The sequence below is a fragment of the Cervus canadensis genome, chromosome 14 (assembly GCF_019320065.1).
Source record: "Cervus canadensis isolate Bull #8, Minnesota chromosome 14, ASM1932006v1, whole genome shotgun sequence".
Taxonomy (NCBI): Eukaryota; Metazoa; Chordata; class Mammalia; order Artiodactyla; family Cervidae; genus Cervus; species Cervus canadensis.
The window spans coordinates 57346237-57418325 of NC_057399.1; the positions used below are offsets into that span (position 1 = coordinate 57346237).

Consider the following 72089-nt stretch of genomic DNA (forward strand, 5'->3'; position numbering starts at 1 on the left):
CTTAGAATTAAATCCACCTAAAGAAACAAAAGATCTATATATAGAAAACTATAAAACACTGATGAAAGAAATCAAAGATGACATAAATAGATGGAAAAATATGCCATGTTCTTGGATTGCAAGAATCAATATAGTGAAAATGAGTACACTATGCAAAGCAATCTATAGATTCAATGAAATCCCTATCAAGCTACCAACGGTATTCGTCACAGAACAAGAACAAATGATTTCACAATTTGTATGGAAATACAAAAAACCTCGAATAGCCAAAGCAATCTTGAGAAAGAAGAATGGAACTGGAGGAATCAACCTGCCTGAATTCAGGCTCTACTACAAAGCCACAGTCATCAAGACAGCATGGTACTGGCACAAATATGGAAATATAGATTAATGGAACAAAATAGAAAGCCCAGAGATAAATCCGCACACTTATGGACACCTTATCTCTGACAAAGGAGGCAAGAATATACAATGGAGAAAAGACAATCTCTTTAACAAGTGGTGCTGGGAAAACCAGTCAACCACTTGTAAAAGAATGAAACTAGAACACTTTCTAACACCATACACAAAAATAAATTCAAAGTGGATTAAAAATCTAAATGTAAGACCAGAAAATATAAAACTCCTAGAGGAAAACATAGGCAAAACACTCTCCGACATAAACCACAGCAAGATCCTCTATGGCCCACCTTCTAGAATATTGGAAATAAAAGCAAAAATAAACAAATGGGACCTAATTAAACATAAAAGCTTTTGCACAACGAAGGAAACTATAAGTAAGGTGAAAAGACAGCCTTCAGAATGGGAGAAAATAATAGCAAATGAAGCAACTGACAAAGAATTAATCTCAATAATATACAAGCAGTTCATGCAGCTCAATTCCAGAAAAATAAATGACCCAATCAAAAAATGGGCCAAAGAACTAAACAGACATTTCTCCAAAGAAGACATACAGATGGCTAGCAAACATGAAAAGATGCTCAACATCACTCATTATCAGAGAAATGCAAATCAAAACCACAACGAGGTACCATTACACACCAGTCAGGATGGCTGCTATCCAAAAGTTTACAAGCAATAAATGCTGGAGAGGGGGTGGAGAAAAGGGAACCCTCTTACACTGCTGGTGGGAATGCAAACTAGTACAGCCACAATGGAGAACAGTGTGGAGATTTCTTAAAAAACTGGAAATAGAACTGCCATATGACCCAGCAATCCCACTCTTGGGCATACACACCAAGGAAACCAGAATTGAAAGAGACACATGTACCCCAATGTTCATCGCAGCCCTGTTTATAATAGCCAGGACATGGAAGCAACCTAGATGTCCACTGACAGACAAATGGATAAGAAAGAAATGGTACAAATACACAATGGAATATTAGTCAGCCATTAAAAATAATTTGAATCAATTCTAATGAGATGGAAAAAACTGGAGCCTAATATACAGAGTGAATTAAGTCAGAAAGGAAACCACCAATACAGTATATTAACTCATATATATGGAATTTAGAAAGATGGTAACGATGACCCTATATGCAAGACAGCAGAAGAGACGCAGATGTAAAGAACAGATTTTGGACTCTGTGGGAGAAGGCAAAGTGGAATGATTTGAGAGACTAGCATTGAAACATGTATATTACCATATGTGAAATAGATTGCCAGTCCAGGTTCAAGGCATGAGTCAGGGTGCTCAGGGCCAGTGCACTTGGAAAACCCTGAGGGATCTGATGGGGTGGGAGGTGGGACGGGTGTTCAGGATGGGGCACCCATGTACACCCATGGCTGATTCACGTCAATGTATGGCAAAACCCACTACAGTATTGTAAAGTAATTAGCCTCCAATTAAGGTAAAGAAAGAAAGAAAAAAAGAAAAATGAGTCAACAAAGATGATACATACACACAAATATACTCACAAGTGGAATACTATTTAGCCATACAAAAGAAGAAAATTATGTAATCTGCATCAGCACCATGGAGGAACTTGGAGGGCATTATGCTAAATGAAATATGCCAGATTAAGACAAATACTATATGATATCTCTTATATTCAGAATCTTAAACATAGAACAAGTGAATATAGCAGCAAAGAAGCTGTGTGGGCTTCCCAGGTGGTGGTAGTGGTAAAGAAGCCACTTGCCAATGCAGGAGACATAAGAGACGAGAGTTCGATCTCTGGGTTGGGAAGATCCCCTGGAGGAGGGCCTGGAAACCAGTGCCAGTATTCTTGCCCAGAGAATCCCATGGGCAGAGGAGCCTGGCAGTCTACAATCCCAGGGTCACAAAGAATCAGAAACAATTGAAGCAACTTAGCAAAATAGGGAGAAGGAAGATCCAATACAGGGGAAGGGTAGTATGAAATACAAACTCTTTGTATATAGTAAGCTACAACTTGGGAATATAGAAAATATTTTCTAATAATAAATGTAATATAACATTTAAAATTGTGAATCACTACATTGTATGCCTTTAACTTACACATCAACTAGATTTCAATAAACAGAAAAACATCACCATAGTGAAAACAGATACCATGGGGTAATGTAGCCTACAAATTAAGGAACCAATCAGGAATGCAAATACCAGTGTATAGGGAGAACTGTATTTAAGGACGATCTGGTCCAGCCATGTGCCCACAATGCCATGCTGTCACTCAAAAACCAATTTGGAGTTTAGAGATCTCCTTAAGTCAAAAAAAGGTTAATAAGAATTCTAAACAGATTGAGTTTATTGACTAAGAAAATTTTAAGTTGACTAAGAAAATCTTGATGTTATTGAATTTATCATTATATAGCAAGGTAAAATGTTTTATTTTTGCACAAAACACAGGCTTAAAACTATTAAAAATATAAAATCTCTATTTCTATATAATTGAATTTATGACATGAGAAATCTATTAGCAATATACAGTGATAACAACACATTAAATTATGTAATATTTATAGAATGTGCCAACACATTAAATTATGTAATATTTATAGAATGTGTCAACTTCTGAAGTATTCATTTATATCCTTCAAAACAAACCATAAGACAATGATAATGATTATATCCATTTTACAGATGAGAAAACATTCTCAGAGAGATGAAGTATGTAATTATCCCAGGCTACTAAGTAGACAGAAAAACAAGGTTTTGAGCTCAGGTGGTCTGACTTGAGACTCTGGATTCCCAGTGTTGGACTATATAGAAGAAGTGATATATTATGAACTAAAAATTCAGATAAAAAAACAAGTGTAATTGGTAACACAGAGGTAAACTATATGGTGTTACTGTGTTATATATAGGCATTTATAATAAATCAAAATATTTTGAAAACTTGTTCATGTTTGTTTATATTTTAATTTACCTAGAGCCTTAGAAATAGATGATAAGGTATTTTCCCCTGAATACTCAGGTTTATTGTTAGGTTTTTGTTTTTTTTTTTTTCTTTATAGTTTCATGGGATCAAGATCTTTAAATCACCTGGCTGTGGATAAGTGGGATAAAAAAGTCATGCATGAATACTACTTTGTTTGTTCATTGTTTTATTCAGATTAAAAAAATATGTTGAATAATAATTGCATTTATTGAGGAAAAACACTTGTTAAAAAGTGCTAGCTTTGGGTAGAAGATGCAGCTTCCTGAATTTCAGAAATTTAGCATCTGAGGTAGCATTGACTTATATAAGTAAAATTATCTAGTTACAAATTAACACAAAGTTTTAAGTTCAGGAGAGAAAATCGTATTGCTGAGAATGGATGAAGCTATTCAAAGAAAAATACAGAGTAAAGCTATGTAAAGCTGAGAGGGTAAGGCCAAAGCCCTCAGGAATAGGAACACTTGAGGAGTGGGCACATGAGGATAAACTGTTAAAAGAGACAGAAGTGGAACAAACACAGGAGGGAAGCTAGGAGAGAATGAAGACAGAATTCAAGAGAGGAGAGAGTTTCAAGGACAGAGTGTGCTGTTTGTGCACAAATCCTGAGAATTTGATTACAATAAGTAATGTGTCTATCTATCTATATGTGTGTGTGTGTGTGTGTGTGTGTGTGTGTGTGTGTTCAGCCACTCAGTTGTGTCCAATTCTTTGTGACCCTATGGACCATAGCCCACCAGGCTCCTCTGTCCAGAAGATTCTCTAGGTAAGAATACTGGAGTGGGTTGCCATGTCCTCTTCCAGGGAATCTTCCCAACCCAGGATTGAAGTATAGTGTGCTGCAATTATTGACACACATATCAAAGTGTTACAATTATTGACATATAAGTCAATGATGATTTTGTAAGACTACAGTTGATCTATGAGTACAAAAGAGAGGACTGAATACATGGTTTATTGAGTAGAAGAAGTGAGTGAGAGAAGTCACTCAGTCATGTCTGACTCTTTGGGACCCCATGGACTGTAGCCCACCAGGCTCCTCCATCCATGGAACTTTCTAGGCAAGAGTACTGGAGTGGGTTGCCATTTCCTTCTCCAGGGGATCTTCCCCACGCAGGGATCGAACCTGGGTCTCCTGCATCGTGGGCAGATGCTTTACCGTCTGAGCCACCAGGGAAGTAGAAGAAAAATAAATATATAAATTCATATTAACTCTATTATATTTAAAAATACCTCATGAATTATTTAGTGTATGATCTTGATTTTGAAATTTTGAACTCTGACCATCAGATCACAAATTAATTTACCAATGCTCTCTATGATCTCTGTTTTTCCCACTATTTGAATAGAGAATGAGTGTACTGTATTCATAAAACTGTGTTCCAGATTCCTTCAGGCTTAGTTAGGAAAATGACAAACGTGGGATCTGATATGGGATTGATTGTTTTGTGAGTCTTGGAAGTAATCTTTGGCTAGAGGTGATGAAGGTAGTAAATTAATATCATTAATGAAGAAAAAATATGTCTGACTTTAAAAATTAAAACTGTCTTTTCTTTAAAAAGTTTCCAAGTCTGGATGGCACACTACACTTTGGTTAGTATGTGGGAGTGATATTAAAGAGATTTTTAACAATTATATTTCATCTTCTAAGCTTTATGTCTTTGATCATGAGTATCTTGAATTGCCTATGAAGACTTCTTGAAGTTCTTAAAATTTAGGAGGGAGATTAAAACACAAATAAATTCTGGCATTTGATGACATCTACCATAGGGAAAAAATATAATGTGAAATAAAATCAACATCTTCTCTAATCTTAATTTCTATTTTCTTAGTTTTACAATTGATTGAGAAACCAATCACATTTCATTTCTGCATATCTTTCCTCCATTATTATTCTTCAAAATCTGCTAGATGTATTAGATGCCCATATTTGGGAAATTTTATCTATGAAATTAAAAAAATACAGCTTCTTTAGTGTGAATTTGCTTATAAATATTTAATCTTAACTCATTTGATCTCTCTTTAAGCAACATCACCTCTAAAATGGCAATGGATTCAGCTAAGAATAGATGATAACACATTTTATAAGGTAGTTCTGTTTTCTGTGTGATAGTTTTAGGGTTTTGTTTTGGACATTTTAGGACTCTGTGAACTTGAAACACCTTTTTCTTTTCTCCCCTACAGAGTCTGAGAACAGATGTTGAGGAAGACATTTCTTTGGGTGTTTGCAGACTTCAGGGCCTCCCTGGTGGCTCAATGGTAAGGAATCCACCAGCAAAACAGGACGTCTGGGTTTGACCACTGGGTCTGAAAGATTCCCCAAGAAGGGAACGGCTCTCCACTCCAGTATTCTTGCCTGGAGATTTCCATGGACAGAAGAACCTGGTGGGTTACAGTCCATTGGGTTGCAAAGAGTTGGACATGACTGGGCGATTAACACTTGCACTATTCATAGACTTAACAGCATACTACAGTTAGGCTTTACAATTTCACCTTGTTGAATTCTTTCAAGATTCAGTTTCACAAGTTGTCATTTCTTTGTTCTAAGACAATCCATACTGTAAGAGTGTCTTGGCCAATGAAAGGCCTATAGTGAACTTTTTTTTTTTTTCTTCCCCGCTGTCTGCTCTACATTCTCCCCCCTATACTATTTCTTACTCTTTGTTTTTTCTTGAGGAATATGTCTTTCCCTTTTCCAGTTGATTCTGCCTTTTGTATGAAGCATCGGTCCCCTTTCCTCTGACTGACTCCACCAGAGTCTTAACTCTAGCCTTGCTGTTTATAACACCTCATATGTCTGGTATAATGACTAGTCCTGGGGAAGGTAAATGACCCAGGGAGGAGCAAACACAAACTCCTGATTTTTCACTAGGATTTATATATGTTTCTTGGAAGAAAAATTTTTTTTATTTCCACTCCCTGCAACTGCCAATACTAGCTGGAATTGTATAGGGTCAGAACATTTGGTACATTGTCCCTTGAATTTTGAGGGGGAAAAAAATTGCTGAAGTAGGAACAAGTGAGAATAAAATAGAATAAAATAAAAACATCAAATAAGAGAGAAAGAGCTTTCAGTAAAATCATTTGAGTTCCTTATGACTGAGTCATTAATCATCAAAATCAGTTTGGTATACAAAAATTGATTTTTACTCATTCAACAGATTCGAGATGTATTTAACTTGCAAACAGGAGATTTTTCACTAAATTAGAACATCAGAATCCCATATTTCTAAGATGAACCTTTCTACTTTGTGCTTCTCACAATTAGAATAATATCTGTGTACTATATTTTACACACAACCCCGCTTTTCACTTTTTGTTTTGAGGTTATATTCAGGCATTTATATCTTTGTATACAGATCAGTGATAGACATATCTTTTTAAATCAGAAAAAAATGTCTGAGTGTTTTTGGGTCTCATTATTTTGACCATAAATTATCTCAAGGATCATTAATTTTCATTGTTAGAACTTTAATTTTTCTAATGAAAGGCTTTTAGAGTGGACATGTATTTTCCTTGCTTCTGTGCTTCAATTTACATTTTAAGTACATTTAAAAAAAATTATACATATTGAAAATCTGATCACATTCCCAGGTCCAAATCTCTCTTGATACAAAAATTCTTTATTTTTCATAGATTTAATTACAAACTATATATGAGAAGTTTTTTGTCAACACATTGTATTTTAACATGCCAGAGCTTAATTATCAAGGCAAAGAATCACCTCATAACGATCATTATATCAGGCTTTCAATCTAATCACAATCATTTTAAGTGATCATTTCTGTAGAAAACTAATAAAATACAAAGAAAATATTTCAATCTAATTTATCTCTATAACTCAGAAGGTAAATTATATTGTATACCAACAATGTATAAAAATAAAATAAAAGTCATTTCCTTAACTTAACTTTGAAAATTAATGGACACATATTTGGAAAAGTACTTATTTTTATAAGATCCTCTACAAAATTCAGACTTGAGCTAAAAAAAAGAAAAAGGAACTTATACTGCATCTAGTTATATTAAATATCCATGTATTAGGGGGAAAACAGAATGTAAAGTTTTAATAAATCTTTACCAGTTAAAATATTTCATTGCTTTAAGTAAGTAAAAACAACCTGATCTATAATATATGACCTCAAATGAAAGAATATCTGTGTGCCAATATCAGGTTTGCCATGACTCAAGTTCCAAATGATTTAATAAAACACCCTGCGTTTTTTTGTTGCTGTTTGTTTGTTTCTATTTCTGTTCTCTTAGGTTCAGTTTTTTGGTGGTGAAATATCAACAGCTTGCGTGCTCCTCCACTTCTTCTTCTTGGTTGTCTAACCATGAAGAAGTCACCACAACATGGAGATATCAGATTACTTAGGTTTGATTCAAGCGCTCTAATCTTACAAACTGCAGTAAAATCTAACAGAAAAGGATTTTCTGAGAAGAGGACTTTAGATGGTTTTCCAAAAAGGTATCAGATGCTAATGACCCGTAGGAAATTGAGCATACAGGACAGGCATTATCTAGGGATATCCTCTACAATAGAGAACAGAAAGCTTTTGGTTAAATGCAGGTATCTCTGCTCTCTTTACTTCAGTTAATGGATTGCTTACACAGAAAAAGCAATCTGTCTTAAGCCTGCCCTTAAGGAAGTCTAGGAAAACCACATATATGTTTTACTGACATACAGTTCATAGTAAAAAATACTACTTTATTAACTCGCCATCAATGCCTAGAGTAGGGTATACTGATGCAACCATTCCCAACTTTACTGGACAGTTACTAAGACCGCTTACATATATGGCATCATGGCATCATTGCATGACAATGTGCCTTTCCCTGAAAATTTCTTAACAGTGAAATCACAGCACTAAATCTAAATCAAATAGGGAGGTTTGTGCATTTTAAAAAGTACATACTTTTTGGCTTTATCTTAAAAGTTGCTTCAAATATCTTAGATATTTCTTTATGTAATATGTTCTTTATGAATGAATTTATGCATCGTGCCCTCAAAATACTCATTTTTTATCTATTTCAGGGTGTTGATATAATTGACTAGACTATTTAAACTAGACCTCTGTAATAAAAGACATTCATATGTTTCGATTTTAGAGGCAAAAGCAAAGTATAGCCTGTAAGTCATTCTCCCAAATAGAAACAGGCACAATATTTAGTCAGCCATAATGAAATCACTCCCGTTTGCTGGTGGCTCAGATGGTAAAGAATTAATCTGCAATGCAGGAGACCTGCGGAAAAGGCCATGGCAGGGCAGTACTCTTGCCTGGAAAATCCCATGGACGAAGGAGCCTGGTGGGCTGCAGTCCACGGGGTTGCTAAGAGTCAGACACGACTGAGCGACTTCACTTTCACGCATTGGAGAAGGAAATGGCAACCCACTCCAGTGTTCTTGCCTGGAGAATCCCAGGGACAGGGGAGCCTGGTGGGCTGCCATCTATGGGGTCACACAGAATAAGACAGGACTGACGCGACTTGGCAGCAGCAACAGCAGGAGACCTGAGTTTGGTCTCTGAGGTGGGACAGAGGAGACTGGTGGGCTACAGTCCTTGGTGTCACAAAGAGTCAGACACGACTGAACAACTAACACTTTAAGATCAGCACAAAGGCATCACCCCACAATAAAATCTAATGGCCAAAAGTATGTTCCTTAATTAATACCTATTAAGCATGCATTTCTTATGGAAGATGACATACCTATTTAGCTCAGAAACTTTAGACCAAGATATAACACATAATGCTTTACACATTTATAATTAGACATCAAACACATTTATTGTTACTTTTCAACCTGTAAACCTGGACTTATTACAGTTCTTCCTTCTTCTAAATCCAGTTTCTTATCTGAAATAAAATAACCTAATCAGATGAGATGTCTTAGTATCCTTTTCATGAAACTGTCTCGAGTATTTAACACTTTTAATCGACCAATATCCAAATTTTCTATAGTAACCATTTTAAATTGTGCCCTCTGAAAACAAATCCCATATGTCTTACAAGAAAAAAATGCTAATTCCTGCACAATCACTGGGGCTAGCCATGAGTTGATCAAAGATTTTACTAATGGATGTGTTTATTTTTTTCTCTTCTTTTTCTCAGAGTGTTAGTGTAAGAATTGAAAATCAAGTAAATCTGGCAATATCACAACTGCAACACCTCTCCTTCTTGTGAGCCATGTAGCTAATCTAGAGTATAAGCCCTAAGCTAATAAACATAAAACACAGACAAGTAAATATTGTGAAGTAGTATTTGCAAAAAAAAAAAAAAAAAAAAATTCATGATTCAAGCTAAAAAGAATAATATTTTGATCTACATATTATGTATACTCATGTATATTATATAAATGAAGCATGAATATTCAGGGATTATATTAATAGTATGTCTAGTTACACAGAAATAAAGGGATCAAAATATATTTATATATGACCTAAGTGATATGAAAATCATACCCAGACTTTATCTGGATAACATGGTTATATGAGTGCTATGTAATTGTTGAAAAAAAATGAAAATCTAATTTTCTATATTCACATTAATAGTATATTGAAAATATTCTATATATATATATATATATGGAAATTGATAATGACTTAGAAAAGAAGGTAGAAATTATTCTTAGTATTTCATTATAAAGAAATTGAATACAAATGGTAAGTTGTATGTGATTGAAGGAATTAAAAGAAAACCCAGATAATACAACAGAGATAAATGCCTATCATTATAGCTGTGGAAACAGAAGTTGCTAGAACATGAAAGCAAGGCTGTAGGATGAGGGCTGAGGACATGGCATGAGTGCTGTGATCACAGTCTTATTTGCCTCAGTGAGTGGAGACAAGTAACAGAGGACCTTGATTCTTTTCTCTCCTCTTGCCCTCTATATTCATAAATGCCTTCCATTGGCTTATCCTGCAAGCAGGGTGCACCAGAGTCTGGGAGGGGATGCTATGCGTGATAGAAAGCAGAGCAGGAGAAGCTTAGGTGTATAGCACAGAAGCCTACTGTATACTTTAGGGGAAAAAAATTAAGAATGATGAGTCATTTTCAGATATCAAGAAAAGCCCAGGAGTTGGCCAAAATCATGACTAAAGTCCACTCTGAAGTATTTTAAGGCCCAGAAAATTCATACTCCTTTCCGTAGTAATTTACTACACAGCTGACTGTTGGGAGCACCAAACTGTATCACAAATCATGATTGGGTGCTTGGTTATCAAAATAGTCCTATTGTGAAGATAGAATTCATTTATGATCAGATTCCTTTCAATTAAAACAATCATTTTTCTACTTTCTTTTTTTTTTTTTTCTTAAAGAAGAGTGAAAAATGTCCCCTGTACATTCCTTTTCCAATGTAACAGGCACATTATTCTGTTGCAGTTAAAGGGGAGGTTGAGAAGGTAAGACAGCATCTACTTCATCAATATATATTGATAAATTTTAGGAAATAAATCAATCTATGACAACATAATTAATGTAAGTAGAAAGTCTGCAGGACAAATACTCCATAAATAGTTCAGTGTAAATGAGTTGATAAATTTCAAGCTCTAGAATAATTAAATCAAACTAAAGAGAACAAGAATCCTTAACTTGGAGAGCAGGTGTTGCTGGAATAGAACTTTTTTTTTTTCCTTTTTCTCTCTCTCCTTTTCACTTCTTAGGTATAAAAAGGTGATATTGAAAATCCTCAAGGTAATTTATTTAAATTGAATCTTGGTAAGCTAAAAATGATTTTTTCACATACTATCAGGATGAAGCAACATAGGAAGAGAAATATTAGAACTTAAATGCAATACTGTTCTCCAGCTCAGCACAAAAGATTCTCCAGAAGCTAAAATAAGGAATAGTTGTGACACATTTATCAACTCAAAGAGGGATACATTAAAATGTATATATTTAACATTATTTTTATAAATTAAATATGTAGATCAACTGACCAATTGTATTTTTGTAATGTAGTATTTTATTTCCTTGACTGTATTATCAATTCATAAAACACTTTTCAAACTTTCTTTGTCAGATTGTTTTTTATTATACCCTGAAGCTCTTTAATGAAGTTCATTGTCCAGAATGATACTCATACATAATGGGAGAACTTACCAATCATGTCCTTTGAATAACTAAACCCACACACAAAGGCAGTTTCTTCTGTAGATGATAGAACAGGGCATAGTATTTAAGCTAATGAGGATTATCATCATTTTAACATGAAATACTGCTAGCAATTTCCTTTTTCAGATACAGCTGATGAATTTTCACAGATTCAGTCAATATCTGTGAAGGTAGTGGAGTCTTATCAAAAACTTTGTCACTTGGTAGGGGAGAATGAAATAAAGATTGTTATAAATGGGCAAATATATATATATTTGCAAAATATATATATATATATATATATATATATATATACACACACCCTCAAATTTATGGTTCAACACTATTTTAAACTAAGGAGCCAATTACAGATCAATAAAACTCAGGTATAAATTAATTCTTTAGGGTTTTCCTTTTTCTATTTCATAGAAATAGCCTATATGTCTGTGTTGACCAATATAGTAGCCAACAGTTATATGTGGCTATGGAGGAGTTGAAGGATAGGGAAGCCTGGCATGCTGCAGCCTATGGGGTCACAAAGAGTCAGGTAGGACTTAACAACTGAATAACAACAATGGGGGCATTGAAATGTGGCTGGTGAAACTCAGCAACTAAATGTTTAATTTTATTTAATATTAAATCATTTAAATATAAATCTAAGCAGCCCTTGTGGCTAGTGGCTACAATATTGAAAAGGCTAGCTCTAAGAAACAGCATGGTATCAGGAGACATGTGAGTTATCCAAAGCATATCCCCAGGTGTGTGTTTGCGCTGTTACTTCAGTAGTGTCTGACTCTTTGTGACCCCATGAACCATAGTACCCCAGGCTCCTCTGTCCATGGGATTCTCCAGGCAAGAATACTGGAGTGGGTTGCTATTTCCTTCTTCAGGGAGTCTTCTCAATCCAGGGATCGAACTTGGTGTCTCTTGTGTCTCCTGCATTGGCAGACAGGTTCTTTACCACTAGCACCACCTGGGAAGCACCAACAGAGGCAAGAAATACATACACCCCAAAATGTCAACTGATTTTTCGTATAGATGAAAAGACAATGCAACTGAAGAAATAACTGTTTTTTCAACAGTCCGTACTGGAACAATTGGATTTCCACATGCCAAAATATTGACCCATGATCCATACTTCACATTTTAAACAAAAATGAACAAAAAATGACTAAGACTTAAACATAAAATGCAAAATTATTAAAACATCTTGAAGAACACATGAAAGAAAATATATGTGGTCTTAGGGTTTGTGACAATAAATTGAACATTACTAAAATTTTTAAATGGTGTTTGGCAAAATTCCCTGTGAGTAGAATAAAAGCAGAAACCAGTAAAAATGTTCATGAATCACATATCTGATAATGGACTTTTACCTATAATATTTAAATCACTCTAAAATGAAACAAATATAAACTAACAAAAGTTGGACAAAAGATCTGAAGAGACAGTCCACCAAAGAGTGCATGAAGATGCAGATAAATACATTAAAAGTTGCAGTTGCCCAACAACTTTTGCCTTTGGAGAAAACCAAATAAAACAACAATGTGTCATTGTTGAACATAGAAGAGAATATGTAATATTGATATAACTATCAATGCCGTGTTTTAGCGAGAAGGCAGAGTGGTTGAACTGTTAATTATCACTGTCATAACTAATGGGGTATAAATTAAAAAAATAATATAGCTATCTTGGGAAAAAGTTTGGCAGTTTTTAATCAAGTTAAACATACCCTTGCTTTAAGAATTAGAATGCAGTGACCAGATATTTACTCAAGAGAACCAAAAATATATAAATATACATCCACACAAATCTGTATAAGGATATTTGTAGAGGTTAATTTATGGTTGTCCAAATTAAACAATCCAAACTTTGCAATAAATGGAGAATGGATAACCATGCCATGGTATATCCATAAAGTAGAATATCACATATTACTACATACAGGAATGTACTACTGACACATTCAGGATGAATCCCAGAAACACTATGCTATGTGGATATATCTTTGCTCAAAAGACTATACACTATAGAATTTAATCTGCCTGACTTTCTGGAGGCAGTAAACAATAGGGATAGAAAGTAGATTAGTCACAAATTGATGGGAGAGGGAGATGGGATTAACTTCCAGGGACCTGAAGGAAAATTTTGATGTGATGGATATAATTTTTATCTTGATTGTGGTAGCAACTTCATGACTATACATGTTTGTCAAAACTCAGGGATGGTTACTGCTGGTATTATACTTCCATAAACCTGACTAAAAAATGAAGTGAAAATAAATAAAATGAAATTACCATTTGCTGCCAAGATGTTGAACTGAATCACTAATCTACTGCTAGTGGGAAAGTAAATTAGTACATCTGCTTGGTACTGTGATTTCACAGCATCTATGAATGTTGAACACAAACACATCTATCAACCAGTAATTCTATGAGTATGTATAGAATCAACAGAAATGTATACATATGTGCACAATAATATGCATATGTGAACCCACAATAGTACTATTACCAAAAGTCTTAAACTGGAAACTTCCTAAATATTTATCAGAAATAAAAAGTTTTGGGATGATGGAAATATGAAATTGCTTCAAAAATTGCAGAAGTTAGTAGAATCAAATGATGAATACATTGTTCAATAAAGTTCTAAATAAAAATGGTACAGAGTAACTTGTCATGATGAAAAGTATACATCACAAATCTGCTCTTGAATTAGCATGTATTTAAAAAGTGATTAGTCTTAATATTGACCATATGCCCACAACTGACAAAAATTAAGTCAATTTTCTCTCCTGCCCACAGGTCCCTAAACTTTAGGTCACCCCCAACCTGAGTAAGCACTAAAATAAGGAAAGTGCCTTCGCATGAAATTATCCCCAGAATCGACACAGTGAGACACATTTCCTGTCAAACCATGCTGACTATGCATTTGACTTATGCTCTCTCCTTTGTTCAATTTCCCTTTCCTTATTTCTTATCATGAAGGAATAAAAAAGCACTTTTCAGTTTGATTTTGAGACACTTGCAATTCCTAAAATGGGAGCATTCGTCCTATTCCCTAGTCTTTCTGTATAAAGGCTCAGCTTATCTGGATTTGTTTTTATTTGACAAAGTAGCTGTACCAATGACAAACATAAATACCTCCTATGGTGTATATCACTCTCTTAGGACTTTCTGAACATCAGTTTTAAACTGATTATACCCACTTTTTATCTCACGGTTTTTCATAAATATAACTTTCCGCCCATCCTTAGTGTTTCAGTTCCATTGAAAGCAGAACTTCACAAAAAATGTAATGTTTCTACTTTTATATAATTGTAATTAGAAACTCACAAAGAATGCCAGTTAATTTTATTATGTTTTTAAAAAAAATTAAAAATGTGGATTTAAGTGGAAGATTTAGAGGATTTTTATGCTTCCTTGTTTTAATTTTGCTCGTTTGTTTTTTTCCTTTCAGTCAAGGATAATGCCTAACGTTATTACAGGCCACACGTGGCCTAATCTTAATATTGTTATGTCTTAGGGAATGGAAGGTGTCCAGGAGAGGGAGAGAGATAGGGGACAGCTGATCGGCTGAACAGTTGGTGGAACGGGCAGAACACACACATTTATTAACTTCACCATCTTACATGAGTGTGGTTCATGGCCCCTCAAACTAATTACATGAGTAACATCAAATATCCTTGATCAGCGATCACCATAGTGAATATAATCATTGAAATATTACAAGAATTACCAAAACAAGACAGGGAGGCAGGAAGTAAGTGAATGCTACTAACAGAACTAGTACTGATAAGAAATGCCTGAAGCAGTCTTGCCACAAACCTCCAACTTATGAAAAACGTAGAACAGTATGAAAAAAATAAAATGAGGGATCTCTGTAATAAATTTCTATGGTGAAGCTGATATTAAAAGTATTTCAAAAAACAAATCAGCATAGCCAATATGCACTCTCTCTCTTTTCTATTCATCTTCAAAGGGATTTGAAAAATGTCTGAGCCTCTAAAGGATTACCATATAAATCAAACAAGTGTCCTGCAATGAGGGTGAAAAAACTGTACAGGATGCACAGTTAAATTTCAATTTCAGGTAAAAAATCAAATAAATTTTAGTTTACTACAAATGAATCAAATATGGCATAGTTAATTAAAAACATGATTAAAATTTGAAATTAACTATCTTTCCGCCTTCTAAATCCAGCAATGATATATAAAAGAGTTTTCAGTATTAGAGGTAATTATGTTCTCTATATTTTTGAATACAGACTTGTTCAAAATAAATTGCAAATTTCTCAAAGTATTAAATGTATAGATGACAAACATTTTCAGACTTAGAAGCTTTTAGTAAATTATCATTATTGTAAATAAAGCTGTGAAATAGGAGATAATTAAAATGTATCACTATAATAGCAAATCGGAGTGAAAGTGAAAGTTGCTCAGTCATGTCTGACTCTTGTCAACCGCACGGACTATATAGTTCATGGAATTCTCCAGACCAGAATATTAGAGTAGGCAGAAATCAGAAACTATATACAATTAAAATATGCAGGTTCAGATATAGAAAACATTTAATTTTAACATGTAAAACTGAGCTTGGGAAGTGTCTTTTAATGAAGCTTCTATTTTTAACTGAGAATTTATATTCCGTATTAGAGTGGAGAAATGCTCACAGACATATAATACTAATTTATGGTTACAAAAGGGGTAAGGTGAGAGGGAAAAATTAGGAGTATGGGATTAACATTTATACAATATTGTATATAAAATAGACAACCAAAAAAGACCTGATATGCAGGACAAGGAACATTATTCTATATCTTATAATAATCTACAATAGAACAGTTTTCTGAAAAATAATACATATATATATATATATCTCCAAATTTCTTTGCTGTCCACCTAAACCTAAACAACACTGTAAATCAATCATATTTCAATAAAAATATATACATATATAATACATAAATACATATATAATATTTAATTATAATCTAATATGTATATTTAACCTTTTATTTTGTATTGGGGTATAGCCGACTCACAAACAATGTTGTTTTAGGCTTAGGTGAACAGCAAATAGACTATGCATGTATTCAGTTCAGTTCAGTTCAGTTCAGTCACTCAGTCGTGTCCGACTCTTTGCGACCCCATGAATCGCAGCACGCCAGGCCTCCCTGTCCATCACCAACTCTCGGAGTTTACTCAAACTCATGCCCATCGAGTCGGTGATGCCATCCAGCCATCTCATCCTCTGTCGTCCCCTTCTCCTCCTGCCCCCAATCCCTCCCAGCATCAGGGTCTTTTCCAATGAGTTATTCTCCCCTAAATTCCCCTCCCAACCAGCTTGCCACATAACATTGAGCAGAGTTCCATGCGACACACAGAAAGATTGTTGATTATCCATTTAAAATATAACAGCGGATGAGATGGATGAAACTGGAGCCCATTATACAGAGTGAAGTAAGCCAGAAAGATAAAGAACATTACAGCATACTAACACACATATATGGAATTTAGAAAGATGGTAACGATAACCTTATATGCAAAACAGAAAAAGAGACACAGATGGACAGAATAGACTTTTGGACTCTGTGGGAGAAGGTGAGGGTGGGATGTTTCTAGAGAACAGCATTGAAACATGTATATTATCTATAGTGAAACAGATCACCAGCCCAGGTGGGATGCATGAGACAAGTGCTCGGGCCTGGTGTACTGGGAAGACCCAGAGGAATCGGGTGGAAAGGGAGGTGGGAGGGGGGATCGGGATGGGGAATACATGTAACTCCATGGCTGATTCATGTCAATGTATGACAAAACCCACTTCAATATTGTAAAGTAATTAGCCTCCAACTAATAAAAGTAAATGAAAAAAAAAAAAAAAAATAACAGCGGACTGTTTACCACTGTGCCACTTGTGACACCCTGGATAAGGGCACAGAAACACTAAAATTAGAAGATCATAAGGAAAGTAAAGTACAATTTTTTTTATGATAATCTCAATACAGAATTCTGAGATGATTTTAGAGAAAGAAATGACTTAGAAACTGGCAAAAATGCACATATAAAGAATAGACATTCTGTTTGTGTGATTTTTAACATTCAGAAAAGTAATATTAAATTGCTTTAGTTGCCCTGTTACTAATATTTGCTTTATTTCATGGCCAATTTTATATAAGCAATAGTATTTGAAAAGAATTATTTTTCCTAATAGAATCAATTCATTGGTATGTAAATATGAGTTCGAAAATTAGAACAATTTTAATTATTTTAAAGTTTCTTATATCTAAAAGAGAAAGCCTTACTTTCAATAGTACATCATATGGCCACTCCAAACTTTTTCATACACTCAAAGTGAAATTGCTCAGTAGTGTCAGACTTTGAGACACCGTGGACTATAGCCCAGCAGGCTCTCGGTCCATGGGATTCTCCAGGCAAGAATACTGGAGTGGGTTGCCATTGCCTTCTCCGGGGGATCTTCCCGACCCAGGGATTGAACCCAGGTCTCCCGCATTGAGGACAGATGCCTTAACCTCTGAGCTACCAGGGAAGCCCCTTCATACACTCAAACCCTACATAATTTTCTCTTCTTCTTTCATGATATCTTTCATGGATCAGCTACCTCTCAGTGCTTTTCTGCCCAGAATGTGTACCATGCATTTTATTTATTTATTAAATGCCAGTCTCTTCCACTAGATTCTTGAGAACTGAGGATATATTTTATTCATACTTTTATTTCTAGCTTCTAAAATACAATACTACATGCAGTATTTCTCAGTACATGTTTATTGAATTGGACTTGAGTCATAATTCTAGAAGTGCAATTATTAAGTCTTGTATTTTCATTGTAAATGTAATTTCTGTTTAAGTTAGAACTTTGAAGCTATGCATCTTTGATTTAGAAGCCATGCCAAGTATACAATATTGAAGATATATTGCAAAAAAATATGCATTTTTCTACACAGAAAATTTAAATGTGGGATTGTCAGAAATCATTATATATCTTGAAATAGGCTACATAGCTCTCTTTTGCCTTAGGCAACAGAAAATGCCAAGTGGTGTTCTTCCTTTTTTATCTTATCATTTCAAGGAATGGAGAAGCCTCTGCTGTCAGCATAGTATATTACATTTAGTTATTTATTGAAATTCTGCCTACTTGAAAATATATTTGAATCTTCTTATTATAAACGTCATATTTTAAAACTAAGGATTGCATTTGCATTGGCAGTATGTGTGGTAAGGGAGATGAAGGTAAAAAGAAGTATTGACAATACCTTGCTTCTTTTCTTTCTACTAGTGACTTTCTTATGTGGTTTCATATTTTCTTCTGTAGCTCACAGCTCATAGATATACATAGACTTTGAGGAGTTATTGTTGATATAATTTGAGATTAATCTTTAGTGTCTAACCTTAGTTTTTTTGCCTGACATACCTCATGGAGACATTCAGCTGTTTACCATCTTTTAGTGACAAAGAGTCACTATGTATCAAGATACATAGGCATATATACTGTTATAGGAGAAAGAAAATCTTAAAATAAATCAACAAATTAAATTAACCATCTGGTAAGTCTAAATAATGAAAACTTTAGATCATAGGTTTAGGAGCACAAAAGAATTACACACATTAATACACACATCATAAATCTATTATTTTCATGTCTATACAGCTTTGTAAAAATTAGTATTTCTAATGTGTATATTTTAATGGAAAGGATGTAAAAGAGAGTAGTACCAATGGGGATATCTATTTACATTCATTTAAAAAGTATTTATTTAGTAGCATTTATAGAAATACATCAGAGCTTAATCACACAAAGGTAAAAATTATATTTGGCTTCCCAGTTGGCACTAAAAGCAAAGAATCTGTCTGCCAATGCAGGACATGCAAAAGAATAGGGCTCCATCCCTGGGTTGGGAAGATCCCCTGGAGAAGGAAATGGCAACTCACTCCAGTCCCCTTGTCTGGGTAATCCCATGGGCAGAGGAGTCTGTAGGGCTCTAGTCTATGGGATCGCAAGTGAGTAGAACACTACTCAGTGACCGAGTATGAATACTATAATTACATTCATACATAATAATAGCATTCATTTAACTTATACACGAGAAATTATATAACACTATAATAAATAGTAGTCAATATTTTATTTCATTCTCAAACAACAATATAAACAGATAACATTTTCATCCTCATTTTGTAGATGAGAAACTAAGGCAAGAAAAATAGTTCATATATTTTAATTTTGGATGTCTGGGCTAGATTCTAGTTTTTCTACCAAAATGCATATTTCAAAATAAGAAGCTAATTTCATAATGGATACATTGAAATTAGTTGGCTATTTAGTGAAGGAATCCAAATTCTCTTGATTTAGCCTACATGTTACTAGCTAAATTGGCTTTTACTTTAAAGTACTGTTTTTATTTTCCCTGTTCACTTTCAATTATGTACTTGGTTTGATATCCTATTGCAGTTTCTTCTGTGTTTTGACTCCTATATAGCAAATTTTTTACATTGAATCAAACTTCTGCTACCTTATCAGGTGCAGTGGACTTTGAAATACACAAAATTTAGCCCCAAGTTTTTTGTCCTCTCTGTCTAAAACACTGTCGCCTCTTCAAATCTTTTAATAAAACCTGATTGTACTAAATCTCTAGGGCTGGATACTTTTGGAAAGAAATCAGATGTTCCATTACTGTGTCAGGTCCATAGGGACAAGCTCTTCTTTGACATAATTAGTTCTCATCTACCCTGTGTATATACGACCCTAAGAATATAATACATAATATTAACAATTTCCTCTCTGGATTCTAAGGGTTCTCTTCTCCAAATTATACTTGGAAATAAACATATGCCATTTCAGAAAGAAATATACTTACTCTATTACATGAGCTTGAAAGAAATAAGTCAGTTTAACTGTTTTCAGCACGATGGGCAGTCATGACAATTAGAATGCATTTCAATTTCATTTTGAAGCAATCCATGATGCATTTTGAGATGAGAAGGAAAACAGACTTTGAAACACAGTACATTTGGGGGCAATAAGCATAGAAAAATTTAATACACATGCAAATAATGGGTTTTATAAATCAATAACTATCTAATATTCACAGAACTGTTGTTCTGTCTAGGTAAATACTTAGGTGAATATACTAATCCTTTGCTCCCATCAGGGATTCACTCAATATATAAATGCATGCACTGACTGTTATACCATGAATTTCAACAGCATTTCATATACTGTTGAATCTATAACCTGTCCTCATAATAGGAGTCGAATGTCTATAGTTTTGAATTTTTTTAAAAGTTAGTGGAATAGTCTTCCTTCATTTCCACTGTACCTTTGTTTTTTCTTCAAGAAGCACTGACAGAAAGAAAAATTAACAATATATTAATTTCCTGATTCAGAAATGAGCTAAGAAGCATATTCTGAAGTCAAAGATCACATCTGCCCTTTTATGCAGAATAACGAAAAAGGGTAATAGCAAACTTTTCTGTCACTAACATTAGTATATTGTGACTCGTTTATAATTTGTGCCTTGAGAGTTCACACGTTTTTCTTTAAAGAAGTTTTGTATATTACAAGAAGACTATCTCCATCATATTCTATTTTAAAATAAATACAGACCCATTTTTTAATTTTTAAGTAAAACTTCAATGGTTAATCTTCAAGTTAAATTGAAGATTCAATAAGTAATCCTTTAAATGGTATTTTTTTTCTTGTTTTTAAATCACAGGAAATTAGTAAAGATAAAGGATTTCTTACAAAAATATAGGGAAGGAGCAGGTTGTAGTGTACTTTAATACTTAATTTTTTCTTTGTTAAAGAAAATGCTGAGTTAATGATTTTAAGGGTACAGTGATTCTACAACCTTCTCTACTTCTTCAGAGATCAATTAGGTGATTTACATATTTAATTTAAAAATGTTTTATTATAGCTCTATTTTTAATTATTTTTATTTAAGAACCTTCAAACAGTTGTCCATAGTGGCTGCACCAATTTACATTCCCACTAACAGTTTTTTTCACACCCTCTACAGTACTTTTTATTTGGAGACTTTTTAATGATGACCATCCTGATCAGTGTGAGGTGATACTTCATTCAACAACAGCATAATAGCATTATTTTTAAGCACACACTGAACATTTTCTGGACAGGGGATCTGCTAAGCCAAAATACAAGTGTGAAGATTGAAATCATACCAAATACTTTTTCAATCATGATAGGAAACTAGTATTTAATTTGACTAAAGCCTTTGACTGTGTGGATCACAAAAAACTGGAAAATTCTTAAAAAGATGGGAATACCAACTGCCTTACTTGCCTCCTGAGAAACCTCTATGCAGGAAAGAAACAACAGTTAGAATCAGTTATGGAACAACAGACTAGTTCCAAACTGGAAAAGGAGTAAGTCAAGGCTGTATATTGTTACCCTGCTTATTTAATTTGTATACAGAGTACATCATGTGAAATGCCGGGCTGGATGAAGCACAAGCTGAAATCAAGATTGCTGGAAGAAATATCAATATCCTTAGATATGCAGATGACACCACCCTTATGGCAGAAAGCAAAGAGGAACCGAAGAGCCTGTTGATGAAAATGAATGAGGAGAGTGAAAAAGCTGGGTTAATACTCAACATTCACAAAACTAAGATCATGGCATCTGGTCCCATCACTTCATGGCAAATAGATGGGGAAACAATGGAACCAGTTGCAGACTTTATTTTCTTGGGCTCCAAAATCATTGAGAATGGTGACTGCAACTGTGAAATTGACTCTTTCTCTGTGGCTGAAAAGGTATGACAAATCTAGACAGCATATTAAAAAGCAGAGACATTACTTTGCTGACAAAAGTCTATATAGTCAAAGTTATGTTTTTTCCAGTAGTCATGCATGTAAGAGTTTGACCATAAACAAAGCTGAGTGCCAAAAAATTGATGGTTTCAAAAGGTGGTGTTGGAGAAGACTCTTGAGAGTGACTTGGGCAGCAAGATCAAACCAGTCAATCCTAAAGGAAATCAACCCTGAATATTCACTGAAGGACTGATGCTGAAGTTGAAGCTCCAATACTTTGGTCACCCATGTGAAGAACTGACTCATCGGAAAAGACCTTGATGTTAGGAAAGATTGAAGGTGAGAGGAGAAGGGGGCAACAGAGAATGAGGTAGTTGGATGGCAACACTGACTCAATGGACATGAGTTTGAGCAAACTCCAGGAGATAGTGAAGGGCAAGAAACTTTGGTGTGCTGCAGTCCATGGGGTCACAAGGCATTGGACACGACCAAACAACTGAAAAACAATAAATGCAAGTGCAGAACTGCAGGGAGCCGGCCTGAATGTACAGGCCCCTTACGGCTCTAAGAGAGATCAAAAGGTCTCTCTTTGTCCTGCCACCCCTTCTTGTTAAAGTATAGACTGGCATTTGTCTCCTTCAGGGAAAAAACACACCGGTGACCTTTTTGCCTGTTTTTCTGGTGCTGATAAGCTCATCATGCCTGAAACCTGTTTTCATCTAATGTTCTATTGATGAAGCCTGTTTTCTATCTAATGTTCTAATGATTTTAATCGTGTTGGGCGCTAGGGTAATTAACACTTTGCTGATCTTGAGTGTGGGAATTTAAAACATCTGTAGCTCTGCACGTATGCAAACCCTCGATCTATTCTTAGTAACTCCTGTTAGCGTATATATAGGCATGGTATTCTTCAATAAAGTTGGCGGAGTCAGACGCAAGCGGACTCCGTCCCTCTCAACCCCATCTTTCTCTTTCTGAGTCTTCTTTTTCCTAGGTACTCTGGTGATTGCGTTCTTGACCAGTTCGTTTGCCGGCAGGCTCCGGCACAGAACAATTCCAAGATGAACATCAACAGAATATAGAAACTATAATTAGAGATAGAAAAATAGGATCTACTAAATATATTCCTTTAGAATTCATCCAGAAGATTCAAACGCTGAGACTTGGGTAGAGTAAGGTATGGCCCGTCTGTCATTAAAGGTATTAGTTACAGATAAAGCTTTACATGGAAGGTCAATGCAGATCCAAAGGCACTACTACAGGTCATTTTGATGTATCTGCACCTCTGCTTGCTGGCAAAGAGAAGTAGTTGGGTCCACAGCTCCTGCAACTCCTCCCTTATCTCTAGTTTTTCTTTGAATTCTGGACCATATATTATTATTTATTTATTTATTTATTTTTTGGTCATACATTGATATGAATCAGCCATAGATTTACACCTGGACCATGTATTATTAATAGTAATCAACCTATACTCTAGGGCACTCTGGTTACCAATATGGGAGGCTTGAATGAGGGGACATGACTTCAAAGTTTCCAACTTGTCTTTATACTTTTCAGAATAGTCTTAAAGTTCCCAGCTTGTGCTTTACATACAATTCCTATTCCTGATAGCCTGCTCATTATCAGACCTAGAAAAACAGCCTAATATAAACTTTAAACCAGATTCCACTACTAAGTGTAGTTAAATCTCGGTAATACAACTCTGATTATTTATAGATCTTTAGTATTATGGCTGAACCATCACTAATGTAGCCTGATACAATTTTAAACTTCCAAAAATATTATTACATTAATGAATAAATCCTTTAGAGAATCTTTGTATCTCTAGGAGAACCTCCACAAAGCATGATCTCAGATATTATTCTTTCAAATAAATTTAAAATAACAAATGATTAACTTAATCCATCAATGAGAACCCCAACAGAAAACGCATTAAAGTAGGAAGCAGGGCACCCTGGGGGGAGACTGTCATTATTTCTTCCTAAGTTTCTAAAGAGATTTTGGAGGATATAAGAAAAAAAAAGAATATGAAATATTGACTTGAAAAATTATGATTATCTGAGAAATGAAATTATTATTCACTATACTATTTATCTAGTTTGCTCATTTATTTATTTATGAAAGAATTAGTAAAAGAAAATACTTGAGGCTAAATATCAGATCATTTCATGCAATATTAAATACAGTAAGAAATGGACACAGTTGGGTGCTCTCAAAGAAGTATTGATTTTTCTGAATAACTGTCAATACAATACTAATTAATGTAAAAGCCCAGAGAGCTGTGTCAAAACCCTAAGGATGTTATTTTATCTATACAAGAAAGAGGTTATGCTTAAATGCTTCACATTTAGAATACTTAGAACAAAGTTTCAGATCAGAATAATGTTTATTTTCAACTTTCTCTCACAATGTATTTAAAGGCATGAAGAGATCATGCTATACAACAATAATAAATATTGTCCAGGTTTACACTAATAAACCCATCAGATTGTGGAAAGTTCTAAAATCCTCTATAAAGAGTTGTGCTAAGAAGAAATCTGAGTAACATTCTTTTAATTGATAAAATGGTGCGTTACTATGGCAATTCTGGTTCTGAAAATATCAAGAAAAGAACCCACTACACACGAAAATAAGCTTATTATGTATCTCCAAAAGACAATTTTCTCTATTTAAAGTACAGTTCAAGTAATCTTTTACTTGTTTATTAATATGGGAAATAATGTACATACACCAGTGTATTAACATTAATCCCAGCTGAGAGAACTAAATTATCTATCTAAACTATTAAGGATTAACAGATTCAGGGAAGCCGAAGAATACTGGAGTGGGTATCCTATCCCTTCTCCAGCAGATCTTTCCAACCCAGGAATCAAACCAGGGTCTCCTGTGTTGGAGGCAGATTCTTTACCAGCTGAGCTACCAGGGAACCCATATATTCACACAGTAGATTATTACTGAACAATAAAAGTGAGATGAACTATTGCTACTTAAGACAACATGAATGAGCATAATACTGAACAATGGAATTCAGTCATATATATGCTATCAATTGTAAGTTTCACCTCTAGCAAATAGATCTATACTGTTAGAAGTCAGGATAGAGGTTACCCCTTCTTGGGGGTTAATGATTAGAAAGAGGAAAACGAGGCTTCTGGGTTAGTTGTAATATTCTTTTTTTCTGTATGTTTTCATTTTTTGAAAATGCATTAGGATTTTACTTATGATCTGTACATTTTTATATGTATGTTGTACTCCAAAAGTATATTGAAAATACATGTAAATTGTGAAATTAGCAACTTTGGCCCCACAATATAGTATAAATGATTCTCGAGACACTTCAAATAATTTTTTTCACTAAACAAATCAATTTGCAATCAAGGGAAATTACCTTGCACCCTTCTTAAAACTATGAATGTATTCAAATGATGAATACATTTGGTTAATACACATAGCTGTCCTTGATTTAATCACATTTAGATGACTAAGCAGCAAAATAATGCATTCTCCAGGTGTACGAATTATAGACACATAATTTCTACTAGTCATTGTTTGATATCCAAATCGCTCCTTAATGAATTTGTAATGCAAACTTTTTTTTTTTTTTAACTTTCAGGCAGACAGGATTCCTAACAGAGAATTTAGATGAGGGATCTTCAGGTGAATCAATTATTAAAAATAAATTTTGACACAATGTACTTCATAATTCTCCCTTCCTCTCTGCATAGAGCCCATGATATCTCAATAAGTTATCTTGCTTAATATCATGAGAGAACACTGTAATATTTTCAGCCCACTTACAACCCATTAATCCAAGAAAAATTTGTATGTGTTAGACTGAGAGGTATCATAGGCCATTTATAAGGGCCCCCAACCCTATTTCCAAGGACATCCCATTGATAGAGGGAAAATGAAACTTCAAACCTAAATGCAGGGCTGCCTCCATAATTTGTGAGCCAAAGTGCAAAATGAAAATATTTTGTCCAAATACTAAGGATTTCAAAATGGCAATAACAAAGCATTAAACCAACAGCAGGGCCTTCCTACACATGGCGCTTCCTGTGACCAACCAGGTCGCAAAACTGATGATCCAGCTCCACACAAGTATTTTATCTCCTGCAGCCTTTCCTCTATACACTTTTGTCTTTCGTTACCCTTCTTTTTTCAACCAAAACTGTAATGATAGTGTACAAAATAAGATGAGAAAAACTGTAATTTGATATCGTTTTAATTTTAACCTATAATACAACTTGCAACTTTTTTGTCATTTTTTTTTTTTAAACTTGGAACAACTCCTCAATTGTATCATTGGATGTTGTGGGTTACAGATGTCCTTTCTGCAGCTTCAGTTTGGGACAAGTCAAAAGCTTAAATATGTGTCATCTACTATTAAAAAAGGCAGAAACTGAATTTTTGATCTTTCATTGTTAACATATAAAGTGTAGTCACAGTTAAGTTTTATGTTCAATCAAGAAGAAATCAGAAAATATTAAGTGCCAATTCTATATTGTATGGGGGCATGAAAATCCCAGAACTTTCATTTTTCACAATTCTAAGCAACCAGGAAAAAAAAAATAAAAGAGTACATTGAATATTTTATTCTGTACCTCTACTACATTTAGAATACTAGTTATATTAAGTAGATTGAGTAAGGAACTGCGACCAGATCTGTTGACTCTACACAGAATACTGTGTATTATAGATGCATGTGGCAAATAAATATATTTAAACTAGTTTTAACACCATATATATTTAAATTTTGACCAACACATAGTGTTTAACCTTTTTTTGCATTAAAGAATTAACATCCTTATTTAAATAGTTGAAAAGAAATAAGAAATGAGAATTCAAAAAAAGAAACTCACTGCTCTACCCAAACTTAAATTGATAAAGTATAAGTGCCTCTTTCTTGCATCTTTTATTTTTAATTTGAAAAATTTTGATGATCAAATTTATTGTCAAAATATCTTTGATATCTTACAGTACATATCTACATTGTTTCCACCCTTTGAGCTTATTAAAAGCAAGGAATAGAGAAATAAGCTTGGTAAGCCATAAATAATTCTATCTTTTGGTAGAATAATGTATATCATTGCTTTAGGTTCTGAAATTTCTATGTAGTATTTCTATGTAGCCATTAAAACATGTTTTAAATGGTAGGATAATCATCTTATTAGATACAGTAAAAGACAGCCAAATAACAAAAGCAACACACACCACTTAGTAACTGTAAAATAATAATAGGCTTACTACAACTGAGTCCTCCAAAATGTGACTCAGTCATGGAAAAATCTATTATTAATTTATAATTAGATAAAGCATCTCTTTGCCCATACTCAATTACAAAAAAAAAAAAAAAAATAGGATGGAGTTGTTAGGGGAAGCACACTGACTGAAACCGCCCACCCTGGCCAGGCACCATAGTAACTATTTGCATGAGTTGTTTTATGACAGGAGGTCCTGGTAAGAAACACAGAACTAATAAACCTCCATCAATGGGAAGAGCGGGAAAGGTCAAAAGGAGACACCACATGTCCAACCACCTCCCAGAATCCTTCTCTCTGACATCCATCTTGGCTGAACAAGGCATGCACCACCAGGAAGGACTCTGAGTTAGAATGATTGGTGAAAGACAACCTGGAAACTAATCCCATCACCATAAAACCAGAGACTGGGAGCCATGTGACAGAGCTGTTCTCCTGGGTTCCCTGACCCTACTGCTCTCTGCCCGGGTGCCCTTTCCCAATAAAATCTCTTGCTTTGTCAGCCAATGTGTCTCCTTGGACAATTCATTTCTGAGTGTTAGACAAGAGCCCAGTTTCAGGCCCTGGAAGGGGTCCCCCTTCCTGCAACAAAACACTGAATTTTAAACAGCTATTAAGAGCTGCACAAACCTCATTTAAAAAGTTGCAGGAAATTTCTCTTTACAAATGACCATGAAATCTATGTCAGTGAGAATTAAGAAAATAAATATCTATATTTCACTGGGCAAAAATAGCATGTCAAAAAAGGAGAGAGAGAGAGAGAAAGGATGGAAGAGAGGAAGGCAAGCAGGCAGGCAAAGAAAGAAGGGGAAAAGATCAAATACAGTAATTTGAGAAGGAAAAGATCTCATGGTACTATGTGTCACATCTCCAAACCCAGAATATATTTTTCTAAATTAAATAACCTAATTTAAAATGTAAATGATATACAAGGAAATTTGAGCTCCAATAAAGCATAAAACCTAACCCAGAGTAAAACAAAACATTTCAGACTTTGTTTTATGAAACTATTAATAGATACCTGGCCAATTAAAGAAAATCTCTTCCCTTTTGTCTTCTGAAGGAATTAGGGCCTGCTTTGTGACTTTCTGTACTATAATACCTTGCCATTCATCACACAATAGCTTAATTAATTCAGATTTTTAAAAAAATTTTCTAACGAAACAGAAATATATTCACCTATATGCAAGTAGACTTACCTCAAAGGTTCAATGTAGATTTAGGTAAGCTCATGTATGTTGACTACTACTGGAGGACCATGTTAATTAGTTCTTCTGAAGCAGGCATTTTTAAACCTCTATGGGAGCACTTGGAGGAATCTGTGAAGCTGATCCTCTGAAAAAGGATCTGAACATAAATTTTGAGCAAAACAACACATTTTAAAAGTATTTTGTAAGTAACATATTTAGAATTTTAAAAAATAATCTGTAGAAATATTGAATGACAGGAGGTAAGGCAAAACTGTATTGTTGTATTTTTTCTCTGATGTCTAACACTGCTGTTAAACCTAGTATTTAGGGTTATTCAGGAAGCTTTTATTGCCTCTATTTCCAAAGTGCAGACACAAATGTGGATGATATCATTACAACCAAGGTTGCCTTTTAACTGACTTTCTGGGTCATGGAGATAATGCTATTTTAGGCACCTTATATCAACAAAGATGCATGCAGCTGAAGAAGATTCTGAAATGTAGCAATCTAATAAGATGTGCCCTAGGCAAGAACTTAGGGGCTTCCCAGATGGTGCTAGTGTTAAAGAACCAGCTTGCCAATTTAGGAGACCTAAAAGAAGCTTGTCTGAATCTTGAATCTGGAAGGTCTCCTGGAGAAGGAAATGACAACCCACTCCAGTATTCTTGACTGTAAAATCCCAAGAACAGGGAAGCCTGGTGGGCTACAGGCCATGGAGTCACAGAGTCAGACATGACCGAAGCAACTTAATACCAGACAAGAACTTGCTTTCAGAGATAATTGTGTCTCTAAAATTTATTGGCATTTAATCACCATTTTGCTTCTATAACATAAAAGCTTCTTTACTGACAATTTTATACTTTGATCAAATGAAAAGATAATTTATCATAAGAGGACAAACATACTTTCAGAATTAGTTAATTTCAGTCAGTAAGGAGTTAAGTTTCAAATTATAATCTTAGTAGATCAATAATATATAATGGCCTAGAATTTAAATACCATGTAAGAACTGAGGCATAATTATGCAACAGATTTCTAATATTATCTCAGGAATTACAAGCATGTTAAATGAGTCATTAAATTAGACACAGAGAAATAGAGATATAAATATTGAAGCAATAATTTCTTCTGCGACTTGTCAAATGAGCATCCCTACAGAACAGATTTTTATCACTGGTGCACAAAAATGCTCCATCATTTTCTCTAGGGCTGTGGTTCCTGTCTAATACTTGTTTTCCTACTTAAGCCTATTATTATCGCTTATTACCATCAAAAAAGAAATACTGAAGAGCAAAACTGTAGTCTATGTGAAGTTTTCTGAAGCAAATGAATAGACAATTTATATTTAAGCTTATGTCTAACTTTCAATGAGCATACTTGTAGCAAACATGATCATGAGACTATTATGGTAAGATATTTTATATACAAAGCTTACAACACTAAAACCACATTCTATACTCAACACTAAGTTACCTCCAATTTAAATATGATAGAACACATAATACATAATCCAAATTATACCTAATATTTATGTGGAACATATATGAATTAAAAAGGGCTTCTGGGTGTAGTAGTTGGGGGAACAGAAACAAAGTAAGTCTAAATGATCTGCTCAAACTTCAATGTAAAGTTGTACTGGAGTGTTTGCCATAAGAGCCTCATTCTGTTTTCCTGTTTATTGGGTTTTGTCCCCTATTACAACATTTAGAGAATGAAGGACATTACCATGAATAGTTACTAGATAAAGAACAGGGTCATTGAATTGCTTTTCAAATAGATTCATTAGTGATACTACTTAATTTGATAGTCCTATCTGCCTTTTCCCAGTTAAAACTGAAATGAATAAGAATATTTGAATGCCAACCAAGTAGGCATTACTTTAATTGAATGCCTGAGGGATTCATGTAAAAATTTACAAAAAGAGAGAAAAGGGAGAGAAAGAGAACTACTGTATGACCCATAGAAAAGCTAGCATTTTTCTTGAGAGGCAAAGATGTGAATGGTTGAGTAGCCTCTGGTTTGATCATGTTCTATCCGTGTGAACTTTGGCTTTCTCTTTAACTATCTTTGACTTAATACCCTCATCTGTAAAATATGCAAGTTAATATTCATAGTGCATTGTGTTGCATGAAAAGTACATTCTAAGTGAAAAATTTAGAATAGAAAAAAGCAGAGACATCACTTTGCCAACAAAGGTCCATCTAGTCAAAACTATGGTTTTTCCAGTGGTCATGTATGGATGTGAGAGTTGGAATATAAAGAAAGCTAAGTGCCAAATAATTGATGCTTTTGAACTGTGGTGCTGGAGAGACTCTTGAAAGTCCCTTCGACTGCAAGGAGATCCAAATAGTCCATCCTAAAGATCAGTTCTGGATGTTCATTGGAAGGACTGATGCTGAAGCCGAAACTCCAATACTTTGGCCACCTGATGTGAAGAACTGACTCCTTGGAAAAGACCCTGATGCTGGGAAGGATTGAAGGCCAGAGGAAAAGGGGATAACAGAGGATGAGATGGTTGGATGTCATCGCCAAGTCAATGGACATGAGTTTGAGTAAACTCTGGGAGTTGGTAATGGACAGGGAGGCCTGGTGTGCTGCAGTCCATGGGGTCGCAAAGAGTTGGAGACCACTGAATGACTGAACTGAACTGAACTGGTAGATAGTCATTTTGTAACTATCAGCAATTTATTGTATGTATGTTTTGCTTTGTGTTCTGAGGAGATAAGAGTATTAAATGTCTAAGCTTTATTGTTTTATCTGCTAATGCTATCTTCATATTGATATAAACAACTTTTATTTAACAAAAGCATTGCCACAAATCTCAAATGTATACATATATTTTCTAGGGTAGTGATTATACACAAAGTAGAACTCACAGTATTCTATCTCCACACAGCCACTAGCCAAGATATGGTTTAGTGCTTGCTTTTAAAAAGCACCTTGATTGATGAACCACTGGAAAATTTATTTAGTACCATGATTCAATTCTTTCTCATTTTGTTTTATAAGATAGCCTCTAACAGGAGTACCTTTCACTAGTTCAAAATTCTGAACAAGAATAATTCCAACTGCATATATGTATATGTGAAGTGAAGTCACTCAGTTGTGTCTGACTCTTTGTGACCCCATGGACTGTAGCCTACCAGGCTTCTTCGTCCATGGGATTTTCCAGGCAAGAATCCTGGAGTGGGTTGCCATTTCCTTCTCCAGGAGATCTTCCTGACCCAGGGATTGAACCCGGGTCTCCCTCATTGTAGGCAGATTGTTAACCGTCAGAGCCACCAGGGAAGTCAGTATATATATATATGCATATATATAATTGATTCACTTTTTATAAACTTGAAACTAACACAATATTGTAAATCAACTATACTAAAAAAAAATGTAAAAACAAAAGAATAATTGCAAACTGTTACAGTTGATCTATGAAGTAAAATTCTTTGTGTGTGTGTAAATGTAACATACAAAAAGTAACAATAGGCACATTAAAATTAACAATAGGCACAATTGAGTGCTTGTCATGCAACATGTCTTGCATATACATTACTGATGTAAAGTTCTACAAATGATATGCCATTATCTAGACTCTATTCATGAGTTGAGAAAAATGATTTTTAGAAATATGAAGGGATTTCCCTAAAAAAGAACCAGAAAACTGAGGATTTGGGATTTACTGACACTTTCATTGCTTCTTTGAAAGGTAACATTGAATAGCCTTTGTCTATTGGGATAAAAATGAGTGAGGATTTGGAGCAACTGCAAAAAGTTACAAGCAAAACGAGGAAAATGCAATTGTTTAGCATGAGTTTTGGAGGAGGTTGATAAAATGCAAAATGTGTTAGCCTTTAGAATATATCTTTTGTCTCTATATTTTTAGAATTCCATTTTAAAATGTATTTTAACTCATATTTTATAGTAGTACTTATTTTTGGTATATATTCATCAAATTTAATAATATTGTATAAATATGACTTTTTAAACTAGATTTTAAACTTTTGCTTACAATAGACTAATAACACTAAAAATTTTATATATCTTAGTCTAAACTAAGATCGCATTATCTGTTAAATCTACATTTTATAAATATGTCTTGACATATTATTTAACAAAACTTATATCTAAATTATAAATCCCTCAGATGGTAAAGCGTCTGCCTACAATGCAGGATACCCGGGTTCATTCCCTAGGTTGGGAAGATGGTCTGAAGAAGGAAATGGCAACCCACTCCAGTGCACTTGCCTGGAAAATTCTATGGGTGGAGGAACCTGGTAGGCTATAGTTCATGGGGTCGCAAAGAGTCGGACACGACTGAGCGACTTCACTTTCACACACAATATAAATAAACGTATATTAGATACATGTGTATATTTTTCTGATTTCCTTTTGTTTCAAGGATTAGCATCATGTTGACAATCACCATGAAAATATACAAATTTGATTATCTTGGGAGGGTTTATCTTTGTGATTAATAAATTAAGTAATATCTGTATTCATAAATGCATAGATTCACAGTTAACAAAATGGATCTGGCACTTAAAATTGGGTACTTTATTATAAATGGTTATTTTGTAAATTGCTTTACAAGAAACATTTTCATTTTCTAACCATATAAATAAAATGAATCACACACTCTGAATCTATTACTACACAGATTCTTTTTTCTGTGTAGTTTTTCCTTATTTATATTATGCATTTTATGTAGTATTTTTCTTAGTAAGAACTGAGTGTAAAAGTTAACATGCAAATATTTGCTAAATTGTTATTTTGATTATATATTACTAGTTTTTCAAATTCCATTTGTAAAGTATCATTATAAAAGACTTCTATATAAACATATTTCTATACACACATATTTACAACGCATATGCAATGCATATGTATATATATATATATATTCCATGTAATCATACATATATATTTACTTGTATCAATTTACTACTTGATTCTTCTGCTTAGACTTTTACCAGTTACATCATTTGCTTGCTGATTTTTTTCCCCCAGGAATACACAAATCATCACAAACTCGGGCAAGGGTTAGACAAAGTCCTCAAAACAATACACTGATAATTTATATATTTAATCAAATGAGTTAATTATAAAATAATTTACTAAAATTAATGGTCAATTCAATTAACAGAGTTAAACAAAGAACCTCAAGTAGACATTATCAAAGAGTGCTAAACAGTTGCTTCAACACTAGCTGGTCATTATGACAGAGGAAATACTGTAACACAGATATGCACATTTAATCCTTATCTTCGAGGAAAATTTTGAGGTATTTCAGTTTATACTGGCATTTCATCCTTCCCCCATCTACATTTCAATTGCAACAACTCTCTGCTATCCAGTGATCCATATCCATGTCCTGTCCAACAATGTCTGGATGGAAATCAGTGGTGTCAATCTTCATTTGGTGATTTATCTCAGACCTAGGAATAGTGGCTGCTTTTTATATCTTCACTACTCTTTCAGACATAAATATCCTTTGCATTAAATTATTCTCTTTAAATTACTGTGTGGTTTATGTCTCCTAATTGGACTCTGAATTATACAATTGATATTTTCTTTAATCAATACCTTTAAGTGATTAAAAGGTATCATATCTCTCTAACATTTTAAAGTCTAAATTAATAGAGAAGTAAAATAGAAGCAGGTGTTTTTGTTTAGTTGCTAAGTCAGGTCCGACTCTTTTGTGATCCCAGGGACTATAGCCGGCTAGGCTCCTCTGTCCATGGGATTTCCCAGGCAAGAACACTGGAGTGGATTGCCATTTCTGACCAGGTAGATCCAGAAAATACTATTTGGCAATCAAACCATCAGCCACTGGTGATGACTTGGTTCAACTTAGTAGTAGTTTGTCACATTTTAGATATAATTTGTAGGTAGGAGAAATAAGATTCACTGAAAGATCAAATGGAATATGTTAGAAAGGCGATTTCAAGGTTGACTCTAGAGCTTCAGCACTAACAACTGAAAAAATTATGTTACTTTATACCATAATGATGTAGCATGTGAGATAAGCAGGTTTGGAGGAAAATCTCTGGTGTTTATTTTTTAACTAGTTAAGTTTATGTTTATATTAATTATGTGGGTTTCCCTTGTGCTTAGATGTTATAAAACAGCTGCTTGCAATGCAGGAGGCCCAGGTTTGTTCCCTGAGTTAGGAAGATACCCTGGAGAAGGGAATGGCTACCCACTCCAGTATTCTTGTCTGGAGAATCCCATGGAATAATTCAGAAGATTGAGTTCTGGGATATTTCCATCATTCCAAATTAGGAGAGACATAAGAAACCATAGAGCTGAAAATTGAACAAAATCTTGATGCAGAACACAGGTCTAGCATTAAGGTCAAGGGAGAAAAGAATGGATAGCCCTAACAAATTCTACTTATAGGTCAAATCATATGAGAGTTAAGATAAAGTCATAGGATTTTGCAATTTGTAGTCATTGGTAAATTGACATGAGTACTTTAAGTAGAACTGTAAACGCAAAAGCCTATGTATATACACTATCGATACAATGTATAAAATAGACAACTAATGAGAAGCTGGTGTTCTATGGTGACTTAAATAGAAAGGAAATCCCAAAAAGAGGGGATATGTATGTATATATATACACACACACACACACACACATATATATATATATACATATATATATATATATATATAGCTGACTCCCTTTACTGTACAGTAGAAACTAACACTTTCTACTCTATTTAGGGCAGTATTTAGGGCAGAAATAGTCCAATAAAAATTAATCTTAAAATGAATGTAAAAGAGAGTAAGAGGAGAGATTTGGCATTGGGTAACACTTATAACTTTTCAAGGACTTTTTCAAGTTAGATTTTCTTTTTTAATGGGATAGAATTCTATATGTTGTAGAATATTTTATTGGAGAAGGAAAAACCAGTGACACATGAGAGAGACAAAGGAGAATTGCTCTAGTGATATTCTTGAGCGGTTAGGACAAATAGACTCTACTGAATAAGATTAGGGGTTGTCTCTAGCCAAAGGCACTGAATTTTTATTTCATAGTAGTGAAAGAGAAGATAGCAGTAGGCATAGAAGAAGGTGTAGTAGTGGAAACCTAAGTTCCCTTCTGATTATATTTTCTTTACTGGTAGAAGAGAAAATAAGGTCATTGTCTGAGAAGGAGGAGAATGCAGTGAATGTTGGGGGTTTAAAGAGATAGGAGAAAGAATATAATATTTTAGCAGGAGAGGGGGAGAGTACATAGACAAGAGAAATATACAACAGATCCACTCAGTTTGCAAATTGTGAATTTAAAGTGAAACCAGTTAGCCGGTGCTGTGAGTATGTAGTAGAAGGGTTACATCCAGACACTTTCAGTGGACTCATGCAGTAAAGACATAAATGGAGAGCTGCAGTGACTGGAGGTTGTATTTTTTAAGACCCTAAAACTAAATGATTGAGGGACAAGAGGTTGGTGTGTGAATGCCAGTTTTGATCATGATTGATCATGAAATTTCAAGTGAAGGAGGACAGAAGTGAAGACATGATTGAAAGACAGCGAAAAGTGTTTGGATCCACAGTTAAATATTCTGGAAAGTTTGAGGTACTGATAGATAGAATGGGGACATGAGAGAAAGTGATCGGAAATGTATGGGGTGGTATTTAGAAAACTCAGTGTTGGATATTAAATATAGAAAGGTTCCTGTTTGACATTAATGGATAAGCCTACAACATATTGATAAAATAAGATGATGAATGGTAGGAAAAAATAACCTCAGGGGTGTGGAGTTCTAGATTATTAAAATCATTGTCTCTGTAGATCATTTACAAGATGATCGCTAAATTCACAGAGAGTGATTTCCTGAAAATATTCAATAAAATAATGAATGTTAAATTTCATTTTTTTCATTTGCTGAGCTAGTTAAGGGTTTCATTTGTATACAGATTGCAATACTGTACCTATGAAAAAACAGTTTGGAAATAGTCTTTTTAGTATGCACATTGAAAATGCTATTCTTTCTTTTCTGCTCATTCAAAAATATTGCACATGGGTGTCAGATAACATCTCTTCAGTGTAGATAAAACTAGATAACACTAGTTGACAAATGTTATTTCATCCCATAAGAACTGTCAATTTCACAAAGGCTCACAAATATATTATTTAAAGAAAATAGAATGTATAGGAAATCAAGGATGTGCTACAAAGAGAAATATACAAAAATAAGACAAGTTTGTCAATATAAGCATATAGCCCACTCTTAAACTGGTAATTAGAATTTTGGAGATGTTTTCCATTTCTTGGTTCTATATTCATAATATGCAGCAATAATTTTTAACTAAGAGAAGAATTTTTCTACTGTATTACTATATATGCTTAGGTAATATTTCATAAATATTTATTCATCCATAAGTAAAAAATTCTAATTAAAAGCAATGTCCTTAATAATTTGTTAACTTGCTATGAATTATATAATTTTCTAACATTAGGTTATTCCATTTTTTGTTATTGGAGGGAATTTCATAACTTTTATTAAAAAATGTAAGAAATATCAGATTGTGTACACAAGCATAATTACTACCAATGCTTTAAAAAATTGGAAAGTATCTTTAATATCCTATTTTATTTCATTTTAGTGGTATATTTAACCTATATATGAAAGAGTAGCAGCATAAAACAAATTTAATATATAAGCAATTTGTGAAAAAACAATCACATGTCATTTCCATTTCCAGTTATTTTTAATAGCAAGCCAATTTAATTCAATACCAAATAATTTTACCAAGCATAGGGTGTTTAAAGTACTTTGCTTAGTGTGGGAACATCTTTAAATAATGTAAAAAGGGGCACACAAGTCATGGTGATAAGTATCATTTTATACATGTAGTACAAAGGTAGAAAAAATTTAATCTTTGGAGAAAGCTTTTAAGCCTTAAGATTCATGAAAAAAATAAATATATAAATAGATGTTATGACCTAAACATTTAAAACAATCTGCTGGTAGTTTTAAAACAAGCAAAATTACTGTACACAGAAAAATTCAACAGAGTTTGAAAATTTTTACAAGGATGAAATATGTGTTAATATCTTTAATATATACTTCACAAAATTCAGTAAAATGACTATAAATATTTCCCAGTAGAAACACTGTGAAGGTTTATTGAGGGAGATTAGTTAGAATCCCAGGGTTAATGGTTTTCTCTAAGATTCATAAGATAGACAAGTGATAAATGTTGTTCTTCAGTTTCTAGGAGCTTAGAGAGGTAGTATTGTTTTGAAAGGTAGCTTTAAATTTTAGTGAAGCAACTGTGAGGCCAAAAATCTTGAAGACATGAGTGCTTTGTGGTCAATAAAATGTAATTACAAACCAGTAGAAGATTTCAGTATGTTTGCCCGATGACAGCAAATTCCAGGCTCACCTAACTAACTGAGATTTTGGTGGGGGCTATTGATAGAGTTGTTTTCATTTATGAGGCTATGATTAAAAGAGAAGAAAGGGGCTGAAGAAATTTTCACTTAGAGTGATGACTGTGCATCTTACATGCACAAATTATAAATACTTATGAGAGCCAGGGTTCTCCGGAGAACAGAACCAATAGGATATGTATATGGAAAGTGAGTGTTAGTTGCTCAGTCATGTCCAACTCTTTTTGACCCCAGGGACTGAAGCCTGCCAGGCTCCTCTGTCCATGGAATTCTCCAGGCACGAATACTGGAGTGGGTAGCCATTCCCTTCTCCAGGGGATCTTCCCTACCCAGGGATTGAACTCAGGTCTCCTGTATTGCAGGCAGGCTCTTCACTGTCTGAACCACTAGGGAAGTTTTTGAACTACACCAACAGTGTCCTGGGCTTCATTTTTCTTTTTTTTTTTTCACTTTATGGACAGTAGATAATTAAATTATCCTCCATAACTATGTGAACTAGTCTCTTATGATAAATCTCTAATTGGCTAATAATAAATCTTTAATTCTGACCAGAGAGAACTAGCGGAGTCAATAGTCCAAATCCTAATCAATCCAAAGGCCTGAGAACCAGAAGAGCTGGATGTCTGAGGGCAGGAGAAGACAGATCTCCCTGCTCAAAAAGGGAGTGGACTCACTCTTCCTCTACCTATTGTATTAAGGCTCTCAATGAACTGGATGACAATCACCCACATAGGGAAAGGTGATCTTTTTCACTAAGTCTACAGATTCAGATCCTCATCTCTTCTGAGTCCTCATTCTTCACAGACTCACCCAATAATAATGTTTTATCAGTGATTGAGGTATCCCTTAGCCCAACCAAGTTGACATTGAAAATTACCTATCATAAGTAAATATCATACCATGTAAGGGAGATGTGAGATAACTGAAAAAGCCTAGTTTGGAACTTAGTCTCAGCATCTCAAATTTACGGCTTCCCAGGTGGCACAGTTGTAAAGAATCTGCCTGCCAATGCAGGGGATGCCAGAAACCTGGGATCAATGCTGGGTTGGGGAGATCCCCTGGAGGAGGACATGGCAACCCATTCCAGTTTTCTTGCCTGGAGAATCCCATGGACAGAGGAGCCAAGCGGGCTAGTCCCTGGAGTTCCTGAGTCAGACATGATTGAGTGAGTGACCGCGTGCATACACACACACACGCACACACACACACACACACATTTAACTTAAGTAAAATTATATTGGTAGTGACATTTTGCTGCTCCAAGGAACTTGATGTGACTCACTTGCCTTGTCTTCCATTATATATGTAGGGTGCTGGTACTGTTGAATGTGATGCTCACCTTCTGCATCTTCACACTTGAAACACATTTATGAATCATTTTATTTTTCTACTAACTTTTTACTTGAATATTCCAATATTCATTCCACTTTAATAATTTTATTGTTGGCTAACTCACAAATATTTTCAGCTGAATACAGTTGAGTACAGTTTATTAGTGTTTTTCTACTCTGCAATATTTTGCAGTATTATAATATAAATTACTTGTTTTTTCCATGGCCCTTAACCACCTAGAATTATGATTTCCGGATGTTTCTTAGGTAAGGGATTAAGCTTGGGATATAGTCTTCATTTTCTTTTTTCGGAAAGCGATGTTTAAATTTTAACAGAGTAGAGAGAAACTTGCCACCAATAACTTTAGAAAAGTAATTTCACAGTAACGCGCTGGAATTTTCAGAATTGATTTAGATTCAATAATTCAGTTACTAAGACCTTCAGTCTTGAATCAGTCCCTGGTAGTGCTGCCTTTGACCATCATAGATTCCAGGTAGTCTATTTGCCTGCCAAGTTTAATGTTTCATCATAAATCTCTATCTTGTTAATTCATATAGCTGACCTTGTCCTTTCTCAAAATGTTATGGGCTATCTTTACCCCTTATGCTTTGCCTCAGACTTCAGCACATTAATTTTCATCTTTTAAAATGTCCTTACTCATCGAGAAAAACAAAGGTTTTATGCTAGTGTTATAGTTTAAACGCTTTCTGCGATTTATTATAGTCCCAAGCAATTCCCTGAATCATTCATGCTAAGGAGGATTACTGTCAGACTGACAGCAGGATTTGTAATGTCAATAGAGGTAAACTATCAGAAATCTGCCATTAACTTTTCCTTCAACCCCTTTTAAATGAAAGTACATAAGGCAAAAGAAAATTGTAGCATATAAAAATAAGCAAAGTATATCTTAAATGGTTTGTAAAAGTTTTGTTAACCACTGATTACTAAAATCCAATTGCTATCTTCTCAGTGATCATAAGGACCTGAATGCTCAAGAATTCTATTTGCTATAAATGCCAAAGGGAAGTGGTTACATGAATGAACAGGAACATAAAACAGCTGACAGCTATTTTGTGATTGAATTCCCTACAATGTCAATCAAAAGATTCTGCATCCAAGTAGGAAAATTAGTTGTAAGTGCCAGTAGGCATTTGGGGGTTGATTTGTCTTGTATTTACTTTCCTCAGCCATGGAACTGCACTAAAAAATTAACTCTTTTAGTTTGAGTGATATATCCAGGAGTCCCTATTGAATTGTTAATGCTATAATTAATCACCACAACCTTAGATTAACTCTAATCAGTTAGACATTCACCAAGATAGAAATGAAAAACAACCTAGTTGAACTTTGTTCAGCTTTCATAGGGAGAAAGGAGAATTCTAGCATATGGATGGCTGTTTCCTTGAGTAAATACATGCTTGATACAATATTCTGATCAATGCAGAGACAGAAAAGACCACTATGTATCTGAACGGAATCTTTAGTAAGATGCTCTTCATTTTAACCCCAACCTTATTCTCTTCGTGTTCTAATGTTCAGACTTGGGTTTTTTAAATCCTTTGGATCTGAAGACCGTTCTTAATGCCATTACATTGAGTCTGAATGGTTCCCAATTATTTTGGTTTTAAATCAATCTTGGATGCTTTGAGTAAACCCACCGAAAGAACTCAAGCTCCCCATGTTCTGTTGAAAATGACCGGTCTGGTCAGATCCACCAGGAGGTAGGTACTTCTGGCCAACAAAACCATGATAAATAATAGCCTATTATATACGCACATTTTGTTCATTATTTTACATAAATTAAAATACGCCATGGAAAGTGAAAGTCACTCTGTCATGTCTGACTCTTTGAGATCTCATGTACAATACAGTCCATGGAATTTTCCAGGCCAGAATACTGGAATTGGTAGCTGGTCCCTTCTCCAGGGGATCTTTCCAACCCAGGGACCGAACCCAGGTCTCCCACACTGCCAGCAGATTCTTTACCATCTGAGACACCAGGGAAGCCCAAGAATACTGGAGTGGGTAGCCTATCTCTTCTGCAGGGTATCTTTCCGACCCAGGAATTGAACGTGGGTGCAAGTGGTTTCTTTACCAGATGAGCTGCTATAGAAGTTAGATGTAAATGAAGCTTTCTAAGGCAAAACTTCTAGCAGAGTTCTACAGAGCATAATACCCATACTTCTCAATGTATCACAAGTTAAGTTAGGTTTAGACAGCCTGCACACACAGTGGTCAATACTGTGACTGAAAGGTAACCCACAGATTCTACTCTGCACATAATGTTGCCAAAGAAATCAGCTTAAAGTGAGATGATTTTGTGTCATAAATCTGCAAGTAGACAATCGACCTTGGTTTGGCGGGATAGCTTTTCTGGCTGTTTTAGCATCACTCACATCTGGTAATTGCACTTGGTTGGCTATCATCTAGGATAAAAGAGGTAATAGGGCCATGTGTCTCTCTTCTTCTAGTGGCCTAGTTTATACATAACATCATCATCTATTCTAGTTGGAAAAGATAAAAATACAGGAAATGACCATGAGAAAAAACTCCTAAGCTTCTTACAGCATCACATGTACAATTACTCCTTTGAGCAAAAATAGTCACATGATTCCATACAACATTAGAGAACCAGGACTCTGTAAAATTATCTGGCAAAGAGTATCTACAGAGAGAGGAGTGAAAAACTGGGGTCATTAATATCAATCTACTACAGAATATCTGTACTGCGATAGAAGCTTCTTAATCTGGAAACCGGTCTAGTTAAAATGAACCAGACTTCAGAACCCAGGGATAGATCACTTTTACTTCTCATAAGTTAACTCAGATTTGATGAGTCAGATCTGCTAAGTTACTAAAACAGTATATATAATAAATGCACCTCCAGCTCTATACATTTGTATCTCCTCTGTCCACTTTTGGTCCAGGAGCACTTAAATGACTCTATGGCTCTGCTTAGTGATAAGCCATTGACTTTTCCAGTGATGTCTGGGAATGAAACATGCACAAGATCCCACTTTGCTGGTTGGTATGAAATGTAAAAATTTTAACGCCATGCCAAGACACTTGTCAGCATGTTTTAGGAGCTTTTGTCAATATCTGTGATAGAACAATAAAAAGTTATTCAAACCTGTTGGCCATAAACAAGTTTTCTGAGGTTACATGTATATGTTAATGTGCAAAAAAAGTTTTCCACTTTACAACTTGAGTTAGGATGACTTATAGTAGTATTTGTTTTTCAAGAACAATCAGTTCCACAGGGTTACTAGGATCTCCATTTTGTCATCATAAACAGCCTCTAAGGGCAGGATACCAAACCAGTCAATCTTAAAGGAAATCAAAACTGAATACTCTTTGGAAGGACTGATGCTCAAGCTGAAGCTCCAATATTTTGGCCAGCTGATGCGAAGAGCTGATGAAAAAGATCCTGATGCTGGGAAAGATTGAAGGCAGAAGGAGAAAAAGGTAGCAGAGGATGAGATAATTGGATGGCATCATTGATTCAATAGATATAAACGGGCAAACTTCAGGAGATGGTGAGGGACAAGGAAGCCTGGAGTGCTGAAGTCCATGGGGTCACAAACAATCCAACGCCACTTGGTGACTGAACAACAATAACAAGGGCTGAGAATTATGGCCAAGTAACTACTCAAGGCGAGGTTAATGTCCAATTTCGTGGTTACTATCTTTCATCTAGCTAACATGAGCTGTCAGTCCATTCACTGAGGTTACATAAATTATTCACAAATCTACTGAAGTCAAAGTAGGCAAAAAATGAACTACCCATCTAACAGCAGAGATTTTATAAAGAGGAGGTGCTTCTTCCTCTTGGGGGAAAAAATAAACATGCAATGTTCTTCAAATTTCCTTCACATTCCTCCTAATACTCATGTCTAGGATCTCAACCAACATGGAAGAAGGCATGTCTATGCTGACAAAATCAATGCAATCGCATTGATTTCTTGGATTTTTGTAACTGGTATTTCCCTTACATTTCTCTTGGAGAAATACAGCACTTTCACATCTCATGAACACACACACACACACACACACATCTTTTTAATTTTTCAAAGTATATGCTAATTTTTTCATGGTGCTCTTTTGGATCTATTTCCTAAGATGTTTATGTTTGTCTATCATCATGGCACTACTCCCATGCTAGAAGAAACTCTAAATATACCTTTCCTTAAAATAGTCTTTCTTTAGAATTAGTTCCACCAAGACTATTATGTAGAACTGCATGAAGTGGTCACTGTATGTGCTTGTTAATAAGCGGATGAGGTGGCCACATGCTCCACTCTGCCAGGAACCTGGGGGTGCTTCATAGATATATCTGCCTTAGATTCTATACTACTGTCAGCACAGGTTTGTATCTACCACCAAACATCTAAAACAAGCAGGTAATTTCAAGAGAGGTGAATTTACTGCACATTTCCAGCTTGACAGGTCCTGGTAAACAGAGAAAAGGAGACTAGATTTCAAACCCTGAAAGTAGAAACATGCAAGAAAATAAACACCACACAAACTCCTACTGTATGGTCAAAAAGTGAAGGACTGAGAGAATGAAAAGGGAAAGGGAAGCTGGTCAACATGGGACATGCTGTACTGGATGCTTGAAAGAAATAGCAGCAGAGCAGACGGGCTGATTATACACACACACATAGATTTGGCTGCTCCGCTAGAACACAGATTTAGATGAGCCAAAGTGCACTAATTTAAAGGTATAATTGATATACTAATTTAGGGTAGAAAAAAAATCATATATAAAATGCTCAATTAAAACAAGAGCAGGCAGAAAAAGAGAAAGACAACAAGAAACAAGGAACAACAGCGATAGATGAATCCATTCAATCAACTGCAAGGAAAGTTATTGCACACAGCATAGGGTACTTAGGATATCTTAGGCAAGGGTACATTAGCCTGAAGCTTAGTTCTCTGGCTACTGCCATCCAAAATGGCCAAGACAAGATGACGCAGGCTGTTCAATACAGATTGAAATATTTTTAGTAGAGACGATCAGAGTTTAAATCTAGAATGCAGCAGTTCTGAATACATGCCCGTGACCATGACATGTAGGCTGTTAATATCATTGTGTCTCTTAAATGATCATGCTTAGTCTCTCTTTTTAAAATTTTACTTGTTCACTTATTTATCTCTGGCTGTGCTGAATCTTTGTTGCTGAGTGGGCTTTTCTCTAATTGTGGCAAATGGGGGTGCAATGTGTGGGCTATTCTTGTCACAGAGCACAGGCTCTAAGCCCTGTGGGGTTAGGTAGCTGCATCACATAGGCACAGTACCTGTGGCTCCAAGGCTTTGGAGTTGTGGTACTCAGTAGTTGTGGCACACAGGCTCAACTGCTCCACATCACATGGGATCATTTGGGATCAGGAATTGAACCCATGTCTCCTGTATCGGCAAGTGTATTCTTTACAACTGAACAACCAGGGAAGCACCCTTAGTCCCTTTCTTATTGGTAGTTACAACATTTTTAGGGTATGGAGAGAGTAAATCAGATAACTAATATGGTCTGAGATGAATTATAGTGAGAAGGATATGAATGAAGATGAAAAATTCTTAGTCCTTATTTAATGCTTTGTATGAAACTAGGGAATCCAAAAACAAGGAAAACTGAAATTATATTGTATTGCTCATTGGTATATTAATATGATCTTAAGACTATGATTTTTTGCAAGCTGATTTGAGTTTAATGAGATTCAGAGAATATCATCTTGGTAATACTTTTCTATTTTGAAAAGGTTACATTTAATTAGAAACATGAAAATAACTAATTGAAATTATACTGATCACTTAAAGATGTTAAATAATAATATCTTATGCACCAAACAGGCTTCTCAGGTAGTGCTAACGGTAAAGAAACTGCTTGCTAATGCAGGAGATTTCAGAAATGTGGGTTTGATTCCTTGGTTGGGAAGATCCCCTGGAGGAAGGCATGGCAACCCACTGCAGTATTCTTGCCTGGAGAATCCCATGGACAGAGGATCTTGGCAGGCTAAGGTCCCCAGGGTTGTAAAGAATTGGACAAGACTGACCTGACTTAGCATATACACACACACATGTATGTGAAGTGTGATTTTGCTTGAAACTATGATCTTGCATATTTGAAGCCACTTGAAGTAAAAGGGCTATGATTATATACCTACAAAATGGTTATTGTAAAGTTTTCTTCAAGAAATAGAGAGGCACAATTCTGTACACAGGACACAAAACCCACAACAACTAAACAATAAAATGTAAAATTTTTGTTTTTCAAAGACATCATTAAACAAGCAAAAATGTAAGTTTCATGTTGGTCATATGTCTACGAACATTTGTCTAAACTATTTAAAGATATAAATAACTCAAATCAGTATAAGAAAGACACACAACTCAACTGAAAATGGGCAAGCTATGTTGAATATATAATTACAAAAGAATGAAAAACCAATAAACACATGTAAAGATGTTTAGTCTCCTTAGTCATTGGGAACATTCAAATTAAATTCAGAATAAAACAATTTTGCTTTGGTATGACTTAAGCTAATAAATAATAATAAAAAAAAACTTTGAAAAAATTCAACTCTTAGTTTCACATTTATGGTGACTGTATAAAATGAAACAATAACTTTGGGAAACATTTTCACAGGCATTGTATGATGAAGTTAGACACAGTTAGACCCAATAACCTAGAAATTCCACTACCAGGTACTTACCCAAGAGAAAGGAAAACATGTGTTTACAAAAAGGCATGCCCGAAAATGTCCATGTAGCTAGTGTTAGTTTTCTATCACTGTGTAACAAATTACCAAAAACTGAGTAGTTTCAAATATCTTCCAATTATTATCTCACAATTCTATAGAGTAAAAGTATGAGTAACCCATGTCTGGGTTCTCCTGATATTGCACAAAGCTGAAACCGAGGTCTTGGACAAAGTAACTTGTCCAAGTAACTTCCCAAAGTTACTTTACTTTCTGGAGTATCTGAGAATGATTATTATTAGTCATTGGTATAAGGTTGTTATTTCCATGTGGCTGTGTGAACCATTTTTAAAGAGTAGGTAATTGAATGGAATCCGATTCCTTTTGGATATTTGACAGAGACATCTCTCAAGCCCCACCATGTCCCTTTTTTCTTTTATGAATATCTGTGTAAACTGACAGAAAACCTAGATTATAACCTACTTTGGTATTAGTTTGGAAGTTCAAAGCTTACAAGAGTCAGTCTGCAACAGTGACCCTATGCTAATTGCAGCCTTCAAAATCAACACATGAACAAAGCACCCCCCCCCCCCAAGAAACTTTTTCACTGATTGTTTTTCTGCCTTCTTCTACTCAGAAAATCTCAATATATGAGTCATGGATATCTTCATACTCTCTTGATGCTTGTGCTGTACTATCTGTCTCAACATCTGAACTGATTTTGGGTGGAAAATGGTCCACAGTCAATTGTGCTCTGCTTAGTTGCTCAGTCATGTGTGACTCTTTGCAAGCCCATGGACTGTGGCCTGCCAGGCTCCTATTCTCCAGGCAAAAATATTGCAGTGGGTTCCCAGGCCCTCCTCCAGGGGATTTTCCCAACCCGGGGATTGAAACGAGGTCTCCCACATTGAGGGCAGATTCTTTACCATCTTGAGCCATCACTCAATAGGCAAGCTCAACGCTGCTGGCACAGCAAGCAGGGTGTCTGGGGCGAGGACCAGCCCCGGTGGTCTTGCTTCTCTTGCGCAGGCTGTCTGCGTGGCTTACCTGTCTGCCGGCATGTGTGCCTTTGAGTTGCTTCCTGTTGACTATCCTGTGCCTTTAGCTCTGTTGCTGCCTGTTTGCAGGCAGGGCTGCAGTGGGGCTGCTTAATACCCTATCTGCTCACCCTGCCTCCTGAGAAACCTGTGCGCAGGTCAGGAAGCAACAGTTAGAGCTGGACATGGACCTGTTGGTTCCCAATCAGGAAAGGAGTACGTCAAGGCTGTATATTGTCACCCTGCTTATTTAACTTATATGCAGAGCACATCATGAGAAACGCTGGGCTGAATGAAGCACAAGCTGGAATCAAGACTGCCAGGAGAAATATCAATAACCTCAGATATGCAGATGACACCACCCTTATGGCAGAAAGTGAAGAAGAACTAAAGGGCCTCTTGATGAAAGTGAAAGAGGAGAGTGAAAAAGTTGGCTTAAAACTCAACATTCAGAAAACTAAGATCATGGCATCTGGTTCCATCACTTCATGGCAAACAGATGTGGAAACAGTGAAAACAGTGGCTGACCTTATTTTGGGGGCTCCAAAATCACTGCAGATGGTGACTGCAGCCATGAAATCAAAAGATGCTTACTCCTTGAAGGGAAAGTTATGACCAATCTAGATAGCATATTAAAAAGCAGAGACATCACTTTGCCAACAAAGGTCCCTCCAGTCAACACCATGGTATTTCCAGTAGTCATGTATGGATGTGAGAGTTGGACCATAAAGAAAGCTGAACATTGAAGAATTGATGCTTTTGAATTATGGTGTTGGAGAAGACTCTTGAGAGTCCCTTGGACTGCAAGGAGATCCAACCAGTCCACCCTAGAGGAGATCAGTCCTGAGTGTTCATTGGAAGGACTGATGTTGAAGCTGAAACTCCATACTTTGGCCACCTGATGCAAAGAACTGACTCGTTGGTAAAGACCCTGATGCTGGGAAAGATTGAGGGCAGGAGGAGAAGGGGATGACAGAGGATGAGATGCTTGGATGGCATCACCGACTCAATGGACATGAGTTTGGGTAAAGTCCGGGAGTTGGTGATGGACAGGGGGGCATGGGGTAGCAAAAAGTCGGACACGACTGAGCGACTGAACTGAACTGAACTGAACCAACTACCAACCTTCTTTTACAGTTTTAATCCAATGACCCAAGATTGGCTCCAGCAAAATTGGCTGGATTTTAGGCAGTTAACCTTAGCACTTGAGGATTCAGTAGCCAACAACAGACCCATGTGCACATTTTTGAAGACTCATGGACCATTGCCATGGTGTACAATCTGGTGCAGCAATAAACACTTCTTTATGTTGCTCCTTTGGGATAAATAATTTCATCAATTTCTTGTCCTAACTATCTCCCCCATATCAAGGTCATATACACCTCTGCAGATTCTAAATCAACAATAATATAAGGCATCATCAAGACACTCTACATCCCTCCGTTGTCCAGGTCATCAATGATAGTGACCAGGCATATATTTCACATGACAATGTGCAGAATGCTCAATACTTGCACAAGGTATACAAAAGAACTTTAACTTTCCATACTGGTCTCCTCCCACTGGGGGAGGTAATGGCAAACCACCCCAGTACACTTGCCATGAGAGTCTCATCAACTCTATAAAAGGACAAAATAAATATGACATCAAAAGATGAGTACCCCAGGTCTGAAGGTGTCCAAAATGCCACTGGAGAAGAGCAGAGGAGATCTACTAATAGTCCCAGAAAGATTAAAGTGGCTGGGCTAAAGCAGAAACAATGCTCAGCTGTGGATGTGTGTGGTAATGAAAGTACAATCTGATACTACAAAGAATAGTATTGCATAGGAACATGGAATGTTAGATTCATAAAGCAAGGTAAATTGGGCATGGTCAAGCAGGAGATGGTAAAGATAAACATCAACATCTTAGGAATCCATGAACTAAAATGGATGGGAATGGGCAAATTTAATTCAGATGACCATTATATTTACTACTGTGGATAAGAATCCCTTTGAAGAAATGGAGTACTCCTCATAGTCAACAAAGGAACCCAATAGCAGTACTTGGGTGCAAACTCAAAAATGAAATGATTTTGGTTTCCTAGGCAAGCCATTCAACATCACAGTAATCCAAATTTATGACCCTACCACCGATGCTGAAGAAGCTGATCAGTTCTAAGAAGACATAGAAGACCTCCTAGAACTAACACCAAAAACAGATGTTCTATTTATAATTGGGGATTGGAATGCAAAGTAGGAAGTCAAGAGATACCTGAAGTTACCGGCAAGTTTGGCTTAGAGAACAAAATGAAACAGGGCAAAGTCTAACTGAATTCTGCCAAGAGAATGCATTGGTCATATTAAATACTCTTTTTTAACAACATAAGAGACAGCTTTACACATGGACATCACCAAATGGCCAATACCGAAATCAAACTGATTACATTCTTTGTAGCTGGAGATGGAGAAGCTGTATACAGTCAGCAAACATAAGACCTGGAGCTGACTGTAGCTCAGATCATCAGCTTCTCAGAGAAAAATTCAGGCTTCAACTAAACCACAAGGCCAGCCAGATACAACTTAAATCAAATCCCCTATGAATATGCAGTAGAGGTAACAAATAGATTTAAGGGATTAGATCTGGTAGACAGAGTGCCTGAAAAACCCATGGGCAGAGGTCCATAATATTGTACAGGAGGCAGCGAACAAAACCATCCCAAAGGAAAAGGAAAGCAAGAAGGCAAAGTGATTATCTGCGGAGGCTTTACAAATAGCTAAAGAAAGAAGGGACGTGAAATACAAGGAAGAAAGGGAAAGGTATATCCAACTAAAAGCGTATTTCCAAAGAACAGCAAGGAGAGCCAAGGAGGTCTTCTTCTATGAGCAGTGTATAAAACTAGAACAAAGTAGCAGAAGGGGAAAGACTAAAGATCTCTTCAGGAAAATTGGAGATAGCAAGGGGACATTTTGCCCAAAGATGGGCACAATAAAGGACATAAACAGTAGAGACCTAGTAGATGCTGAAGAGATCAAGAAGAGACAGAAATAACACACAGAGTAACTGTATAAAAAAGATCTAAATGAATTGGATTACTATGATGGTGTGGTTAGCCAACCAGAGTCAGACATTGTGGAAAGCGAAGTCAAGTGGGCCTTAGGAAGCACTGCTGTTAATAAAGATAGTGGACATGATGGAATTCCAGTAGAGCTATTCAAAACCCTAAAGGATGATGTCATCATGGTGTTACATTCAATATGTCAGCAAATCTGGAAGATCCAGCAGTGGCCACAAGACTGGAAAAGGTCAATCCTCGTCCCAGTTCCCAAGAAGGGTAGGACTAAAGAATGTGCTAACTATTGGACAATTGTAATCATCTCTCATGCTAGTAAGGTCATGCTTAAAATTCTGTATCAATAGCCATGTCAAGTAATGTAAAGATATATATTAATTATGATACAAATTTTGTCAATGGATATCCTTTACTCACTAAGTGAAAAATCCAAATTTCAAAACCTGTGCTTTCCAAGTGATGCGAGATTATGGATCAAATTCTTAGTAGAGGATAAGACATTCGATATTCATCAGAGTAAAGTATTAGAAGGGAAACTGGTAAATGCGCATCTTGAGGTGAAAATACAAATCATATTGCTCTCTCCTGCCAAAACTTACCCAGGTAGAAAGAAATATGATCCAATAGGCACATAAATAGATAGAGATCATTTCTATATATTTTACTTGTCATGATTCAAATGCTTTATTTTATAAATTAAAGAGAATATAAAACAGTACACATAAGCATATTGCTTAATGTCAAAATACCAAATATAAGCCCTGTATATTATACCCTTATATTAAATATTTATATGTTCCATATCCATATGTGTGCATGTACACATACTTTTCATTCAGTGCTTTAAATGAGTTGGTATTCATTATTATTATTATAAATTTAAACCCATACTATTATCAATATCAAATAAAACTGCATAATGTTGATAAAACTTATCAACATGCACATAACAAGCATTAAAGAGAATGTAATTTTGTTTTATTGTTTCCTACCAGTAGACTATTACCTCTATGAGAGCAAAGGCCTGTGCCTGTTTCACTCCCTATCATAAACCAGGTACTTGTCATAAGACCGAAAACATGATAAATGAAATGTGTGTGTTAAATGAGCATCAAAAAATAGATTATTTAATTAAATATATAAATATACACATTCTCAATTTTTTTTTTCAAAATTTGCTTATTGTGGTGTAACTGTTAAAGAGTATGGTGAAACAGGAAAATTTAGCATTTCCTTTAATATGCTGTTTTAACCTGGAATAGTTCTTTATGTTTAATTTTAAATCTACATCCCTTCATATCTGATGTTCTCAGGAACATTTATAATTATGTACCTACAACGTTCCAAAAATGTAAGTATCATTTAAAAAACTGTTGAAGGTCTCTCAGTATATTAAAGTATCTTGTCCAATGAGATCTTGAGACAGTTCTGTGAATTGTAAAATATACTAGAAGGAAATTAGACATCATTGCTGCAAATCAGGTTCTTTCACATAGTATCTGAATTATGTGAACAAAGAGTTCATTTTTTAGGTTTCCATTTCTACATTTGAAAATTTAAATGATTCATGTAACTTATATATGAAACATTTTGTATTTCCATTCATACCCATATTTCCATGATATTCAATTTAATCCATATTATGTTTTGTGCTATTGAATATAGCTAATTTACACTATTAGATCAGTTTCAGGTGTACAACATACTGATTAAGTGTTTATAGATTTTATTGAATTTAAACTTATTATAAAAAATTAGCTATGTCCCCTTTGATATATAATATATCCCTGACGTTTATGTATTTTATATACAGTAGTTTGCACCTCTTAATCCCCTATCCCCATCATGGCCCTCTCCTCTTCCCTCTCCTCACTGATAGCCAATAGTTTGTTCCCTACATCGGTGAATCTATGTCTGCTTATTATATTTATTTATTTTATTTTTTAGATTCCACATATAAGTGGTAACAGTATTTGACTTTCTCTGGTATTTCACCAATACCCTCCAGGTCCATTCACGCTGCAGCAAATGGCAAAATTTCATTCTTTTTATAGCTCAATAATATTCCACTGTGTATGTGTGTGTGCATCTACCCACACACACACACCCCTACATAAAACACATTTATCCATTCACTGCTGCTGCTAAGTCGCTTCAGTTGTGTCCAACTCTGTGCAACCCCATAGACGGCGGCCCACCAGGCTCCTCTATCCCTTTGGATTCTCCAGGCAAGAACACTGGAGTGGGTTGCCATTTCCTTCTCCAGTGCATGAAAGTGAAAAGTGAAAGTGAAGTCGCTCAGTCGTGTCCGACTCTTAGCGACCCCATGGACTGCAGCCTACCAGGCTCCTCCGTCCCTGGGATTTTCCAGGCAAGAGTATTGGAGTGGGTGCCATTGCCTTCTCCGATCCATTCACCTGCTGATGGATTGAATGGTCGCCTACATATCTTGGCTATTATAAATAATGCTGCTATAAACTTTGGGGTTCATGAAAACTTTTTGAATTATTGTTTTTGTTTTATTTAGATATACACCCAGGAATGGAATTTCTGGATAATATGGTAGTTCATTTTTAGTTTATTGAGGAACCTCCATACTGTTTTCAATAGTGGCTGCACCAACTTACATTCCCACTGAGAAAGTGCAGTGGTTCCCTTTTCTTCACATATTTGTCAACATTTGTTATTTGATATTTGTTATGTAGACTACTTGATAACAGTCATTCTGACAGGTATGAAGTGATATCTCTGTGGTTTTGTCAGTCGATACTATTTTGATTAAACCCATACCAGTTATCAGATACTGTCAGCTTGAGATAGGAAGGATAAATAAAATGATTCCAGCAACCATGGAGGCAATACTCATTCATTTATGTACTATTTATTTTATTAAAATGTTAGTGCTATATTACCAGAGCTGAGGATTTGCAACAGAGACTGTATGTCCCTTGTGGCCCTTGATAGGAAATTTGCCAATCTTTATGTAGACCATGATGAAAAGTTCTCACATCTTAATTCACCCTCATTATAGATCCATATACCTGGAAATTCAGAATTAGTATGTCTGGGGCCCTGGTAATAGATTCCACAGAATAGGTACAAAACTGATTCTGGTATTTATTTCCTCTGTCCCTCTCCATATCAGTGAAGGACCTCTAAGTTAAATGTACAACATTTAGAGGATATGCATACTTTTTAAGTGTAAAACAGCAGTAGAATTTCACTCTAAGGTGGCTATTTTGGCATATTCCTAAATCTCTAAGGGGTTCAGCCCTATCTGATTCACATAGAAAACATGAAGGAAAACACATAAAGCTCTCTCCTAACTGCAGCAAAAGTTTCAGAATGTAAGAAAATAAAACAAAAATTAATTTCAAAAGCATTAGCTATATTTGTAAATATTTATCAACCGAAGTCCCCTTGTCAATAATTTGCAGCGAAAATATGGACACACAAAATTAGCCTCTAATGTGGATAAAATTTCTTTCTAAGACTTTAGAAGCACATGACAAAAAAATCCAGGATCCAAAAAATCAATAGAAACAAACAATCTTGCAAGTACATATAATTATGTGTCATAAGAATAGATAACATTAAATAAGAATAGATAATGTTAAATAATAATAGATAACATTATTTTGCTCATCATCTTCTGATTTCTGGAAATGTTTCTTACATACACTTAGCTACAATGTGGTAAAGTATGGAAATAGAGCCAGAATTTGAGTCATCTATATTAGTCTGAACATTCCAAAATTTGCCTTTGTAGATCATTTCTTTGTAAGAGGGATGTAAAAGTTCTCACTACCTCATATTACCTATGAATTGACACTGTGACATGTTTTACTGCCCAACTCCCACATCAATGTAAATTTTGCAATGTCCTCACATTTGAAGATTCACATATTGCATCCAATATAGTGTGTGTATGAGAGAGACAGAGAACGAGGTGGAGACAGAGAGAGGGAGGGAGGGAGGGAAGGATGGTATTTGTATGCCTCATTTTAGGCTTCTATTATATTTCTAATCATCCTTTTTTCTAATTAAATTGAAACATTTTTAATAGGCTCATTAAAAATAAATAAATTGGGTGTTGCATAAGAAATAGTACTTCTAGGAAAGCTGACCTTTTCCCCAAAACAGAAAATAAGCAATATGGATGTTATTTTGTTAACATTTCTCAAAATGATGGAGTTAACCTTTTAAGGAAGATGGCAAAAATCTGAGCAGTTTGCATCTTCACACGTGTGGCCCCAAAAGTTTCTAATGTCACAGGATTGAGAGCATGCGAGTGTGCTCAGTCGCTAAGTTATGTCAGACTCTTTGTGGCCTTTTGCAACTCCATGGATTGTAGCCTCCCAGGCTCCTCTGAACGTGGGATTTCCCAGGCAAGAGTACTAGAGTGGGTTGCCATTTCCTGTTCCAGGGGATCTTCCAGACCCAGGGATCAATCTCATACCTTCTGCATTTGCAGGTGGATTCTTTACTGCTCAGCCACCAGGAAAGCCTAGAACTGCAGGGGAGCAGAGCTGTTCTCAAACACTGCTATGTGTTTCCTTTTTTTCTAGGCATTAGGTGGGGATAGAGATGAATCAAATCATTAAACGTTCTCTTCCATTCATTTTTTTGTTTGTTTTTCTGCACTCAAAATTTAGTTTCACTCTTCTTCATATGAATTTTCATTAGTAAGTGTTAAGCCTTTGAATCAAAGATGTAAGTTTATTTAAAAATCTGTAAAGTAAGGAGAAAGCAGATAACTGCTTTGTAGCAATAGGAAATGGATCATATATTTTTAACTATAAAAATCATATACAGATGTACATATATAAATGCATGTTGTTATATACATGTGTTTCAATGATTCTCACTAAAATATGAGTTTCTTGAAGATTCTAATAAAACCATGATGAGAGACGATCAAGAAATAATTTACTGAGAACAAAGTAAGGGCAAAAGTAACATAATGAAGGGGGAGAAAAAAAAAAGGAAACTTTATTTTTTGGGCACAAGCTGAAATGTTTGAGTAACATACACTGAGAGAGAAATGTAATGAATTATATAACTTTCAATTTTCAGTGGAAAGAAAAAAAAAAATCGCTGCTCACCAGAAGATATTAACTTTTTTTTTTCCCTGACACTCATCTTGCAGGAAAATTTATTTCCAGACTCTCTACTCTCTCTAAAAATTGCTGAGCAAAATAATGAAAGCTGTCCTAAAGAACTCTTGTACAACACTTAGAGACATGCTCCTCAGAGAACCGTTTCTTATAGCAGCACATGGTTAGAGCTGAACAGGTAGAACTCAATCGGAATTCTCTTCTATGTTAGGAGAAGACAGAGAGATGATCTTGATTTTAATATTCATCTTGCCTTGGCAGGTGAATTATGTTTTAAAGTTCCCTTTATGTGTTAAATGTTGGCTCTAAATCTCATTGGCATTTCAGACACACAGAATATTTTGGAAGCTTCAGATGTGACAATTTAAAGGCAAAACACAGCTATTTATTTAACTTAAAATATTTGTAGACATAGATGTCATGTACTCCCAGGAATCTTTCCTAAAACCTCTCTCAAATGTATAGAGTTTGCAATCCTCCTCACTGTAGGGGGAAAAGTACCATTGTATATGTCTCAGTAGTTTTTGAACAGGCCTGCACCATGATGGATACAACAAATTGTTTGCTAACCAAATCCCATTCCCATATTCTTGAAGAAATTATATTAATTTGAATGTTAAAAATACACAATGTTCATGAAAATAGAATTTAGGTATTATAAATGATAGTAAATGAACAAACAGTTTATCAGGGTCTTCTTTAAAATAATATTAAAGATATTCTTGAAGATGACAATGCGTGTTATAACATAGATGAATAATCAAAAAATAAGACAGGAGATTAGAAACAGAGGAAATGAGAATATGGAAAGTACAGAAATCAAAAACCAAGACTTAAAATCTGAACACATTAATAATTAAATGAAGTTAATCAAAGACTCCAATTAAAAGGTAAAGAGTGTCATAATACATAAAAATCAAGGTTAATTATATGTTTCCCTATGGAAACTTAAACAGAAAGATATAAATAAGCTGAAAGTAAGGGATGGGAAAAAAATGCCTTGTTGACATTAAGCAGCATAAAGCTAGTGTGACTCACTACCAGAGATAAAAAGTGTCATTTCTCGACAAATGAATGGTCAGTTAATCAAGAAAATATCTCAAGATATTTACGTACATGTAGCCAAGTTTTCAAATATAGGCGAAAACTTGACAAAACTAAACAGAACAGAGACGAATTCCCCAATTATAACTGAAGACATTAGCAGACACTTTTCAATAATAAATAGTAGAAGAAATCCAAAAGGATGTGGAAGATTTAAACTCAACCTTAGTAGTCCAAACTCAACCTCACTGTCATTGTAAAAAGGCAAATTAATCCAGGACAAGATACACTAGATACCTTCCAAAACATCTAAAATAGAACAATTCACAATGCCATATAGAAAGAAAATGGGGCAACCAGAACTCAAGGCTGGTGGGAACACAAAATATATGTGGGAACATATATATATATATTGGAACTATTATCTAGTTTTTTAAACAGCTAAACAATTCTACTCGTAGATATTTATTCGACAGAATGAAAATGCAGGTCTACTAAAAGCCTTTTAAAGAATGCTTATTATAGGTTTAAATTATTTATCAGATCCAAAGACTAGAAAAAAATCTAGATTGGATAAATGACTTATGGTATATTAACACAGGGGAATGTTACTCAGAATGAGAAGCACTGAGCTACTGATATTATAAAAATATCAATAATCTCAAAAATATTGAGAGCAAATGAGGCTGGGAGTAAAAGACAGTATACATTGTATGATTCCACTTAAATAAAATTATGTAAAAGACAAAACTAAATTATGGTGATAGGGATTAGTTCAATCATTTCTTCTTGGTAGGGCTATTTGCTTGACTGCATAGGGGCACCTGGGAACTCTGTAGGGTTGTAGAAATATTCTGTGTCTTGATATTTAGTCTTCAAATCAAATAAAGTGATGCCCTCAATATTTGCGCATTTCATAGTATGTAAAGTATGCCACAATAAAAAAATAGTAGTTCTGAAATATATGTGCAATGTATTATTTTAAAAAATAATCATTGAAATGATTTCAGGAAAGGTGGAAGAAATGGAAGCTTGACTTTACATATGATCTCCAAATAGTGCTAACAAGAATGTAAACTTTAAATATACAATAGTGAACAAGAAAGACAAATCTCCTCCTTCCACAGTTAATGCTTTGTACCATTCCTTCTGCTGTATATCCCATAAACAGATTGTAATTTACCAGAGGACAATGCTATGTAAGTGCTAAAGATAAAAATATGTGTTATTAGAGTATATGTGACTCTCTAACTTAAAACTTTTCAGATCAGAGATCTTGATATTCATTTCTCTCAGTATCCCTCAGCTTTAACCTATTAACAAGTGAAATAATATCTTAACATGAGAAACAAAAAAATGAAAATCTTAAAAGTTACCATAGATCAAATGCAAGAAGAAAGATAAAATACAAAATTAATGATAAGTACTTTTGTATCATTTGACTAACATCTTTATATGTTTATGTAGAAAATATTAAATTTATCTAATTTGAGATATCCATATATATATAGATATATAAAAATTCCTATAATATTGAAATGTGAACAATCAATATTTCTATGTATTATTTTCTGCTAAGGTCATCAAATTATTGCAATAATAGTAACATATATCTCACATCGAATACTAAGTCCCAATTCTAAACTATTACAGATAAACTACTGTATACTACAAAACTGAAACAACTAATGATGATGACAGTGATAAAGAAGAAGGATGTATTTAAAGTTAATCCTCTTACTGATAACTTACTATGTGCCAAGTATTCCATATTTACTCTACCTTTTCTACATTATATAATCAAACAGCCAATGTAACCTTTTAACAGAAATATTATCTACGTTTAAAGTAGAAAAAGCCGATGCCCCAATATATAAGTTCAGCTCAGTTCAGTTGCTTTGTAGTGTCCGACTCTTTGAGATCCCATGGACTGCAGCACGCCAGGCCTCCCTGTCCATCACCAACTCCCAGAGTTTACTCAAACTCATGTCCATTGAGTTGGTGATGCCATCCAACCATCTCATCCTCTGTCATCCCCTTCTCCTCTCTCATTCAATCTTTCCCAGAATCAGGGTCTTTTCAAATGAGTCAGCTCTTTGCATCAGGTGCCCAAAGTATTAGAGTATCAGCTTCAGCATCAGTCCTTCCAATGCATATTAGGACTGATTTCTTTTAGGATGGACTGGTTGGATCTCCTTGCAGTCCAAGGGACTCTCAAGAGTCTTCTCCAATATGTAAATCATTGACAATAAGTTAATGAACCCAAGATTAACTTTAGATTTAAATCTGTTTCTATTTTATCACAAGGATATGTGTTTAAACATGACTACTTGCAACTTATCAAACTGTAATCACCATACCCTTGAAGAGTAAAATTAACAATCGTGCTTATACATTATTGTATCTCTAGTGCAAAGTATGTCTCTGGCAAAAAGAAAGCCGTCTATAAATAGTTCTTTTAAGAACTGTTCAATCTGTACAAACATAACAACAACAAAGATTAAAAAAAGAAGACACATTTTGACCTCAAACAGGAAATATCATTTTCACAAAATCTAGGGTAAAAGGGAGCTTCTTTGCTTTTATATTTTTTTTCCTTTAATCTTTTGATCCAAGGTCCCTGAAGGGTACCTGTAAAAACTTCAAAGGACTATATGTGAAGTTGACACTGGAAATAGCACCTATTAACATTTCTCCTTTGAGATTGGAATGAAGGGCTGTTCACTGTCTTACCTGGTCTTGAGACTCAGAGGAGCAAATCTGAAAGGTTTAAAGCTGAAATGCAGTGGAAGTCTGTCTTCATTAACTTATTTTAGCCCACAGATCTACAAAAAAAAAAGAATAAAGCTATACTTTATTGAAAGCTTAGAGTAGCTTCACTATTGTCATAAGAATATTTAAAATATTTTTTATTTGTACAATTTTTGCAACCTAATTAATTCATATACATTTTAATATGTATATAATAGCTTTCTGGTATAAAAGTATTCCAGACCAACTTTGAAATAACATATTTTATAAGACAAGAGATTATTTTATAATAAACTTTAAGAAATAATAATTAAATTTATTCACAGAATTTCTTATTCTTGAAAAATGTTTACAATTAAATCTTAGCACATTTAAATCCTGCAAATTATTTTAAGATAAGAAATCTATTAGAAAATACCAATTTCAAAAAAATGGTCAAATGTTAATTTTTTTCCAGGCATGGAATGTACATAAGACATTATGAAAAATCTCTTCTCAAAATGAAGAGGGCCAGAATGTACAAAATAAAATTTACAAGAAGAGGGATGGTCTATATCTCTGTTGACAATTTGAGATACAGAACTATGCTGTGTCCTTAAAAATTTATTATTCATTATCATTCATAAAGGGCAATGTATCTCAAGATTAAACTGCCAAAATCTGTTCTGATAAATATTGATTTTGGAAAAGCTCAAAGTAGAACTTTCCCAGAGGGAACATGAGAAAAATATCAATATGCCTCTCTGGTCATGTAGTCAAGCCAGGCTGACAAATCAGCTACACAAAGTGAAAGTCCTCATCAGGCAAAATGACCCAGGATGTCAACTGAAAAGTTTTGGATTTTACACAACACATTGGTTAGTTAGTCCACAGAATTTTTCTTGACCAAGCCAAAGACAGATATCCAGGAACTATTGGAAATAAGCATAAAACTGTTCCAGTCCAGATGTAATATAATTTCAACCTAAGCTAGATCCAAGCTTTGATCTAAGTTTTTATCTTAAGATGCCAGAAAATGAAACAAATTAAATCCAAAATAATCAGGAGAAAGGACATATTAAATGAAAGAAATGGAAAATGATATTAAACTTAACAAATTCAAAGTTGATTTTTTAAATATTAACAAAGTAATCCCCAAGAAAGAAAGAAGAAATAAAAAAGAAAACAGGTAGGAAATGCATTACTCAATGCATTAGAGACGTACACAACCTGATTTTAAGGCTACAAAAGTGCTGCAAAGGAAAAAGAGTGTGGTATTCATGTTAGGGTAAACAAATCTATCAATAGTACCTTATGGATTTCAGAATTTATACACACTTGATTTTTGACAAATTCATTTGTCATGAAAAGGAAAGTAAACAATTTCAAGATCAGTGCTTGTGCATCAAGTTAATCACCAAGTCACTGTTCATATAGTGCAGAAAGTGTAATTTCATTGCCAAATTTCATTCCTTCTAATATTATACTTTTGGATCCAAGTTTGTGTGTGTTTCTGTGTGTGTTACGTTGCATATTTGCTTTTCTCTCACCTATTGTCTCTGATATCTAAAATTTTATAATGTATATATGTGAATCCATGTACATATGTATGCATGTCTCATGAGGAAATTGAGGTTTTTGCCTTTTATAGACATTATAGTTTTTAAATTGGGATCCTAAGAGAAGAGTGCATGTATCTTGACAGTAATATTGCTTTCAGATCATTTGACATCAGTCAAATCAGATATTACATTCTCTTATTATTTTACTTCTTCCACTTTGTTCTTTTAACAGAAGGAAAACAAAATTCTAATCTTACAGGATTGCACATTTAATATTGACACTTATTTTAAAAAATTGAAATAAATCCATTCTAATCATAGCCAACTTGACCACACATAAAACCCCTTTCTCAAGATTCCTTTTCCACAAATCTTCTACAACTTTTTTTATATCCATTCACATTTTATCCTATGTCTTCTTTTCTTTCTGAAACAAGTGGTCCTTCTATTTTTCATGCATAGTTGTTTCCTTCAAGTCTTATTATTTTTGAAATTGAAAGTTGCTCAGTCAGTCCAACTCTTTGTCACTCCATGGACTATACAGTCCATGGACTTCTCCAGGCGTCCAGGGGATCTTTCCAACCCAGAGATCGAATCCATGTTTCAACATTGCAGGCAGGTTCTTTACCAGCTGAGCCACCAGGGAAGCCAAAAAATATTAGAGAGGGCAACCTATCCCTTCTCCAGTGGATCTTCCCAACCCAGGAATCAAACTAGGGTCTCCTACATTGCAGGTGGATTCTTTACCAGCTGAGTTACCAGGGAAGCCCTTATTATTTCTAAGCAGTTTTAATTATATATTTTGATTAGAATTCTTAACACACATAATCCTTAATTCCTAATAAAAACTAGAAAGCAAGTAATTATGGACTATTATACTAATAATCTTTGAATTGCCAAATTTTTAAATACATTTTATAATTTGTAGATGCATTTTCTTTCTTGGAATACACTATTTAATGTGGCTCAAAACATAGTTAATAAACCCAAATGTCTTTAGTTCATCTATAAAAAGAGGCCAAAAGAAGAGAACTCTATGCTTAGTAGTTAATATTTCAGTATTTTACCTTATTTGGAAATTATCTAGATGGCCCATGAATATCCATTACTTAACTTATCTCAGTGTAAATTCAAAGTTCAAAGTCACCAAAAGATTTTGTAAACATATGTTTACATAATTGTTGGAAAGTTTATTTATAAAATTTTATCTTACATTTACTTTACTTTTTCTTAACAATTATGTTTACTCATGAGAATTTCATGAGACATTAAACAGTAATCTTTTTAAGTTCTCTCTTGTTGACAAATTCTGTAACAGAGATAACATGAGTTTATTTAACTTTTAGTTAACCTGGGTAGAATAAAGTTGCTTGCCTATATTATATTTAATATTGATAACTCTAAAATCATGCCTATTTTAATAAACTAACAAACTAGAATTTTTTTTTCTTGAAAATTATCCAAATTACATGAACTTGAATAACAGTTGGCTTAGTTTCTGTATTTCTGAGAGGAACAAGCAGTAAATATCCCTGTCAATACTGAACAACTCCCAAGGATACTGTGCACCTAAGATTCAGAGTTGCCTCGAAAGATAGTCAAAATGAAGGATTTAGACAATTTCTCTGAGAGCTGTCAACAGTGGGTAGAACTTCAGCTGAGAATGCAGTACAACCCATGTTTCTTTCTGGCCATATTTGGGAGCCCTCAACCTATTGGTTCAGAGAAGGCAATGGCACCCCACTCCATTATTCCTGCCTGGAAAATCCCATGGATGGAGGGGCCTGGTGGGCTGCAGCCCATGGGGTCGCGAAGAGTCAGACACGACTGAGCGACTTCACTTTCCCTTTTCACTTTCATGCATTGGAGAAGGAAATGGCAACCCACTCCAGTGTTCTTGCCTGGAGAATCCCAGGGACAGGGGAGCCTGGTGGGCTGCAATCTATGGGGTTGCACAGAGTCAGACACGACTGAAGTGACTTAGCAGCAGCAGCAGCAACCTATTGGTTGAGCTGCCTGCATACAAAGGAACTGACATACTCCAGGCAGGGAGAAAGTCAAGCCTGATTCTCAGGACACAAAGCAACACAAACAGAAGATAACAGCTATTCCTGGGAGAGAAAGGGTTGGCCAGAAAATGAATACTCCAAAACCAAATTTACAGAAGCCTAAATTTGGAAAGAATTGGTGCTTTCAAATTGTAGTGTTGGAGAAGACTCTTGAGATGGTTGATGGCATCACCAACTCAATGGACATGAGTTTGAGTGAACTCCGGGAGACAATGTAAGACAAGGAAGTCTGGCATGCTGCAGATCATGAGATCTCAAGGAGCTGGACACAATTGAGTGACTTAACAACAACAACAAATTTGGAAAGGAAAGAACAATGTGAAGTCTTATTTTTCTCTCTCTACCAGGCATTACTGCTCATTGGTAACAATTCTCACCCGTTGTACCTTTCTTTCAGTTTTTCCAGGATCCTATATGCAGACTCAGAAGTGGGTAAGGTTTGGGGAGTGTAGCTTGGGTATCTACCAGAACTTAATCAGGCTTTCCCTTACCTTTAATATTACTTTTCCTTGGCTATTTAAGGGAATATCTGGTAAAAAATTACTGGAGAATCCATTGGTGTACCAGCAAAATTAGGAGGGGCCCAAAAAGGCCCTCCTTTGAGGATAGATGATAGGAATATCCAAGTTAGTGTGGAAGGATCTGACTTCTATTTACCATCTTGTAGTCTTCTCAGAGTGTAAAGGTAATGCAGATAGAGGATTTATAGATGGAGTACTCAGCTAAAGAAGGATAGAGTGGAGCAGTAGGAGTCATGTCAGTCTTATGGTCTTTTGTTTTAGGTAACTCATGTGTTTTTGGGCTTCCCCAGTGGCTCAGCCATTAAAGAATCTGCCTGCAATGCGGGAGACCTGGGTTTGATCCCTGGGTTGGGAAGATCCCCTAGAGAAGGGAACGGCTACCCACTACAATATTCTGGCCTAGAGAATTCCTTGGACTATATAGTCCTTGGTGTAGCAAAGAGTTGGACACACCTGAGCGACTTTCACTTCACTTCATGTGTCTAATTTTTCACTAGCTTTTTGTAATGAATCTTTCAAGGAAGCTGTTTTGGAATCTTGAAGTCTTTTGGAGCCTTCTTCATGACAATTAAAATAGGTATCCCATTTGTTTGATTTGGGAAACCTTGCTTTCAAGTGCACTTCTTTTGTCTTAAGCACATTTCACTTATTTTTGATTAATTTTTATTGGAGTATAGTTGATTCCTGATGTCTCAGTTTCAGGTGTACAGTGAAGTGAATCAGTCATCGTTCATTTGTGAAGTAACATCTGACTCGTACTGTTCCTGGGGTTCTCAAGGCAAGAATACTGAAGTGATTTGCCATTGCCTTCTCCAGTGGACCACATTTTGTCAGAACTTTCTACCATGACCCGTCTGCGTTGGGTGGGCCTACATGGCATAGCTCATGGTGTCATTGAGTTAGACAAGGCTGTGGTCCATGTGAGTAGATTGGTTAGTTTTCTGTGATTGTGATTTTCAGTCTGCCCTCTGATGGAGAAGGATAAGAGGCTTATGGAAGCTTCCTGATGGGAAAGACTGACTGAGGGGGAAACTGGGTCTTGTTCTGGGGGCAGGGCCATGCTCAGTAAATCTTCAATCCAATTTTCTATTGATAGGTAGAGCTGTGTTCCCTCCCTGCTATTAAATGGGAGTAAAATATGGTGGAGTTAATGAAAATAATGGTGACTTCCTTCAAAAGGTCCCATACATGTACTGTTGCACTAAGTGCCCCCAAGCCTGCAGCAGGCCACCACTGACCCATGCTTCCGCTGGAGACTCCTGGACACTCACAGGCAAGTCTGGTCAGTCAGGCAGTCTGACCTGCCTCTTGAGAAATCTGTATGCAGGTCAGGAAGCCACAGTTAGAACTGCACATGGAACAACAGACTGGTTAGAATAGGAAAGGGAGTACGTCAAGGCTGTATATTGTCACCCTGCTTATTTAATTTATATGCAGAGTACATCATGAGAAACGCTGGGCTGAAAGAAGCACAAGCTGGAATCAAGATTGCTGAGAGAAATAGCAATAACCTCAGATATGCAGATAACATCACCCTTATGGCAGAAAGTGAAGAAGAACTAAAGAGCTTCTTGATGAACGTGAAAGAGGAGAGTGAAAAAGTTGGCTTAAAGCTCAACATTCAGAAAACAAATATCATGGCATCCAGTCCCATCACTTCATGGCAGATAGATGTGGAGACAGTGGCAGACTTTATTTTGGGGGGCTTCAAAATCACTGCAGATGGTGACTGCAGACATGGAATTAAAAGATGCTTACTCCTTGGAAGGAAAGTTATGACCAACCTAGATAGCCTATTAAAAAGCAGAGACATTACTTTGCCAACGAAGATCCAGCTAGTTAAGACTATAGCTTTTCCAGTAGTCATGTATAGATGTGAGAGTTGGACTACAAAGAAAGCTGATCACTGAAGAACTGATGCTTTTGAACTATAGTGTTGGAGAAGACTCTTGAGAGTCCCTTGGACTGCAAGGAGATCCAACCAGTCCATCCTAAAGGAAATCAGTCCTAATATTCATTGGAAGGACTAATGCTGAGACTGAAACTCCAATACTTTGGGTACCTGATGCGAAGAGCTGACTCATTGGAAAAGACCCTGATGCTGGGAAAGATTGAAGGCAGGAGAGGAAGGGGATGACAGAGGATGAAATGGTTGGATGGCATCACCAACTCAATGGATATGAGTTTGAGTAAACTCCAGGAGTTGGTGATAGACAGGAAGACCTGGCGTGCTGCAGTCCATGGGGTTGCAAAGAGTCGGACACGACTGAGCGACTTAACTGAACTGAATGTCTGACTCTGTGACCCCATTGACTGTTACACAGAGACACATACATACATATACATAGATGTATATTTTAGATTCTGTTCCCATATAGGTCGTTACAGAGTATTGAGTAGAGTTCCCTGTGCTTTGCAGAAGGTTCTCAGTTCCCGATTTTACATAGTCGTGTGTACAAGTCAATCCCAATCTCCCAATTTATCCCCCACTTTCTCCCTTGATAATCATAAATTTGTTTTCTACATCTTTGACTCTATTTCTGTTTTGTAAATAAATCTGTTTGTACCATTTTTTAGGTTCAAATGTATTTCTTAAATAAACAATCTTGTATAACTGGAATGTCCCTCATAATACCATTGTAATTATAGAGTGTCTTAGTGAGTGTTTGCCATTTTATACATATCTATTTTTTCTAGGACCACAGTTCTTTTTTTTATATATATACTTTAAATACTTACACTTCCCTGTTTACTATCTGGCAATTTTTTAAAAAAGAACTACATAAATAGGGCTGAAATTATTAAAGAAAAATACCTTCCTTATATTAAAATATACTTCAGAAAATGAATGAATGTAATGCATGAAACTATAAAGCAATTACAAGAAAATGACAAAAATTGTAATGATATTCATGTGGTGAAGAACTTCCTAACCATGGGACCAAGGAAGAAGTGACAAAAAAATTATCATTATAGATAAGCAGGATGATGTCCTACCAGCCCCCACCCCCAAACCTTCCCCTACATTAGCAGCTGGACCTAGGGGGCAGTTTACCTGCCCCACCAGGTAAACTATGCTAGCGAGGATCACAGTTCTTTGATACAAACTAAGAAGGTGTAGTGCACTAAATTTTTAAAACTTGAGGATCACCTTTCTCTAAGCCTTGGATATCATGAAGCCAGAACAACACCTGAGGGATGTGTCACTGGGTTTTAGGATGTTGTGGTGTTTTACAGTGTATCTCACTGCAAAGAAAATTTCTTGAGGTTGTTTGGTGATCTTGTGTCAGCCTAACCAACTTACCCGAGCTCAGCAATTTGTCAGGTGTTAAGCGCTTTGCCAGCTTTAAAATGCTCAAGGCGTGCCTACCAATTTTGTGGCTTTGGTTTCTGAGATTCCCATTAGCAACATATCTATTATTCCTTTCCAAAATTTTTTTATAGTGACAGACTGAATGGCATTTAATAGTTCATCTTATTCCTACTTAGATTTTGATATGTCATTATTCAAAAAAGTTTGAATTTCTTGTCTTTATTTCCCCCAGTCTCCCAGGCACTTTATGCTGTGGATTTATCCCAGTCTTTGTAAAGTTCCCCAACTGCTGTTATTTTACTTTCTTAGGTTGAGGGATACCCATTATTTTACCTTTGAAATCTTCCCTAGTTTAACCAGACATACCCTATCTGGCTAGGCTTCCCTGGTAGATCAGTGGTAAAGAATCTGCTTGCCAATGAGGAGATGTGGGTTCAATCCCTGGGTCAGGAATACCCCTGGAGAAGGAAATGGCAAACCATTCCAGTATTCTTGCCTTGGAAATTCCACGGAGAGAGGAGCCTGGAGGGCTACAGTCCATGGAGTCACAGAAAAGTCAGACATGACTTAGTGACTAAACAACAACCCTTCTGATTGCCTGTGCACAGTTGCTGAGACCTGTCAAAATCTCCCAAAGGGCTTACTTTGCAGAAAAGGTCAGCCACAAACCCGACTGTGGCGGCTCGCTAGGTCTCACGCTAAAAACTCTGGAGTCCTTCAAAGCCCAATTTTTGACCTGAAAGTATTATGAAAGATAAGTTTGAAGAGTTTAGATCACAAAATAAATGCACTGTAATCTGAGAAGAGCTTACCCAATACCCCCAGAGAGAGGCAATGAATCTAAGAGAATCCACAGGACCTCCTCTGTGTCTAGGAGACATCTCCAGACGATTCAGCAGCTCTCTGTTGGTCCCACTTTGTCCCCAAAAATATAGTTATTACTTTTACATCCTTCATTCAAGAGGAAACAATCCATGGATTGGGATAACAATCAGCACAGCCCTCTTTCCGAAGGATTTGGTGCAGAAGCGAATTCTACAGAGCATTAGAAGAGACAACGCAGAAGCAGGGCATGTTGTCAAGGAGGTCAGCATTTTCTTTTAATGCTAGCAGGTCCTATTTTTACAGTAAGATAAGCTAAAGCTGAGTTGGGGTTTTGTAATTGGTGCATGTTGGGTTTCCTTGGCAGGTGTTTCCAATAAATGCAGGCTGATCTAGGTTTAAATGTGTGATGTGGTCTGGGTCACTGGGGAGATCTTCATTTTGTGGGTCCTGATACAACAAATTAACTTTATCTTTGAACAATACCACTTATAGGAATATACCCAACAAAAATGCATGCCTATGTGTCCCCAATTCATGGTTAATAATGCTTATAGCAGTTTTATTTGAGACAAGTTAGAAACAATCCAGTGTCCATGAATATTAAAACAAATCAGTACATGCCTGCTCAGTCACTGCAGACTCTTTGTGACCCTATGGACTGTAGCCTGCCAGGCTCCTGTTTCATGGAATTCTTCAGGATAGAATACTGGAGTGAGTTGTCAAAGCCCTCCTCCAGGGGATCTTCCCTACCCAGGGATCGAACCCAAGTTTCCTGCATTGCAGGGAGACTCCTTACCAATGAGCCACCACGGAAGCCAAAACAAATCAGTAAATTTTGGTATATCTGTATATTTGAATTTTATGGAATGATGAAAATAAACTGATGATCCATACAACAACATATAAATATCACAGACTTTATGCTGAAAAACAAAAATAAGATTTAAATGAGAAAATGATGTATATTTCAATTTTATAAATTCTGTAAGTAGGTGAAATTAATTGATTGTGATAGATTTTACACTTTACCATCTGAACCACCAGGGAAGTCCAGTAGATTTTGAGTAACTGCTAATTTTGAGTGATTAGTGATTCGGAGAGGGCAAGGGGGGTGGGGAACTCAGGATGCATGTAGTGAAAATATTTGTGATTTGGTTAGCTTCTTCAGGTGAAAATATATGGATTCAAGATCTGTTTAGGGTTTTTTGTAGATATATTATCAGATTTCAGTGACAGATATGCTTAATAAATAAGTAAAAAAAAAAGTGGAGGCAGAAAAATGGTAATTTGGATGAGTAATACAGTGAGGAGTAGTTGGATCTGTTTTGAAGGTAGAGGCAATACTATATTCTGAAAATAAAATGTGTACTATGAGAGAAATAAGTTATACACACCTGCTGAGAAACTAGGAAATTAAACTTATCATTAAAAATAAGTAGCAGCAATATTATGGAGGTGACATCATGTACTTGGCTTGTGACATGTGCTTTCAGACAGTGAAGTGTAGATCAAGTAGGAAATTTCAAACACCCACCCACAACTCAGAAGAGAAACCTGGGAAAAATTAAGGATACAGCAAAGGTGAAAGAAAAAAAATCAAAAAGGATAGACTACATAGCAAATATTACCCTCAAAGTGGTATTTCCATAGTAATATTACATAATTATACCTCTTTGTTAAGAAAAATTTTAGAGGTAGGATAAACATATGTGTATAAAACATGCTCAGAGAACAAAATTGAAGCGGACAAAAAGCCAAATGAACAATAGTTTGGGTGTGACAATATTTGCAAAGCACAACACATCTGGCCTAACAGGTATATATAGAACAGTGACTGTAGTATATATATATATATATATATATATATATATATATATATATAACTCTTTTCAAGCATATGTGAATCACTTTTTTAACTGAATAAATAAAGAAGTTCTCAAAAATGTGATATAATTGTACTTAAAAAGTTCTCTAAAAACAACACATCTTTATTAAGCATACAGTGAACTTAGATACTTGTGTGAACTGGGATAATCTCTTTTTATATTCATGAAGAGATATATAATAGGATACATTAAAAAGTGATATTAGATAATAAATTTCATGACAACCATAGATATAAATAGGAAATTAATTAAAGTACATTTGGAATAACACCTAAATAACTCATGAATCAGAAAACATCATAAATAGAATTATAATGTACATAAAGTGATCAATAATGAATTTATAAATTATATAAATGTATATAAATTATAAAGTACTTCCTATCATCTAAATGTATGCTAAATCCTATCAATTGTAAATTTTAATATGTCATCTATATTGTTTCTTTAAAGTATTATTTCTCAATATTTTTGTTCTCAGAACACCTTTACAATCTTAGACATTATTGAAAAGCCTAAGATATTTTGTGCATATAAGTGTTATCTTTCAAATATCAGTAAATGGATCTGAATTTTTAATAGGAAAGCTTGTTCTTGAGAAGACTCATGTTCTCAATTTGCCTCCCAAACTGATTACATCTCTTTATGGTGTGTATTCAAAGTCTCCTTCCTTCTCATATCATATTTCTAAGAATATAGCTTTAGGGCTGCTAGATATTGCTAATTCCAGACACCTCAACATTAAAGTTTGGCTGGCCATAAGCCACAGACTGATTTGCCTTAGACAAGTTTGCCTTCTAGCCCATAGAAAGATTGCTTCCAAAGTTTTTCCTTACATGGAATTTCACCTTCTAGATCCCAGAGCCTCTGTAAAATAAGCAAGTCAAAAATAGAAGATATTTTCTTTGATATTTTATCTACTTGGTTCCCAAAGGCAGTGAAGTTAACTTAAAATTAAAAAAAAAAAAAATGGGGGAGAGAAAAATCTCTTTAATAAAACTGTGGCTCTCTTCCTATTACAAGTGTTTTATATTCTGGCTACTTATTATTCTTGCCTCAGGGACCTGGTCCTTTAGAATAGATATAATCAGAGGGAAATAGGTGAGAAGTCATCAGCATGGTGCCACTCCAGTATTTGTGCATTTCAAGACAGAATACAATTGTGACATCCTTCCAGTACCTATCTTCTTCCTAAGAAAAGCTGAAACAAAAATGCTTGATTTACTACCTTATAGATGCTTACTGTGACTGTCTTTCATCTGGATACAATATTTCTACTCTCACTCTTCTTCCAGAAAGCTTGCTTTATTTTTTAAAAATCAACTTATTAACCCTAGTAATTCCTAAAAGGGCTATTTAAGACTGGCTCTTTGGCCCGTGTTACAGGTTTGTTCTCTCACTCAGAAAAGCACTTATCCAAAGTTTCTCAGCTATATTGATAAAATTAATGGAAAAAAAAAATCTCACTAACACTGAGCCAGGCTCCTTCAGGGCTCAAAACCATTAACTTTAGAATGATGACCAGGAGTTTAACAAAATTCTCTGATTATTAGGTACCTTACTGATGAAATCAGAGTGTTTTCTCATAATCATTTAAACACAAACGCAATAACCATAGTATGGCAGGTGGATCTTAGGGTGGTTCCCATGTTTGCCATCTCCTGGTGTTCACACAATGTATAATTCAGTTATTTTGAGTGTAAATGGAGTTTATGATTTGTTTCCAACCTGTAGAATACAGCAAAGGTGATGGGATGTGCTTAATTATGTGTATGTGATTGCACTCACCTTGCTAGAATCTTTTCCACCATTGTTAGTTTTGAAAAAAATAAGCTGTCAGAAGAAATAAGCTGTCACAAGTAATACAACCCCAAAGATATTAATTCTCCAACACACTAAGAGAGTTTAGAAACATCCTTCTCCTGTCAAGCCGCTGATGCAAGCCCAGCCCTGGGTGACACTCTGCTCACAGCTGGGTGAGACCCTCCACAGAGGATCCAGCTAAGTCATGGCCGGATTCCCAAGCAACACAAAAACTGTAAGACATTATTAATACATGTATGTCGGTTTAGGTCACTAGATTTGTTGTCATTTGCTTTGCAACAAAAAAGAAACAAAAACTAATATACATAGCATCTTCACTCTCAGTCAAAAACAGAATCTTTTTCTGTGTTTTATTTTCCCCAACATGAACATTTCCACTGACCCAGTTCTCACTGTGTCAATTCTGTGACTGCACTGGACACTATGATTTCTTTGGTTACAGTAGTAGAGTACTTTCTCTTATTCATGCAGATGAATAGAAGTAACTAAAAGGGAGATGTTACACTTAAATCATTATTTAATCTAATCCTTGGTAGTTGGTTGAAGACCCACCAAAATTCCCTCCCATTCTCCTATAGCAAGTTATGACCTACATCATTTTAAAATGGGTTTATTCTATTTCTATTATAATTGAACATATATACCTAGCTATATTCCAAATAAAAGTATTCTGATACTTAGTGACCTGATGCAGAATATGCATACATTTTACTGAAAATATTAAACCATACCATATAGAACAAGTAATATTGATCTCAGTATTACCTCTAAAACAGGGAAATTAATGGGACTGATTTTTCATAAAACTGAATAAAAAATTTCTAATTCAGAATTTGATAGTCTGTGAAACAGATAAAACAGTATCTTGGCTAAACATTATTTTCTATGTGTAATTAAAAATATTTATATCTTTCTTGCAAATACAACTATCATATCACCTAATCTGAGCAGGTATTTTTATAAACCCCATAAATGAGCAGGAATTAA

General features: G+C 35.3%; 1 long non-coding RNA gene and 1 other non-coding gene across 2 annotated transcripts; both read right to left on the minus strand.

Moving 5' to 3' along the window:
* Positions 1-4464: 4464 nt before the first annotated feature.
* On the minus strand, positions 4465-4536 carry TRNAR-ACG. The gene has a single exon. It is a non-coding gene; the product is annotated as a tRNA-Arg (tRNA).
* Positions 4537-6870: 2334 nt separating this feature from the next.
* Positions 6871-27847, minus strand: LOC122453308. Its single transcript, XR_006273002.1, has 3 exons — positions 27695-27847; positions 14616-14625; positions 6871-6881 (listed from the first exon to the last, which is right to left on the minus strand). It is a non-coding gene; the product is annotated as an uncharacterized LOC122453308 (long non-coding RNA).
* Positions 27848-72089: the final 44242 nt, after the last annotated feature.